The 71,826-nt window shown below is 36.1% G+C and overlaps 5 protein-coding genes and 1 long non-coding RNA gene across 8 annotated transcripts; 2 read left to right on the top strand and 4 right to left on the bottom strand.

Annotated features, from left to right (window-relative positions):
- Positions 1-13,870: 13,870 nt before the first annotated feature.
- LOC122001039 (2-dehydro-3-deoxyphosphooctonate aldolase-like) lies at positions 13,871-36,955 on the bottom strand. Of its 2 annotated transcripts, none has more exons than XM_042555595.1 (6): positions 36,116-36,955; positions 33,646-33,704; positions 15,187-15,285; positions 14,517-14,594; positions 14,406-14,453; positions 13,871-14,313 (listed from the first exon to the last, which is right to left on the bottom strand). In XM_042555595.1, exons 1-6 carry the CDS (start codon positions 36,195-36,197, stop codon positions 14,230-14,232), a joined length of 450 nt encoding a protein of 149 aa, XP_042411529.1. In that variant the 5' UTR covers positions 36,198-36,955; the 3' UTR covers positions 13,871-14,229. The 2 variants fall into 2 exon arrangements, with proteins under 2 accessions (XP_042411529.1, XP_042411530.1); XM_042555596.1 differs by having other exon boundaries at positions 14,529-14,594.
- A 7-nt stretch (positions 36,956-36,962) lies between these two features.
- Positions 36,963-42,636, bottom strand: LOC122001038. Its single transcript, XM_042555594.1, has 6 exons — positions 42,509-42,636; positions 41,815-42,042; positions 39,535-39,632; positions 39,345-39,441; positions 37,909-37,968; positions 36,963-37,788 (listed from the first exon to the last, which is right to left on the bottom strand). The coding sequence occupies exons 1-5, from the start codon at positions 42,626-42,628 to the stop codon at positions 37,915-37,917; spliced, it is 597 nt and encodes a 198-aa protein (XP_042411528.1). The 5' UTR covers positions 42,629-42,636; the 3' UTR covers positions 36,963-37,788; positions 37,909-37,914.
- On the top strand, positions 42,606-48,497 carry LOC122001037 (mannose-P-dolichol utilization defect 1 protein homolog 2-like). Its single transcript, XM_042555592.1, has 8 exons — positions 42,606-42,758; positions 45,376-45,529; positions 45,667-45,739; positions 45,890-45,956; positions 46,058-46,117; positions 47,185-47,245; positions 47,602-47,643; positions 48,085-48,497. Exons 1-8 carry the CDS (start codon positions 42,606-42,608, stop codon positions 48,186-48,188), a joined length of 714 nt encoding a protein of 237 aa, XP_042411526.1. The 3' UTR covers positions 48,189-48,497.
- Positions 48,498-53,002: 4,505 nt separating this feature from the next.
- Positions 53,003-56,219, bottom strand: LOC121999236 (protein FAR-RED IMPAIRED RESPONSE 1-like). The gene is made up of 6 exons (XM_042553941.1): positions 56,174-56,219; positions 54,285-55,784; positions 53,642-54,078; positions 53,454-53,534; positions 53,331-53,344; positions 53,003-53,084 (listed from the first exon to the last, which is right to left on the bottom strand). Exons 1-6 carry the CDS (start codon positions 56,217-56,219, stop codon positions 53,003-53,005), a joined length of 2,160 nt encoding a protein of 719 aa, XP_042409875.1.
- A 1,103-nt stretch (positions 56,220-57,322) lies between these two features.
- LOC121999940 lies at positions 57,323-58,510 on the top strand. 2 transcript variants are annotated; one of them, XR_006116848.1, is made up of 4 exons: positions 57,323-57,510; positions 57,589-57,664; positions 57,779-58,067; positions 58,240-58,510. It is a non-coding gene; the product is annotated as an uncharacterized LOC121999940 (long non-coding RNA). The 2 variants fall into 2 exon arrangements; XR_006116849.1 differs by having other exon boundaries at positions 57,735-58,067.
- Positions 58,511-60,037: 1,527 nt separating this feature from the next.
- Positions 60,038-69,025, bottom strand: LOC122001036 (putative protease Do-like 14). The gene is made up of 10 exons (XM_042555591.1): positions 68,840-69,025; positions 68,653-68,754; positions 68,420-68,575; positions 68,193-68,320; positions 66,614-66,825; positions 65,852-65,933; positions 62,897-63,039; positions 61,839-61,962; positions 61,305-61,397; positions 60,038-60,397 (listed from the first exon to the last, which is right to left on the bottom strand). Exons 1-10 carry the CDS (start codon positions 68,946-68,948, stop codon positions 60,281-60,283), a joined length of 1,266 nt encoding a protein of 421 aa, XP_042411525.1. The 5' UTR covers positions 68,949-69,025; the 3' UTR covers positions 60,038-60,280.
- Positions 69,026-71,826: the final 2,801 nt, after the last annotated feature.

The raw sequence follows: 71,826 nt of genomic DNA, 5'->3' as shown, positions 1-71,826 counted from the left end.
ATTAAATTTTGATTGACACAAATAAGAAGAGCACAAGAGATGCCAAGTTGGGAGTTTGACATTTTCTTAAGAAATTAAGAGCAAAATTAAGTCTTATTTTAAATTTGTTTACTCTTTGGAGGAGTAAAATGTGTCAAAAATTTAAGGAATTGTATATAATTTAAATTGACACATTTAGAAGAGGATAAGAAATGTCAAATTGGGGTTTTGGTATTTTCTTAAAAAGTTAAGGGCAAGTTAGGTCTTAATTTTAAATGATTACTCTTTGAAAAGGAAAGTGTGCCAAACCTTGAGGAAGTATATGTAATTTTAATCGGCACAACAAATTAAGAGTAAAAGAAATGTCAAGTTGGGTTTGGGTATTTTCTTAAGAAAATATGAGCAATCTAGGGTCACTTTTGGGTTTAGCTAAGGATTTAAGGACACTTAGATAAACAATCTAGATATATTTTAGTTATGCTAATTGTCATGCTTTGTTTGCCCACCACATGTCATGACATCATTTTTGCATTCATGCTTATTATGAAAAACAAATAAAAATACCATGTCATGTCATACATACATCATGTAGTTATAGCAAATTTTCTTTTGAAAATTATTTATTTTGATTTATGTCATAACACATCATGTATTATTTTAAATTTTTTACAATTAAGGACAATGACATTCACTAACAAGTAACATCCTAGGTGGATGTTCATAATTCAAAATGCCTAGATAGATATGCATGATCCCTAGTTTAGGGCAAAATCAAATTTTCCATCTCACAAGAACTATAAGATGACTTGTCTGTGGTTTGAGTATACATTAGATACAAATAAGATGTTAGGACGATGAACAAAACTCAAGATGTTAATTTAGTGCATTCCTTTGAGTTTTAGGTTCATCAAAACACATAGTTATATGGTTTCCAATAATTGGGAAAGTTAATGTACAAGTCATGTGCATTGAGCCCAAATAACATGGTTGGATATTGGTTTTGAAAATACTTTTAAAATGCTTTTAGAAAACCTTGGTGAAAACTATCTTTTGATAGTAATCATCATTGAATAGTTAGGCACAAACTTAGAAGAAACATTGAAGTTTTTGTAAGTTTTCAAGTTTGTGTCAATATTTGAAAATAGGAAGTATTTTCATAGAAAACTATTTTTCCTTGATAGTATATACCCTAAATAATGTCTACATAATTTTTCGTAATTTTTAGAATTTCGTAAAATTTTTGAGGAGTTTCTGAAATTCACTGAAATTGCATTTCAGAATTTCAGGCATTTAATCGATCACCCGATCGATTGAAGTGCCTCAATCGATCGGACGATCGATTGAGAAGGTAGAAATCGCGGACAGAAGCATTTTGGATCGATCCACGGATCGATCCACACTGTTTCAATTGATCCATTGATCGATTGAAGTGCTGGTTTTGGCTGGGAACGCCTGTTTTCAGCTTTTTTAAACCCTGTTTCATCCATGTAACCATTCCTAACCCCTCAAACCACATTTGTATACATTTAGGAGAGTTTTCATGATGAAAACAAAAGTGGATTGGTTAAAGACGACTAAGTAGAAGTTTAGGTTGAGATTTGGTTTCATTATTGAATTTTTAAACCTCAAAACTTTTAAATTTTGGGTTTCCTAAAGGTTTAGGGATTCCAAGTCATTATTGGAGCAATGACATAAGTTAAAAGCATGTCTTTAGGGGGAGTTATTCTTTAAGGACATGAAAATTGATTTTTCTTAAACCATGGAAGGTGGCATATCCTTCTCTTGAAAAATGCTCAAGGATGAGCATTGGATATAATGAAGGGGATGAGATATTCATTGTTGGATTGGTTAATGCTCAAGGGTGAGCATTGGAGATAATGAAGGGTATGAGACATTCATTATGGTGTTGTGAGCAACGAGTGAAGTTGTGCACAACCGTGAGTAACTCTTCAGTGGGAGAGTTCTTTTTGATGTGTGTCAATAGGGGGAGAATGTAGGGTTTAAGTTAGACCTTCATTACCTAAAGAGGGAATTTTTCCTCTAGGAAAGGGGGAGAATAAAGGAAACCCTCATTCATACCTTGGCTGAAAGAAAGTTGAGGCTATGGGATTAGCCTAACTTAAAGATATTATCAAACATCAAAAAGGGAGAGATTGTTGGTGCAATATTCTCTGTGTTAGGTTGACCAGGTTGGATAAGCTTGAGTTAGTTCAAGCCTGAGTCTTGATATTTGACAATACATGGAGATTGCAGACTCTGGTTAAGGTTAACCAGGTTGATGTGATGAAGAGTCAAGTAGGTCAAGGTTGACCGGATACTTGACTGGAAAAGTCCTAACTGGAGGTTAGGTAAGGGAAAATCCTGGTTAGTGAAGCCAGGTCAAAGACTTAGTGAGTGAATCTAGGCAGTTGGAAAGTTCTGGTGGATGAAGCCAGGTAGTTGGAAAAATTCTAGTGAGTGAAGCAAGTTGAAATCCCTAGTGAGTAAAGCCAGGTGAAAGCCCTGGTGAGTGAAGCCAGGCAGATGAGAAGTCCTAGTGAGTGAAGCTAGGCAAAGTGAAAGTCCTGGTGAGTGAAGCCAGGCAGGGAAAAGTCCAAGTGAGTGAAGCCGGGCATTAGAAAGACCTGGTGAGTAAAGTCAGGCACGAGGAAATCCAGATGGGTCAAGGTGACCGGGCATCTGGTGGAAGGAAGTCCAAGTAGGTCAAGGTTGACCGGACACTTGGCACGAGGAGAAAAAGTCCAAATGGGTCAAAAGTTGATCGAACACTTAGCGGTCGTAAGTCCAATAGGGAGTTGGCATGGAACTAGGAAGTTCGAACGTAGTGAACTTCCGAAGGCCATAACTTTTGACTCGGATATCAGAATGTGGTGATCTCGAATGCGAAATGAAGCTAATTTCAAGCTCTACACAGTTTTCTGCTTGCCAATCGATTGAGGGGTTCAATCGATTGGTTGACACGATTTTGTGCAGAAAAGGTCTTGATCGATTGGGTAATCGATCAAAACTTCCCCAATCGATTGGTCAATCGATTGGGAGAGTTTCTGAGCGAACAGTAAGCTTCTGAATCGATCAATTGATCGATTAAAACCTCCAATCGATCGGCCAATCGATTAGGAGGCTGGAAAATCGCACGATAGCCCTGGAAATCGCGCGAGACATGTTGAATTGATTGGGCAATCGATTCAAGTAATTTCTAAGAGCACAGAGGCGCTCTGGATCAATCGACCGATCGATCCAAAGCCTCCCCAATTGATTGAGAGCAATCCAATCGATTGGGATTCGACCGTTGGCGTAAGTTTTAGCCGTTGGCGTGTGATTCCTTCGGTATTGCTTTGATTCTTCTCCACAGCTCTATACAGTGATTTCTCCAGAGTTCACCGCCAGATCTTGAAGCTTCTTGGAGCAAGGTGTTCTTGCATTTCCAAGGTCAAGAGGCGTTCCAAACAAGAAGGGAAAAGAAGACTAGGGTTTTATGCTGTAAAATCTTGTAAGATTTTCTTGTATTTGCTTCTTCCTTTCTTCTTGTTGTGTGTGAGTCTTGTACAGGCTTCTCCTCCTTCGGCAGTTACCGTAAAGAAGTGTTTTCATAGTGGAGAGTGTGTGTCGTGTGTGGATCCTTGGATTAGTCACCTCTCCTTGAGGTGGATATCAAGTAAATCCTTCGTGTTAGCGTTGTATTTGTGTTTCTTGTATTTTCCGCTGCATATCATCACCAAGAAAGAAGCGACGACAAGACAACTAGCGCACGACGAGCTATTCACCCCCCCCCCCCTCTAGCTATATTTCGATCCTAACAGTAGAATATTTAACTATTCGCTACGATTTACATGCGATAGCTCAAGATCACTATCTGATCTAATTGGCAATTTAAATGCATAGACATGCATTAAATAACAAATATAATAACCTATGTTTAGGTACCACAATAGAAAGTACAATAATAACAATTTTAACAAAGGGAATTCTTGTCATCTAATAAGGTCTCATCCAATATAATACTCTATAACTATACCTTAGTGTAATCACACTAGCTTATAGGCATGAGCCTAAGTAACAAGCAAGGTCCAGTAGAATGCTCGATATCATATCAAGCTCAAGCAATGATATGAATAGAGACAAGGTAATAAAACTATCAATCAAAGAATAACTCATACACTAAGATCAAAAATCTAAAGAAGATAAAGCAAGAAATACCCGCCTTTAATATGTAACTCGTGTCAAGTATCCTCGTGTTCAAGAGTCTGCTTTAAATGGAATCAAAACTCTACAACATAGAATGCAAATCATACCAATTATCATAATTCAATTACCTAAACATAATCCCAATTAGGCTTAGGAACCCCTAATTGAATTAACCTAATCATCCCACATCTAATTAGGTTAATTATCCCTACTCATTTCACAATCAAAGTGGATTAATTAACTCTAACACGTCCCTAACCAAAATAGGTTAAGCTAAAACATAGATCAATATCAACACTCACCTATGTTTGGAACTACCTCTGTTGACTCTCGACTAGAGAAGTTGCTACCAGAAGTTATCATTGGAGTTAGGAGAAGCTACTGCCCTCTATGTCAAGTACCCCAAATCAATGCTTGCTGGCCAGAATTCAACAAGGTTGTATGTTACGGATCAGATCTGCAACCATATATGCAGATTTTGAATGAGTACCATGGCCGGTAATCAGATGGGACGAAAATAGTGAGAGATGCTCACCATACCCTTTTGTTGATGGAGATGAGTTTCGTGGCTACAGTTAATAGCAGCACCGAGACTGACGTAGTTGGCATTGGTAGCTGAGCAGTGGGGAAGATGGAGAAGGGCAGCATGGCTCATTGTTGATGGGGGTTGGCATGCGATGCTGGTTGAGTACACTGGAGGAGAAGTCGGTTGTTGTGGTGCCAAGACAAGATAGGGGAGGGACCACGATAGGCACCAACAAAGGGACGACAACGCCGATGCTCATTGAAATCAGATGATGGGGCATCAATGACGGATTCATTGGTGATCAAACAAAGGTGATTCCTAGGGCACAATGAACATTGTGCGAGTGGCCAAGGAGAGGAGACAACTCAAGCTGCTCGCTATCAGTGGGCCATGCTTAGAGATGTCGAGGGCGATGCTCGGATGCCAACGAAGATGGCATGGCCAGTGGCGTAGGCAATGTCAATGGTGGAGAAGAGGGATTGGGGAGGTGAGGAGATCTGAAGGGGGAAAGGAGGAGGAATCAGGGAAAGAAAGGGGCACAACACATTACATTAATATATACTTAGGTTTACGTTCATTAAACCCTAAGTAAATTCCTTAATCAACTCCCTCTTAAATGATATTTCAAACAGGCTTTCTCCGAGCCCAACAGATTCACCTCCTCAAAATGTGTCATATGGACTCCGTTTAAATTTTTAAAAAAATTTAAAAATTCTTGAAAAATCTAATAAGGTTATTTCTCCAATAATACTTATTATTTAATTTACCGTATTATTACGTCACCGCAAGTGTACGGTTACATCGTCAGTAATAAAAGAATATCGAATCCACAAGGACTGGTTATAATCACTAAAGATGCCTCAAAAGCGAATTAGCTAAACAATCAAATAGGAGGTTATATGTTCTAAGAAACAACTAAGGATTTAAAGTCAATGTTAAGTGTAGAAACTTAGTTTTGTGAAGATTCTAGGAGATTTGGTTTCTTTGTAATACTCATTAATGTAAAGTGATCTACCAATCCTATCCTCAATTGAAATGTGTTTGCAAGAAGTCAAAGGTTATTTCCTGCAGAAAACGTCGATCAAGGACTCTTATCTAAACCTAGAGCAATCAAATAGTAATGATCCCTATGAAGCTCCTTTAATGGGGTAGCCCTGTCACGACGTCTCATGGTCACACGACATAGAAAAGCATCACTAATCAATCCACATAAAGATATAGAATTCAACACATCAGTCCATCCTACTTCTTTGTAGATTCCTGCTTCGCCCCCTCAAAGCAATCCCCTAAATGTTCGTTTAATGGGACAGCCCTGTCACAACGCCTTGCGGCAATGCAATCTAAAGAATTCTTCTAAAAGATTTCACAAGAAACACAAACAACCAATCAAGAATGGTATTAGGGCTCAAAACTCAACGATCCATACAAGATTGGTTGATACAAAACATAACAACATCATTGAATCAAGAAGATAGCAAATCCATGAATCTTACATCAATTTACATCACAAATACTCCCTCCATCCTAGAACAAAAGAATCTACTCCATAGAAAATAAGAAAAGAACCGAAGACAAGAGGATTGAAGACATTCTGATCCAAACCAAGAAGATAGAAAGGAACGCTTATCTCAATACGACGAGTGATCTTCGAAACCAATCCACCGGTCTTGAAGTCGAATCTTGGACGGAAAATGCCTCCTCATCAATGGAAATCGCGCCCAAGAACTCATCTCCCCAAAAGGGAGAGCTCCCCCCTTTCAAAGAGGAGAAGCCCTATATATAGAAGAGGGGATTTGGGCGCCACACAGCCTAGGGCACGGCCGTGTGAGATCCACACGGCCAGGGAATTCCTCTTCTCGACCAAGGTCACACAGCCGTGTGACTCTCACATGGTCGTGTCTTGCTCTGCTTCTGTCTGTTGGATCGAAAAGAATTTAGATATCTCCACAATGGTATGATATTGTCCACTTTGGGCCTAAGCCCTCATGGTTTTGCTCTTGGGCTCTCCCCAAAAGGCCTCATACCAATGGAGATATCTTTCTCTTTATAAACCCATGATCTTTCCCATGTGTTTTCAATGTGGGACTATGTTTGCAACCTTGCAACACTAACAATCCCCCCCCCTCAAACAAAGGACCACAGGCTTCCTATGTCCGATCCTCGACCCACCAGGTCTTCCTGCCCCTCGGTCCACCCGACCTACTAGGACTTCCTTGCCTAGCCGCAACTAGGACTTCCTGCTTGGTGTCTGGTCCTCTTGATCCGAACATAGGAGCCCTCACTTTCTTTGTTCGAGGTCAATATTGTACCCACATGGCTCAATCAGACTATAGCTCTTGTGCACAGTCGACAGTTAAACCTTCTGGCAGTCCGGGCTCTAATACCAATTATTGGATCGAAAAGAATTTAGATATCTCCACAATGGTATGATATTGTCCACTTTGGGCCTAAGCCCTCATTGTTTTGCTCTTGGGCTCTCCCCAAAAGGCCTCATACCAATGGAGATATCTTTCTCTTTATAAACCCATGATCTTTCCCATGTGTTTTTAATGTGGGACTATATTTGCAACCTTGCAACACTAACACTGTCTGTTTACACGGCCGTGCAAATCCACACGGCCTAGCCAATTTCTGTCTCTGGAAGTGTTGCACGGCCGTGTGGCACACACGGCCATGCTATTTTTTTTGGCTCTGGAATGGTTGCACAGCCATGTAGCCATACACGGCCATGTACTGGCTGGCTTGAAGAGGTGGCACGTCCATGTCATCACCACACGGCCAAGGCACTCTCCCTTGCTGTTGATGCTGCACAGCCCTGCCATCACCACACGGCCAGGGTCATTCCCCTTTGCAAGGTCGTGTGGCACTTATTACCAATGTCATTCTCCTTCGTTTGATCGTAGGATTGGCTACGAACATCAATTCTTTTCTAAATTCGATTCCTAACGACTCCTGAAAGCATAAAACACACAAGAGCAAATCTTCGAATGAAGAAGAGTAATTATGCTAAAAGCAAAGCAAGGAATATGAAAGTGCATAGATAAAGCAGGTATAAAACATAAGAATGTACGTCAAAACATGCTAAACAAGTGTATAAAATCTACGCACATCACGTATCTTACAGAGAAACTTTCAAGCGACCGTGGAGAAATGTTATCAGCAACCTAAACACGACAATTAAGATGAAGTTTGACCCCTACCTAGGCAATTGGGTGGTATATGGGTGACCGAGAAGTTTCGTTAATGTTATCTTATGGATAGAAATTACAACTATGTCAGCACTTGTACATGTGACCAGGAGGGCTATAGGTGACCGGGAGAGTACTATATATGGAGTTTCAATGCAAAGATTTTAAATCACCCCTTGCTCAGTCATCTAGTTCTATCTAGAAATAAATCAAGTATGGCTTAAGCATAAGTTTCTTGTGCACGGTGTAAATAAGTAACTCAAAACCCTTCAAGTTTCAATCTTTGTCATAGTCAAGTCGTCATCCAATCGAGCTCCTAATGTTTCCGGTGATAAACACTTACCTGTCATACACTTGGTCATATTTCTCAATCAACCCAAGGTTTCAAAGATGGGCTCGATATAAGGAGAACCATAGAAGTCATTTCCCCAGTAACCTAACTCGGTTTTAAAGGCGTGACTTGCTAGTTTCCACTCACGGCAACTATTTTTTATATCCCTTTTTTTCAACCACTTTTTTTTCATCATGCACCTTCCCTTTTTTTTACATTAAGTGATTGCATTGTGCAACACTTAAACATACAAGTTTATAGGCACAACAGTTGGGATATTTTGATTTTTCCAAATGAGCTTTCAAGATTTGAGCCTCATCCAGTAACCAAAATGAAGTTTGAGAAATTACCATGGAAATCAAGTACTAAACAAATAGGATGAATCATGACTATTTCAATGATATCAACTATTCAAACTAAAGTTAAGTGAAGTGAAAGTAAGATCCTCAAGGTTAAGCCAAAACTCAAACTTATTTTTATATGATACTTAGCTCACATCATGCTACTCAAAATAGAGAAAAAAGGTACACTAAACATACTAGCATCATTTACAATATCATGAATCAAAATAAAGAACGTGCTAACAATTTTTATTTATGGACAAGTAAGCATAAAAGTGAGAGTAGATGTTTTCTTCAATGGGGATGCCACAAAACACTTCAAAAGTCCAAACAAATGCAAAACAAAAAACAAAAAAAATGTAAAAATTTTCAAGTTTTCAAACCACCCCCCAGATTTAAATTTTTCATCGCCCCGATGAAATCAATATGGTGGAGGAGGTGGACGAGGGAAAGGAGGTATACGTGGACGACCAATAGGAAAGCTAGGAAAACCTGGAGTCTCACTCAGGATCCTATGATAAGAACGGAATTCCAGCGTCTTCAGATGCATGCCATGATATGACGTGAATGTATATGATGCATGTGTAGCTATCGTAATTAGGTCTCTTTCATATGCCTACCAAAGTTTGATACTCACTACTACCTCGATCATTTGTAGTCAGATTTTGCCAAAGAAAAGTGACTCGTTTTATCTTGGTAGAGTGCGACAGGACAATTATGATGTCCGACTATTGGACTTTGGGTGTGACTTAACTAAATTATTTCAATTGGATTGAGAACTTAGAGGCATATCTCATGCGATGTAATTCAAATTATACTAGTCTTGGACGATTAGCCAAAGCTAACTCAAGATGAGTTATAATATAGATTTCATAAGATAGGCAAATGAACAAATAGTCTTGTTCACCCAATGATACAAGAGTTACATAAGATATAATTAGTAAACGTTGTCTACCTAAGTTATACAAATCTTAAGCGATTAGCCAAAGCTAACTCAAGATAAGGTATAATATTGATCTTGTCCAATTAGTACACATTGTCTACCTAAGTTATACAAGTCTTGGGCGATTAACCAAAGCTAACTCAAGGTGAGGTATAACATGGATATTGTCCCACTTAAATATTTTTCTCCTAGGTTTAGAGCTAGTAGTGACTTGCTCCTACCAAGCTTTAGAATTCAGTGGGAGAATCATTTAATTAAAGGCCTAATTAAATGATCTAAATATGATACTTTTTATGTATTTTATTGTTGTAGATCACCATGTCGTCTAGTACGTCAAATACACTCTCTCTGTGATCTGTCCTTGATAAGGACAAGCTCAATGAAGCTAATTTCCTAGACTGGTACAAGAACTTCAGAATAGTTCTCAAGCAAGAAAGATGAAACTATACGTCCTAGAGTAGCCCATTCCTGAACTACACCACTATTGTCACTAAAGCTGATAAGGATGTTTATCAGAAGCATCAAGATGATGCATTAGATGTATCATGCCTTATGTTTTAAATTCCACCATGAACTATGAGCTTCAGAAGCAACATGAGAACATAAATGTCTATGATATAGTTGAACATCTTAGGCAACTATATCAAAGACAAGCAAGACATGAGAGATTTGATATCTCTAAGGCTCTGTTTCAATGCAAGATGCAAGAAGGCAGTTCAGTAGAACTATATGTACTCAAAATGATTGGGTATGTGGAGAATCTATCAAGGTTGGAATTTCCACTAGGCTAAGAATTGGCCACTGACCTTATTCTGCAGTCATTGCCGAGAGCTACAGTCAATTTATTATGAATTATAACATGAATGAAATTGACAGACCATTGCTTGAGTTGTTGAGCATGTTGAGAACTGTTGAACTCAACCTTAAAAAGGCAAAGCCTAGTACCATTTTGATGGTGTAAAAGGGAAAAGGCAAATGGTAGTTCAAAGATAAGGGTCAAACCCAAGCCAAAGGCAAGGGCAAAACTCATGTATTGAAACCTTAAGGTGGGGTTGCTAAGGAAGAAACTTGCTTCCACTGTGGTGAGATCAAACACTGGAAGAGGAACTGCAAGTTGTACCTAGAGGAACTGAAAAGGAAGAGAAGTGAGACTTCTGCCTCAGGTATATATGTTATAGAAGTCAATCTATCTATTTCTTCTTCATAGGTATTAGATATCGGGTGTGTATCTCACATTTGTACTAATGTGCAGGGGCTGAGAAATATTAGAGCATTGACAAAGGGCGAAGTGGACCTACGAGTAGGCAATGGTGCAAGAGTTGTTGTAGTCGCTATAGGAAAATATTTTTTTATCTTTGTCCATTGAACTTATTTTAGAACTAGAAGAGTGTTGTTATGTGTCTGCTTTATCCAAGAACATTATTTTTGTTTATTGTTTAGACAAGAAGGATTTCTCATTTGTAATAAAAGATAAATGTTGTTCCATTTATTTAAATGACATGTTATATTATAGTGCACCTCTTATGAATGGACTCTATGTTCTAGATTTTGAAAACTCAATTTATAACATAAATATCAAACGGTTCAAATCTAACGATTTGAATCAAATATATCTCTGACATTGTCACTTGGGTAATATAAATGAGAGTCGCATATCCCAACTCCATAAGAATAGACTTTTGGGCTCATTTAATTTTGAATCATATGAGACATGTGAATCTTGTCTTCAAGGCAAGATGACAAAGACTCCATTTAGTAGACATAGCGAAAGAGCTAGTGACTTGTTAGGACTCAAACATACTGATGTATGCAGCCCTTTCAGAATAGCAGCTAAAGGAGGCTACCATTACTTCATTACTTTTACTGATGATTTCAATAGATATAGCTATGTGTATCTGATGAGACACAAGTCAGAATATTTTGAAAAGTTCAAAGAATTCAAAAATGAAGTACAAAACCAACTTAATAAGAGTATTAAAATGCTTCGATCAGATCAAGGTGGGGAATACCTTAGCCAAGAATTTCATGACCATCTCGTTGAGTGTGAGATCATATCTTAACTCACTCTACCTAAAACACCACAATGGAATAAAGTATCAGAAAGAAAAAATTGTACTTTATTAGATATAGTACGATCGATAATGAGTCAAACATAATTCCCTACTTCCTTTTGGGGGCATGTTCTAGAGACGGTCACATTCACATTTAATCGCGTTCCATCTAAGGTCATCATAAAGACATCATATACGATATAGAATGGGAAGAGACTCAAGATATCTTTCACAAAGATTTGGGGATGTGAGGCTTATGTTTAACGATGTTGTGGATCATGATTTTGTTACACTACAAGAAGTTGTGGAGTAACAACCTGTTCAAGTAGCACAAGCTCTATGCAAATCTGATAGGACTTGTCGTCAACCTGAGAGATATTTGTTTCTCTTGTCTGACCACGATGATGTAACACTTATTGGTTTTGACGAGCCTACATCTTATCAAGAAATTGTACAGGGTCCAGATTCAGAGAAATGACTAAAGGTCATGAGATCCGAAATGGAATCCATATACACTAACCAAGTATGGACTTTGGTTGATCCCCCTGAAGGGATCAAACCCATTAGGTGTAAGTGGATCTTTAAAAGAAAGACTGACATGGATGGTCATTTGCGTACCTATAAAGGGGTAGCTAAAAGATTCAAGTAGATTTATGGTATAGACTATGATGAAACCTTTTCACTAGTTGTGATGCTTAAATCCATTCGGATTCTACTTGCTATCACAGCTTACTATGATTATGAGATCTGACAGATGGATATCAAAACTATATTTCTTAATGAAAATCTACTCAAGGATGTGTACATACCATAACCTGAGGGTTTTATAGATCCAGAGCATGCTGGAAAGGTATATAAGTATATCCTTCATACTAGCCTTTCACAGCCCTATGAACCATCATCTATCACGCAGGTGCTCAAAGATCCGAACTGGATAACACGACAAGTATGATGCTCTTCTCCGTAATCAGACCTAGACTCTTGTCCCGCCTTCGCCAGACCAAAATCTTGTGGGCAATCGATGGGTGTTCTACATTAAGCGCAAACCTAGTGGCTCTATTAATCGGTATAAGACTCGCCTTGTTACTAAGAATTTTCATCTGCATCCTAGTGTTAACTTTCATGATACATTCAACCCTGTTGTTAATCCGGTAACCATTCATATTGCTCTTAGTCTGGATGTAAATCAAAGGTGGGGTCTTCGCCAACTTAACGTTAACAATGCATTTCTCAATGGTCGTCTTACAAAGGAGTTTATATGGCGCAACCTTCCGATATACACAATGCTAAATTTCTTGATCATGTGTGTATTAATGCAGTTGACACTAATAATTAAACTTTGGTTTTGATGAGCGACAAATGGTTAAAGTTAGATTTGATGTAATTTGATACTTTTACCGAGTGTGCAGAAATTGACGGATCTAAAAGACTTGACACCAGGCTGAAGTCAATTAGGTCCAAGGACCTAATAACTAACACGAAGTCCAGATAGATCAAGGTGTGACTTGATATCTGACAAGAAGTTTAGTTGGACCTATGAGACCTGATAGCTGGCTAAAGTCCAATTGGATATACAGATCTAACAATTGGCAAAAAGACCTGATGGGTCAAGAGGCAAGTCAAGTGACTGTAAATAGGTAGTGAATGTAAGCAATTGAAGGAGAGATCCAATAAAAACACGTTTTCACTTTTGGATGAAATATCTGACTATTAATTATCACTTTATTTATGATCTAGTGTAGTTCTCCAAACTATAAGTTATTCATATTTTTGTTGCTAATCAGTTAGCCAATATTTAATAAGTCACTTTCTCGATCTTAGCTGTTATTTATTTATAGTAAGATTAATATCATCTCGGGGACATCTACTTAAGAGGGCGAATTAGAAAATATTTACTAAAATATTTTTATTTATTTATTTTCTAATATTTTAGATGGTTTCTATTTTACACTTATAATAACATTTATACACTGCACGCTTCGTTAATAAAAATTGTTAATTCAACTTTCAATCTAAACTGGAAAAAAAAAACCATTAATTTTTTTTATATAAAAAGGTGGAGCCAGAGTTCATCCTAATCGCTCCGTCCTACCAACACTTGATCGATCGGTTTATAATAAAAAATAATAAAATCGAACAATGTGCATCAAAGCAAATGCGTTATAACTTAAATATTTTATTTAATTGCATAAATATATGTGTGAATTTATTGAGATAAATGAAATAATAAAATTAGTTTAGTTAGTTGATCACTGAACGATCGACCAAAGATTAATCAACCTAAATTGAATATCTACCAACTACAAAAAATGGATAATGCCTCAAAACAACTTGTCCTTATTTTATGAGCATAAGTAATAGTTTATAACACTAAAATCCAATCTCACAAGCACTGATCTCCAATCACTATGTTTCTTCCCATCTAACAAATGCCAACCTGTTAAATATTATAGTAAAATATGATGATAAAAGATGAATACGTTCGTTCTCAGTATTCTCATCAATCCGTCCCAAAGTCAACACGGATAAGATAAATCACGGATGACTACTAACCTTTGAAATAGTGACTAGCACATAAGGGAAATATTTATCTTGACTTTACCGAGATTCGAACCATAAATCTGATGATGATAACACTTCATGTACTACCATTAAACCGTCCCGAGGAGACTATAAATGAGGGTTTCATACCTTCATGTTCTTGATGTCGAGCTTAGTCCAGTAAGGCGTCAGGTCAATTTTGAATGCCTTTTTGCCCTTTGTGACCCTCTTCACAGACACAAGATAAAGAATTACATGATGTATGAAAACATAGTCTCCATTAGTTTATATCTTCATCATTGAGATAACAAAAGACATACGGCAATGGCCATGAGCTCCTCAAGTAGTTCCTCCAAGTTTCGTATTGGCTGTATCAATTAGCTAAATTAGCAAAAAGAAAAAACAAAAATGGTGAAGTTTCAACTACACACATGAATAATAACTTGATAAAAAACACTGATCCATTGGGTTGGAGCATCAACAGGTGCATTAAGGGGATCATCGTGTACCTATTACCGAAAGAAACAATATTAATACTATTATTTGATACAGTTTCCTTGAGTATCAAAACAGGTTAAAGACATAAATAAAACAACACCATTTAGGTTGTGTTAGCATTTCACCATACAATCAGTTGCAACTCAAACATTAATCAAAAGCAGTAAGTGAATAAAGTGCCTCTGCAATTTTTCAAATTTATGGTAATTTGAGTAGATCTTCTCTGCATCTCTGCGGTGGTTGTTTGATGTAATATTTTTTTACGGTTACAAAACCAATTTCAGTAGTAGGTTGGAAATGAATATATAAAAGATTATACCAATTCTTTAACTTAAGAAGGATACTCTCACCTTGTATATGTTCTTTCAAATAAGCAATCTATGAGTAACTCACTGAATCGAACACATCAACTGTTAAATCCACTTCCCTCATTATCTTATGCCCCAACACAGAGAGGATAAAGTCCACCAAACACAAGTTCCATGAAATGCTTGGCGGATGACAACAGAGTAGATAGAGATCACGTTCTTCAAATGTGTAAATCAGTATGATAATAGCAGGACATCTTTTAAAATTTGCAATATGTTGTGTAAATGGCGTTACCTCCATGAAAAGTCCATCGACACCAACAGCAACTGCTGTCCTTGCAATGCACGGTATTAGTCCCCGCAGACCACCACTTGAAACACCTCCACCATCAAGCTAAAGAAACAGGATGGCGACAAAAAAGAATTTTACATGGAAAAAATAGAAGTAAAACTAGAAAAGAATAGCAGAGAAAAGCTAGCATTATCAATAGTTGCAGCAGCAGAAGCAAGAGCGGTTATAAAAAAGAACAGGGACTGCCCAAAAGACGTTAAATCATTTATGTAGGAAATAACTATAAAGATATTTTGAAGGATAGATTATGCTATGGATACCTAATTTCTGCTATTAGTACAGTAAAGACACCAGCACAGGCAAGAACATCAAAGATAAGATCCAAGCCACAAAATCAAATCAATATAACTTCTAATGTTTAATTGGGTATAAGCAATGTGAGATCACAAAGAGTGAGATTTTCTTGAATTCAAGTATCCCAATAGTGTAAATCATACATCCGAAGGACTACTGCCAGGGCTGGGTTCCGGTACCCAACAATGTGATTAAAAAAAGGCAGTAATAATGCCTTTGAAATCTCACTTTCTAAGAGGAAGCCTTCTGATCATGCATGCATTCACAGCTTTTACTGGAACATGAAAAGTCATAATAAGTTGAACAATAATCCATTCACTAAAAATTTGTGCAAGTTTGCTTAGACTATTTGCATGTCATGCCTTACATATAAATATTGGTCAAACACCCTAAAGAACATTGCCTTCCAAAAAGCAAGAAAAATAGTTATCAGACACTGGGTTCTGATGCTTCAGATTGTTTGGATAAGCAGCCAAAATTAAAAAGCCAAATTTACAGTTCCAAAAAGAAAATATTTATAATTTTTTACTCAAGTTAGGTGGAAATGTGCAAAAGACCACTCTTGTTTCTCAATGGCCACGCAATGCTATAATTTCCAACCCCATCAAGCACCCATGAAAAAGCAGTTCGGATCCTCTGGACCAAACTTCCCTGGACCACAAAATCCATATAAAAAGTTGTCACGTGCAAGGCGCGTGCACGCAAGAAACCTCAACTCACGCGTTTCGCGTTCCCAAACGCAAGAGGCAGCGAGCCCTAGCCTCCATCGTCCACAAGCCCTAGCCTCCATCGTCCCCGCGTCCGCGACAGCGTGAGGTTTCCAAGCCCAAACACAGAGGAGACTGGAGCCCTAACCTCACGCCGGCGACGGAAAACCCTCTCGCCCACAAATTTCCCGACGACGGAAAACCCTCACGCCCACAAATTTCCCAGCCCTAACCCCTCGCGTCTGCAACGGCCTTGAGCGTCCCTGACGACCTCCAGCGGTCGCAACTCACGCAGAAACCGACCTCCGGCGACCTATTACAACGTTTGCTCGAAATTCCAGCAGTTGGTGTGAACAAGTTTGAGTTTTCCTTTAATTGCTTTCTATTTAAAAGTTTGAGTTCCAGATTTGATGTTGAATTTTGTTGATTAAACTCCTACATGATACAGCAAGAAAAAACTACTCTTAAAAAAACAAAATGTAACCCTCATTGTTTGAAACATCGTCAAACTGCAATCTAACCTTTTGGTCAATGCAACATAAAATCACCAAACATTTACATTAAGTTCCTGGAAATTACTTTAGAAATTCATTGACTTAATATGGCACTCTTTGCCATGGTGATAAGATCATAAGTCTTTTCCCTGATTATAAAGATTGAATTATAGACAGAAATCTCAGTCAAATGTCCTGGTACCGTGTTCGTATTTCAGGTTATTTTAGTAGAATTTTTTTGTCCTAAATAAATTTTTTTTACAGGATCAAAGTAATTATCATGGAGGGTGAATCTACAAGTAGTCGTTTGAATTTTGAAGGAAATGAAGATAGTCGGGAAGGTGACTTTAATGTAAATGATGAAGGTAATAAGAATGATATTGGGAATGTCTTGAGCTTTAATATATCAAATTTCCCTTTTTAGCCATCTTGCTTTGTTTGTTTGATTGTATAGGCTTGAACATTGAAACAGATTTAGATATACCATAAATGGGATTGGAATTTGAGATAGAAAAGATGCATATCAATTTTATTTGACATATGCTAAAAAGGTTGGATTTGGTGTAAGGAGAGGTAGAATCCACAAGGATGAATCGGGTAAATTACTTGATAGGGTTTTTTATTGTTGTGCCCAAGGTAAAAGAGGAAAAGACAAACGAGATCTTTATGTCAAAGCAAGTCGTGATGAAACAAGGTTTGGTTGTGAGGCTAAAATGAAGATTTGTAATCGGAAAAAAAGCAAGTTTACTGTGGTGCAGTTTGTTAAAGAGCATAATCATTATCTCTCAAGTCCAAACAAAACGCACCTCTATAGAAGTTATAGGAATATATCTTCTTCTGCAGCAATACAGATTAAGATGGCAAGTGATGTGGGAATCCCCCCAAAAGCATCTCATAATCTTATGGTGAGGCAAGTAGGAGGGAGGGAGAATTTAAGATTTATTCTTGAGAATTATAAAAACTACTTGTGATCTAAAAGAACAATAAATATGATTTGGTCACATTGTACGCTAGCCACACTGGAAATAGTTTGATCTATACCCTGTGTTATAAAAAAATAGAATGATTTAAGTTATTCAAATTTAACAATAAATAATACCAAATAAACAAAATTTGCGAAGTTATGGAATAGAAACCATTACAATTGTTGAAGCTTGATTTGTTTTCCTCGCTGCTTTTCTTTTCCTTGAAATCTTCTCTAACCCACCTTTCAACCTCTTACCTGACACCGTTTTTTTCTTCATTTTAATCTCTTTCACTCCGGTAGAGTTCCCTTCACCATAATCAAATTCCCAAGATGCTTGGCTCACATTTGAATGTTGGACATTTGATTCATTACCTTGTAACTTATCATCCACCATCTTACACAAGCTCAACATAGCATCTTTAACAAACATGTAAGTGTCATCCCTTTCTGCTGCCTTGGTAATCAATTGAACATTCAACCCACACAACTCTTTGTAATGCATATTTTGAAGTACTTTTGAATCCAAACTAGCATTGTTGGCCATTGAATCATTAACTCCAAAATATCCAATTTTTGTTATTCTTGTCCACCTTTTCAATACATAATCACTTGGGATCTTCATAATATTTTTCCACGTAAATATTTTCAGAATATGAGAACACAAAATTCCAGCAAATTCATATTTTCTACAACTACACTCAATTTTTTCACACTTCTTATCAAGTGTAACTATATGATGGTTTCTCTTTTTGTGATGAGTTACTTTATATTTTGTAAATGTATCAACATCCTCACAAATTTCTAGATTAGAATCATGAGATAAGCACCACTCCTGTTGAAAACACTTGTATACCTCAGGAGTATAAATTTCACTAACATGCTTTAAAATCTCAATTGGAAACATTAAATAGGGAACAGCTATATTTGATTTGAAATCAACTTTTAATTCCTCATATCGATGATCATCAAGAAATCTTTGGAAGTGACTGAAGAAGTCTAAAAACTTGTGTTTATAAGTGACATACTTTTTCACAATACTATTCATGCTCTCACTTCTTTGTGTTGTAATCATATCTGCACAAAACATTTGTCGTCCATATACTAAAGCTCATTTTTCCTTGATGTTGTACATGCGCCTCAACCAATCATTATCTTCAAGTGCATACTCGGCTAACATCATGTTCCATACTAAAATAAAATCTTCCTCTTCATCAAAATCATATATACATGAGGCAAAATCTTTAGCAAAGTCTCTAAAATTATAAAAAACTCCACTCAAACGTATGACAGCATTTTGATAAATATGGTAAATGCACAAACGATGATGTGTTTCAGGCCATCTGGAAGCTAACGCCTTTGTCATTGCTGCATCTTGGTCTGTAAGAATAGTAGTTGGCTTTTTCTCACCCATAGCTCTAGTTAATGTATCAAATAACCACTCAAAAGTCAAACTGGTTTCATCATATAATAAAGCGATACCAAAAAGTATGGATTGTTTATGATGATTAACACCTACAAACAATGTAATTGGTCGACCTTCATTGTTCTTTATGTAGGTTGTGCCAAAGCAAATAACATCTCTAAAATTAGCATAATCAGCTCTCATCTTAGCATCAGACCAAAAAATATTAATAATCAAATCATCTTCATCAACTTGGATAGCATAAAAAAAATTAGGATCATCGAACTGCATTTTCTGCAGATATTCCAATACACCCCTTGTATCCCTAACTCTCATATTTATTGTTCTTTTGGATCGCAAGTAGTTTTTATAATCCACAGGAATAAATCCTAAATTTTCCCTCCCTCCTGCTTGCCTCACCATAAGATCATGAGATCCTTTTGGAGGGACTCCCACATCACTTGCCATCTCAATCTGTATCGCTGCAGAAGAAGATATATTCCTATGACTTCTATAGAGGTGTGCTTTGTTTGGACTTGAGAGATAATGATTATGCTCTTTAACAAACTGCACCACAGTAAACTTGCTTTTTTACGATTACAAATCTTCATTTTAGCCTCACAACCAAACTTTGTTTCATCATGACTTGTTTTGACATAAAGATCTCGTTTGTCTTTTCCTCTTTTACCTTGGGCGCAACAATAAAAAACCCTATCAAGTAATTTACCCGATTCATCCTTGTGGATTCTACCTCTCCTTACACCAAATCCAACATTTTTAGCATATGCCAAATAAAATTGATATGCGTCTTCTTCTGTCTCAAATTCCAATCCCATTTGTGGTATATCTAAATCTGTTTCAATGTTCAAGCCTATACAATCAAACAAACAAAGCAAGATGGCTAAAAAGGGAAATTTGATATACTAAAGCTCAAGACATTCCCAATATCATTCTTATTACCTTCATCAATAACATCAAAGTCACCTTCCCGACTATCTTCATTTCCTTCAAAATTCAAACGACGACAACTTGTAGATTCACCCTCCATAATAATTACTTTGATCCTATAAAAAAAATTATTTAGGATAAAAAAATTCTACTGAAATAACCTGAAATACGAACATGGTACCAGGACATTTGACTGAGATTTCTGTCTATGATTCAATCTTTATAATCAGGGAAAAGACTTCTGATCTTATCACCATAGCAAAGAATGTCATATTAAGTCAATGAATTTCTAAAGTAATTTCCAGGAACTTAATGTAAATATTTAGTGATGTTTATGTTGCATTGACCAAAAGGTTAGATTGCAGTTTGACGATGTTTCAAACAATGAGGGTTACATTTTGTTTTTTAAAGAGTAGTTTTTTCTTGCTGTATCATGTAGGAGTTTAATCAACAAAATTCAACATCAAATATGGAACTCAAACTTTTAAATAGGAAGCAATTAAAGGAAAGCTCAAACTTGTTCACACCAACCGCTGGAATTCCGAGCAGACGCTGTAATAGATCGCCGGAGGTCGGTTTCTGCGTGAGTCGCGGCCGCTGGAGGCCGTCGGGGACGCTGGAGGTCGTCGGGGAGGCTGGAGACTGTCGAGGACGCTGGAGGCCGTCGGGGAGGCTGGAGACCGTCGGGGACGCTGGAGGCCGTCGCGGATGCGAGGGGTTAGGGCTGGGAAACTTGTGGGCGTGAGGGTTTTCCGCCGTCGGGAAATTTGTGGGCGAGAGGGTTTTCCATCGCCGACGTGAGGTTAGGGCTCCAGCCTCCACTGTGTTTGGGCTTGGAAACCTCACGCTGTCACGGACACGGGGACGATGGAGGCTAGGGCTCGCGAACGATGGAGGCTAGGGCTCGCTGCCTCTTGTGTTTGGGCACACGAAATGCGTGAGTTAAGGTTTCTTGCCTGCACGTGCCTTGCACGTGACAACTTTTTATATGGATTTTGTGGTCCAGGGATGGTCTAGGGAAGTTTGGTCCAGAGGATCTGAATTGATGAAAAAGGCAATTTCAAAATTACCCTGAAAGAATATTCTCTATAAAACATTGTTATAGAGAAATCATGTGTAATCATGCTTTGTTCACAAAATTCTGGAGGTATTTCTGTGACTTCCCTTTGCTGGGTTTTTTTTATCGGGACATTCTGAAAATGAGGGGCATGTTGGGCATTTTGGGAAAAAAGAACCTGGTTCAAATAATTGCCTAAGAGCATCTAGATTGGTGGATGTTATAACACCCACCACCTAATCAAAAAGCATGGGACCCATATGTCACATACATATTATATTAACACCTTCATTCTCTCACATTCATTTTAACATTAACACTCATTATTTGTACGACCTGTCCATTCATTCATCTTTATTTTTATTATACATTAAATGAATACAATTTCAATTTTATTTACACAATTTAAATGATTATTATTTAAAATAAATAATAATAATAATTTTAAATATATTTTTTATGTAAAATAATTTTTTCTTATTTTATGAGTATCATTTATTTAAAATAAAAATAAAAATATTATTATAAATTTGAAATGAAGGAGTATAACATATAAAAAAATTACACTTGCATAAAATTAAAATACAACATTTCCAAGGATTGTTGTTGTATAGTGATCAAATATGTTCAACTAAGTCTACACGAAGTTGGTGATGCACATGATTGTTATATAGTTCAAAATTTATCTAGAGATAATCATGAAATCCTTGATTTGAACCCTGTACGGGTTGTGCGGGTTCGTCGCCTTCATCATTGTACCAATTTGTCACCTGACCCCATCTTCAACAATCCTGTTATGCTAAATAATACATGATAACATAATATGTTTTAATTTTTTTCCTGTACCATTAACGAGCTGGACCTCTGACAATTACCCATCGAGCTTGGAGCACCCAAATGCTCGTTCAACATCTTTTCTTGCAGCCTCTAGTCTTTCCTTAAACAACCTCCTCTTGGAATCTTCCGGGTAAGGAAAAGCCTTCATGAAAGTAGCTCATTCTGGATATATTCCACTTGTTAGATAATATCCCTTCGTATATTGAGTCTCGTTGACCATAAAATTAATCTTCAGGACATTTCCTTGCAAGACATTATTGAATATAGGAGTTCGTACAACACATTAATATCATTACGTGAACCCGTAACACCAAAGAATGCATGCCATATCCACAATTCTTGAGACGCGACCGCTTCAAGCACGATTGTCGGTGATCCATACCTCTTGTTAACTGGTCTTTCCAAGCAATTGTGCAATCTTTCCATTCTCAATGCATGCAATCAAGGCTTCCCAACATTCCAAGGAAGCTGTGCCTCTCATTATGCATTTGAAGAAGATGTTGAATATCATCAGCATTCGGCCTTCTCAAGTATCAATCACCAAATAGTTCAACCACATAATCGCAGAACTTCAAAAGACACTTGATGGAGATTGATTCACCCATGTGTAGGTACTCATCACAATGGTCGACTGGGACTCCATAAGACAATTGGTGAATCGCAACTATGCATTTTTGTAGTAGTGACAAGCCTTTTCTTCTCGCAGCATTGCCCCTCTACTAAAAATACGAAGAACGACTCTCAAAATAAATCTCTTCGCATTCAAAATCGTCTTTGAAATATTTGATCTAGATACACCAGGTTTGTGGAGAAATAATCAATGAAGAGCCTCGCATGCCTGCCTTCACAATTTATTTGGATGAACCTTCTTCTTCGCCGCATCTCGTTATTACTTTGATATGTTTTAACTATTTGTCGGCTTTGTTGAAGTATCAATAACATTAGCTCATTTCCAGGATCATAACCTTCGTCAACAACTTCAACTTGGACTTCGTTTTCACTTCTCGAGTCAGAGCTGGTGCTACTTGAATATTGAGACATTTTGGAGGAAACTAATTCAAATCTATGTTTAGAATGAAGAATTGTAGAGCACAAGGTGTCTATTTATTTTTTCTTGTCGATGGCTATATTAGAACGAATATATTCCAATGACTACTTTCCATTAATCGAATTGTACATATATTCCAATGGCTATATTAATAGAATGATTCTCATGAATTATGCATTAATTATGGATACTTGTTTAGGTGGGGCACCCCATTTATTTATTTTTTCTTTCTGAATAAAATATTTGAAAAACAAAAGAGCTAGCGTCTCAATCAGGCTAACTAAAAAAGCATTAATTAAAAAAGTACAATAATAGAAAATTATATTAATTGAAAAGTACAATAATTGAAAATTACAATAAATGAAAATTACATATTCCATCTTCTCCTAATCTCTTGACATAGATATTCGTGGATGATAAATTACTCTTCTGTCATTTGCGAAGTATCCTTCAAAAGGATTGCATATTCCTGTAGTTGAGCTTTGACTAAGGCAGCTTTTGCTTTCATCTCGGCAGTGTTTGCTTTTATCTTCTCAACTTAAAGTTTTTTTTTCATTTCAACTTTAACCATTTTTATACTTGTATACTCATTAAACTTTGCAAACATATTGTCCAAATTTATTGTCATACCTTCAATGTCTGATTTTATTTTGCCTTTACTTTTTTCTGCCTTCTGACCCATTGGATGAGTTTCTTCTTCGTTTAGGTCTACATGTAGTCTCGCATTTTGGTTAGATGAGGTGTTGCTTGCCCCTGACTCCGAGGTCCTTGCCTTCTTCGTGCCAACAAGGTGATCCACGGACTATGGACTAAACATTGGACAGTCTTTTATGATTCTCCATACATGCTCGAGATTAAATGCAATGTCGCTATTTTCCTCGCGATATTTTTTATACGCAGACCGCTACGATCACACTATAAACACTATTGTAATTTGCATTGAAGCAATATACATTTTTTATGTAATTGTACCAGTACGATTGTATGACACTTGCAATTCTATTGGGTGTACCTAGAGGGCAATTCTCATTGTAGTAGCTTGCAATACGTCCCAGAAAACATCCACCTTCTGATCATTGCCAATGATTAGATCATCGCTGATAGTAACAAACAATCTTGCTAAAACCTCATCTTCAACCTTACTCCATGTTAACCGCTTTCTTCTACCGGTAGTGCCAGAATCTGACTTCTCCAAATTTGCGAGTTCAATTAGGGATTCACGGTCAGACAGTTGAGTCTCTAGAATAAAAGTCGAAGTTAACGATTCATTTTCCATCAGATATGTAAAAGGCATATCAGTTGCATGTGAATTAGATGAATAATTTTGTGGATATGGATTATATAGATAATTTGATATTTATGGACCATATGAATTTGGTGGGTATAGATTATGTGGATAATTTGGTAGATATGAAAAATATGGATAATTTGGTGAAATTTGTGAATTTTGGGAAGAAGCATTTTCTTCCAGCAAATTTTGGTAATTCACAAAATTTCTAAAAAATTCTCGATTATTTTCATCAATTTCGGAGGAAAATAGGAGAAGATTTTCAGAAGGATTAGGTGTTTGAAAGATTGAAATAAGGTAATGAATATTTATAGATGAAATTTTGATTTTTTTTTTTTAATTAAAATTAGTCGTTAACTAGAAGTTAGTTTTTAATTTTAAATATTTAATTTTTATTTTTTATAGAAAAAACATATATATTAATAAAAAAATAAAATTGACCCATGTGGGGGTGGGCCAGCCTTGCGCCCACCCTCACATATGCAGACAAAGAGAAAAAAGAAAAGAAAAATTCAATGAACGAGTTCATTGAAATGGTGGGTCAGCCTCGTTCAAACTTTTCTCTACATCAGTTTTAACACCCATTGAACGTTATAACACCATATTAATTCATTCAATGTGGATGCTCTAACAATTAATGCAAATCCGCACCTTCTTCCCTGCAGGTTGTTGGAGGGAATGAGTAATATCTGCTATATGTCAAAGAAACTTTCATAACTAAGTTTATTCTAGAGGAAATCCAGCGAGGAGATAAAATCTTAATTTGAAAAAGAAAACTCTTTTAAATTATGATTTGGAAAAAAAAAGACAAAATTATATACACTTATAAAAGAAACAATGTGATATGATGTTACATGAATAGACACAGACACTCAAAAAATCCATTGGACAAGTGGATTCACATCTCTTACAACCTACACAATCCTCGGTTCTTGGTGCGGAAGCAATTTGCTTAGCTTTACATCCGTCCCACGGTCATTTCCAACACATCCATAGGGCAAGCTCGTATACATTGAGTACACCCTATACATGTATCAGTATATACAATTACAGTGGAACTCATCAGAATGAACTATTTATAATGAAGCGCTGCTATTGGAACTAAGACTTGATATAATTGGCAAAACTCAATCCATTTAAAAGGGCATGAATGTCTCTTTAGTGGGTTGGGATGGAGCAGTGGATACCATCATGCAAATGAATGGTATGAAAGAGTTTGTGTTTAAAGGCTTGGTAGTGTTGGATCGAGAAGCACTAGAGGGGGGGTGAATAGCGCTCGTGGCTATTTCGTTCGATTTAAAACGTGTCGAGTAAATACGCAGCGGAAAATAAAAGAAAATACAACACACGCAAACACAGGTTGTTTACTTGGTTCGGAGTCTGTGGCGACTCCTACTCCAAGGCACGCGATCGTTAATCGTTTTCTGTGGGCAACACCTATAAGCTCGAATAATGGTTACAGAATTATTACAATCTATTAAACTGAAAGAGTATACCGACAACAAGAATAAGCAATTTCGAAGCTTCGAGTCGTCTGGATCTCGTTGCAGCACTTCGGGATCGTCTTGTTAGCAGCTTGTAGCACAAAGGTCGCTTGGTAGAAGATATTCTAGACTGCTGGTCGAAACCCCCTTATAAAGGGTGTTCAAGGTGCCTTCATTAAGCTCCAAGGCGCCTCCAACCCATGGTTTTATCCCGACTCAGCCGCTGTCGATCAGGCTTTGACCGCTGGTCGTTATCCACCTGAAGGCGCCTTCAACGCCACTCAAGGCGCCTCCAAGCTGCGGTCCAAGGCGCCTTCAGTGCTTCGCAGCCAGGTCAGCTTTTGCACCCGAGGCGCCTCCAAGCTCCATGGAGGCGCCTCGGACACTGTTCATCCGAGGTGAAGTGTGCACTTTTGTCCCTGCACAATGTGTTAGTACATAAAATACACATATACCCTACAAGACAAGGTTAGCACACATAAATATGATAAGAAAGGTGTTTGACAGTCTCTGGACTGTCCGGGTCTGACTTTGGATTTCCAACCGGAAACCCTAGGTCAACCCGACGCCTACTGTTCCCTCTGCGGGGAACGCGTCCTCACCTACTCCTCTCAGGAGAGTTAGCTGTTGTCAGTACGATCCTCCAGATCGATTGGACTTTTGCTCAGTGCTCGATACTTCCGGACTTTCTGCTGGACACCTGCTCCCCGACCCGTCCAGTCTTCCACCTGGTTCGCGACACCAGAACTTTCCACCTAGGGTTACCACCCCTAGGACCTTTGCCTGAAACCCTTGACCTGCCAAGACTTTACGCATAGGGTTACCACCCCCTATGACCTAGAGTTACCACCCCCTAGGGTTTTCCACCTGCCTAACCGCAGTTAGGACTTTTACCTAAGCACACTTAGGACTTTCCTGCAACCTCATTCAAACTGTTAGATCACAAACCAACTTAACTTTGAATCCTTTGCCATTATCAAAACACGGGTTTGATCGTCGGATGCTTCCGGCACCAACAATCTCCCCCTTTTTTATTATGGCAACCAAAATTCAAAGTTAAGTAAAAACATGCATAAGTAAATAGATGCATAAGTAACAATTTTTAAAGTTTTAGTGTAAGCAAGCATAAGTAAACAATTTTAGACGCAAACAAAGTTTAAGCTAAAACTTTAAAATGTAAGGCTCCCCCTTAATTAGAGCTTACTTTTGAATCTTACTTTTGAATTTTATGCTACTCTCCCCCTTTGCCATATATCAAAATACAAGGAGAGTAAAAAGAAAAACCATAGTACTAGGTGTGTTTGAAAAGATTTTGAAAAAAAATGTTTAGTCATACCTTAAAAAATACTTAGCTTTTTAGAAGAAATGTTCTTATAAGACTTTTAGCTAAGTGAAAAAGTATTTGTCATAAATTATTTCAACTTTGAAAAATAACTTAGCTAATTTTGTGATATAAAAGCACTTAGTTAAATTTGAAGAGCTTTTTGAAAAATACTTAGCTTAATTTGAAAAGCTTTTTAACAAAATACTTAGTGTTTTCAACAAAAACTTAGCAAAACTTAGCATCTGAAAATAATTACTTTGAGAAACACTTAGCTAAATTTTCAAAAATGCTTCGAAAAAAAATACTTAACTAAACTTAAGCTAAATTTGAAAAGTTTTAGTTTAAGTACTTAACTTAAAAGGATATACATCAGATCTTAGCTTAAGTACTTAGCTTTGAAAACATTTAGCCTTTTAGAAAAGTTTAAATTTTAAAGTCAGGTCATAGTTAATTTGTATTTTTGAAGACAAGTCAAAAATAGTTTTTTATTTTGAAGTCAAATCAAAAATAATTTTTATTTTAAAGATAAGGCAAAAACTATATATATATATATTTTAAAATATATTCTTGGGGAAAAAATTTTCACTCCCCCTAAATTAATGCCTATAGTCCAAACATGTATTTAAAAGTAATTATTTTCCTAATTTTTTTATCTCACCCATTCTAGGTTATCAAGCATGTTCAACTTATGAGTGAGTGTGAGATGGAGTTAACTTCATTTAAAAATATTGAAAATATAAGTTAGAATTCCAAATAAGTAAACATTTAACATTTTGAAGATTTAAAAATTAATTGAGTTGAAATTATAATTTGAAAAATGATTAAGATTAGGGAAACCAAATATGATTTTAAAATAGAATTAAGAAAGATTTTGAGATTGATTAAGCGTGAAGATATTAAGTGCGATCATGATTTCGAAAGTAAATTAATATATTAAGTGCGATCATGATTTCGAATAATTTTTTTAAATGATTTTTCAATAATTTTTCAAATGATTTTTAAATAGTTTTTCAAATGAATTTTTAAATAATTTTTCAGATGAATTTTAGATAATTTTTCAAATAAATTTTTAAATAGTTTTTAAAAGGATTTTTAAATGCTTTTCAAATAATTTTTCAAATGATTTTTAGATAATTTTTCAAATAATTTTTAAATAATTTTTTAAATGATTTTTAAAATGATTTTTAAAATAATTTGACATTATTGACTTATTGGAATTAATTAAATTAATTAGGTTTAGTTGACTTTGACTAAGTTCAACCTAGATTCATCTCACCCGATTCTAAGTTATCAATCAGGTAATCTTAAGTAATTTTGTGATATGGTTATCTTTAATTTAGGTTATTTCTAAGGATTAATTTACATTTAAGTTAAAATTAGGTTTTCCAATTAGTCAATTAAATATGTATTTCAAAGATTGGCTCCCAGGTCGTGGCGAGGCACTCGGCCTTCTTGGACATGGGATCATCCACCACTTCCTAGACAGAGCCGCTCAAAGAAAATATATATTTAATTTTCTTTTTGAAACCCCTAGGTTTAACTAACAAGTGTAAATTACGCCTAGGTCCTTAAACTATCCTAGTCTAAACATGCTTATTACAAGGAAAGTAAATAAACAATCATCAATCAATTTATTTATTAATTAAGATAGATTTTCTATTGGCTCCCCCTAGATCATAGCCTCGATATGGTCTATCAAAGTAGTAAACTTCATCCTTGGGGACCCAATAGTGTCCAAGTCTGACTTGATTAATTAGGTTTGACTTGGGGACCCATGCTTGGACTACTTTTCTATTTAACTGATTTACTAGAGACAGATAGGATTTGTATTTGAGTTTGGCCTTAAATCCAAGTCCGGATCTGTTGTAAACGGCTCACTATTTTCCAAGAATCAGATCCAGATTCTTGAACCCAAGGTGAACCGTTCCAACGTGTCCGAGTTCTTTAATTTGAGTTTTTAAATTAGAATTTTCTTCCTCAAATTGTTGGACTTGAGTCGAACTTCCAATTTGAACTGGCTCAGTCAAAGAACTCGAGTCAGTCACTTTCTTAAGGGTTGTTACCTCCTTTTGGAGTGACTTGACTCAGACGTTGGATTTAGCTAGTTTCTTTAATAAGTACGGAACTAATTTTTGTAAATCGTTTAACTGAGTCTCGGCGAGTAGGGAACTTACAGTGGGATTTCGTCCTTCGGAAATGGATACGGATCTGTGGCTTCGCTCGGACTCGGTCTCGGATTCTCTCTCGGTTTCTGACTCATACTCGGACTCAGTTTCCGCCACAGTTGCTAGTACTGGTAGAGCGAGGAAGCTCGTCGGTTCTTCTTCGTCGGACTCGAACTCGTTTGATGACTCAGACTATGTTGCCTTCAGTGCTTTCTTCGTCTTGCTTACTCCTACAAATAACGTAACACCTTCCTCGGCCGAAGTAGTATCAGTCTGCTCATTTAATTTTAATGAATCGTCTATTAAATTGCACTTACTTACGTTCGTATCGGAAATACCTTCGTGTAGCTCGATCAATTTCTGCCACAATTCTTTTGCACTTGAGAAGGGGCCGACGCGGTTCAGCTCCTCATTGGTTAGGCCGCATTGTAGCATGCAAGTTGCTTTGGCATCGGCTTCAACTTGTTTCATTATACTAGCGTCCCAGTTGATGCATGAGATGAGTTCTCTAGTGCTATCACATGGAAGCTCGAGTCCAATCTGGATAATGATCCGCATCTCAACTTGCGTCTTGAGATGGTATTCCATCCGGTTCTTCCAATAGCCAAAATCCTTGCCGGAAAATAGTGGTGGGCGGACCGTGCTAAAACCTTCTTGGAAAGCCAAAATCTTGCACACAAATAAAACAAAAAATTTGTTCCAAGACTAGGTCTTGGATTAGTAGTGTGGGAGAAAAATAAAAATAGTAATTCAGGAATTTCGAGAAAAAATAATAAAATATTATTAAAAAAATATAAAAAAATATTACCATAAATTTTTGAAAATGCGATATTTCGCTAATACGGACCAGTGGTGAAAAGATGACAGTGAATTTTTCGAAATTAATTTTGGAGGGAAAAAACAAAAGGCGTAAGGTTTTATTTTTACCCTAAACGAACAAAAAAACGATGAAAAAAATACTCGAACGGTAGTTGTACCAATTCAGAGCAACCCCGCTTTGATACCAATTGTTGGATCGAGAAGCGCTAGAGGGGGGTGAATAGCGCTCGTGGCTATTTCGTTCGATTTAAAACATGTCAAGTAAATACGCAGCAGAAAATAAAAGAAAACACAACACATGCAAACACAGGTTGTTTACTTGGTTCGGAGCCTGTGGTGACTCTTACTCCAAGGCCCGCGATCGTTGATCGCTTTCTGTGGGCAACACCTAGAAGCTCGAATAACGGTTACAGAATTATTACAATCTATTAAACTGAAAGAGTATACCGACAACAAGAATGAGCAATTTCGAAGCTTCGGGTCGTCGGGATCGTCTTGTTAGCAGCTTGTAGCACAAAGGTCGCTTGGTAGAAGATATTCTAGACTGCTGGTCGAAAACCCCTTATAAAGGGTGTTCAAGGCGCCTTCATTAAGCTCCAAGGCACCTCCAACCCATGGTTTTATCCCGACTCAGCTGCTGTCGATCAAGCTTTGACTGCTGCTCGTTATCCACCTGAAGGCGCCTTCAACGTCACTCCAAGGCGCCTCCAAGCTGCGGTCCAAGGCGCCTTTAGTCCCCATGAAGGCGCCTCCAGCTCCTCTGCATAGCTGGCTTCAGCTTGCACCCGAGGCGCCTCCAAGCTCCATGGAGGCGCCTCGGACACTGTTCATCCGAGGTGAAGTGTGCTCTTTTGTCCCTGCACAATGTGTTAGTCCACAAAATACACATATACCCTGCAAGACAAGGTTAGCACACATAAATATGATAAGAAAGGTGTTTGACAGTCTCTGGACTATCCGGGTCTGACTTCGAATTTCCAACCGGAAACCCTAGGTCTACCCGACGCCTACTGTTCCCTCTACGGGGAACGCGTCCTCACCTGCTCCTCTTAGGAGAGTTACCTGTTGCCTGTACGATCCTCCAGATCGATTGGACTTTTGCTCAGTGCTCGATGCTTCCGGACTTTTTGCTGGATGTCCGCTCCCCGACCCGTCCAGTCTTCCACCTGGTTCGCGACACCAGGACTTTCCACCTAGGGTTACCACCCCTTAGGACTTTTGCTGAAGCCCTCGACCCGCCAAGACTTTCCGCATAGGGTTACCACCCCCTAGGGTTTTCCACCTGCCTAACTGCAGTTAGGACTTTTGCCTAAGCACACTAGGACTTTCCTGCAACCTCATTCAAACTGTTAGATCACAAACCAACTTAACTTTGAATCCTTTGTCATTATCAAAATACGGGTTTGATCGTCGGATGCTTCCGGCACCAACAGGTAGCAAGTACCTGAATAATACATGCACAGACACATCCTTAAAATGCCTAATCTCTCATTTGTTGGGACCGAAAAGTAGCTAGAGGGGGGTGAATAGCTCGTCGCGTGCTCGTTGCTCGGCGTTGCTTGTTTCTTCAAAGATGCGCAGCGAAAAATACAGAAACAAAAGCATACAACGCTAACAAGGTTGGTTTACTTGGTATCCACCTCACAAGAGGTGACTAGTCCAAGGATCCACACCTACACACATACCCTCCACTAATAAAACTCTCCTTTATGGTAACTACCAAGGGCGGAGAAGCCCTACAAGACTCAATACAAGAAGAAAGGGAAAGGTAATGAAATACAAGCTTACAAGCTTACAATGAGAACAAAAACCCTAACCATAGTTTCTTCTTCTTGCTTTGATCCGCCTCTTGACTTGGAAGAGCCTTCAAGAACTGGCGATCTCGATCTTGAGAAGAGCTGTGGAGAAGCTGGTGAAGATCTGAAATCAATCGGTGAAGAGATGCTGCAGCCATCGCACGCCTGCAGCTCAAATACGACGCAACGGTCGGATCCCGATCGATTCGAAAACTCCCAATCGATCGGGGAGGCTTTGGATCGATCCACGGATCGATCCAGAGCGCCTCTGTGCTCTGGAGAAAACGTCTGGATCGATCCACGGATCGATCCAGCGCTTATCGCGCGAACCAGCAGCGTCCCAATCGATCGGCTGATCGATTGGGACCTCTGGATCGATCCACGGATCGATCCAGAGGCTCTCTGTTTGCTGGGAAAGGCCTGGATCGATTCACTGATCGATCCAGCTCCTGGATCGATCCACTGATCGATCCAGCTCTTGGTTTTTGCCCAAAACCAAGTCCCAAGTCTCTCAATCCAACATTCGGTCAACCTTGACCTATTGGTATATCATGTCTAGCATCTGGTCACTCCCTTGACCTGCCAGGACTCCCCACCAAGTGTCCGGTCAATCCCTTTGACCCACTTGGACTTTTCTCTTCGTGCCAAGTATCCGGTCAATCTCTTTGACCTACTTGGACTCTCACCAAATGTCTAGTCAACCTTGACCCATCTGGATTTCTCTTGCTTGGCTTCACTCACCAGGACTTTCCCAATTGCCTAGCTTCACTCACTAGGTCTTTCACCTGGCTTCACTCACCAGGATTTTCTTCCTGCCTAGCTTCACTCACTAGGACTTTCCAATTGCCTAGCTTCACTCACTAGGTCTTTCACCTGGCTTCACTCACCAGGATTTTCCTCCTGCCTAGCTTCACTCACCAGGACTTTCCCAATTGTCTAGCTTCACTCACTAGGTCTTTCACCTGGCTTCACTCACCAGGATTTTCTTTCTGCCTAGCTTCACTCACTAGGACTTCCCAATTGCCTAGCTTCACTCACTAGGTCTTTCACCTGGCTTCACTCACCAGGATTTTCCTCCTGCCTAGCTTCAATCACTAGGTCTTTTCACCTGGCTTCACTCACCAGGATTTTCCTCCTGCCTAGCTTCACTCACTAGGTCTTTCACCTGGCTTCACTCACCAGGATTTTCCTCCTGCCTAACATCCCAGTTAGCACTTCCCAGTCAAGTATCCGGTCATCCTTGACCTACTTGACTCTTCTTCAATCAACCTTGCATTGTCAAACATCGAAACTCAAACCAAGACTCAAGCTTGGTCAACCAGGTCAACCTTGACCTGAGGGATGTTGCACCAACATCATTTACCTTATCATATTATAAATTTTAGGTGGTATTAGACAGTTTGGCTTTGGTAGTGAAAATTTTACAGGTACCCTACAATTTCCCCCATTCATATAATGCTTTGGAAAGAATGATGCGAGTATAATATGCATGTATTGATGCAATATTGCATTGGATTGTTACAACTTAAACCCAACACTATATGTTTAAAACCACGGAAATTCTTAAAAATGGTATGTTGCAAAGAAAATATGCTTAACAGTTACATCATAAGTTTAAAAGCAGCAAAACATGTACAAAGATACAAAATAAGGAACATGATAGCTACACAAACACATTAATCCTTAATACCAGGGTGTAGTAAATGGAAATAGATTAATCATAATAAGACAGAAAATAGAAAATTGATTAAAAGAAAATCCAAGATACTTACAACAGGGCAATTTGCTTCTCGCATCCATTCCAAATTGCGTGGATCAACAATCAAATCATCTAAAAATTAAATAATCTGAAATGTATCATCAAAACATCTAGAAAAATGGAATTTAAATCTTATCTAAGATTTTAACAAATCAAATCTTTTAAAAGCTTGACTGTAAAAAATTAATTTGCTCAATCAGATGATAGCTACACACTATGAATTGTAGAATTTGAATCTATGTCAAGCTGGAGACTGGCCAAACCAACCTAGCTTTGCTTTCTCAAATCAACTAGTACTGTTATCAGGCTCAAAATTGAGCACAGTAAATTAAAATAAATTGCAATGAAAATCAAATTAAATTGCTATGAGAAGTTAAAATAAATTGCAGCAAGAATTAAATTGCAACAAAGAAAAAGAATTCTACAAAACTTGTTGCCCTGATGTGACACTTTTCTAAAGGAAAATTTCGGGAAAAAAAGAGTACATACAGCAAGAGTGTTTTTACAAGTTCTTCAAAAAAAAATAATAAACTCAGTTAATCTCATTGACTATCCCGAGGTGACCGGCCCGGCCCCACGAAAGTTTTCCACCGGTCAATAGGGTAAATCGGGAAGCGCGCACTGCGACCAACCCAAAAGCCCAACATCTTTTGGTTGCGCTCCCCATTTAGAGGAAAACTTCCTGCAAATACGTCATAGCTGGGGATCGAACTGCGGATACCTAGGTGGCAACCTAAATGTCCTACCGCAGCACCATAACCCTGGGATGTTTTTCCAAGTTCTCATAGGTCTTAGATCTGGAGGACAATCACCTCTAGATCAAACTTTAACAATCTCTCTAATTTGGAATTTGAGTTAAAATAGAGGGAAGAAATCTCAATCTCACCCTAAAAGTATACAAAGAAACCAAGGGAAGAGAAGGAATTACAAAGAAAAGGCCACACGTACATATAGAAGAGGTACACAAAGCATCTTAAAAAGTTTTTACTCAAAAAAGACGAGATGAATCAAGAGAATGTATGTGTTATTGTTTGAGTAAGAAGTCTCTAAGGGATATTTATAGGTGATTTGTAATAGCTAATTTTCAAATTTAAGTTTATCCATGATCTTTGGTCTACCAATGAAAATTATTTAGTCAACCAACATTTGATTAATGGCTAATTTTCATACAATTTCATTTGATTGTTATCCATAGAGTTTCGTTGACAAAAAACCTTTTTGTCATCCAATAATAAATAGTTTCAGTTAGAAATTGAATTTTTCTAGGCTTCAAGATGTGGGCTTTTTAGGTATCTCACTTCTACATAAGTGTCTCTTTCATAATACGATACATTCTACCAAGTTACATATCTAGGGTATTTCTTCAAAGTTGAAACACTTCACTTAATCCAGAGACTCCATCCTAACTAGGCCAACTAAAATGCTTTTCCACCTGATCCAAAGAGTCCATCTTGATTAGATTGACTTGTACACCTAGTCAACTTTGTCAATCTCAAATCTCTCACTTACACATGTTTGCCAACCATTAAAACACTAAGGACTAATATCAACAAGACTAGTCGACCTGACCGACTCACCTAAACTTCTCAGTTGGACTAACCTATTCAACTTGCCTAAATTACCTGATTCCAACCAACTCACTCGGCTCACTCAACCTCCCTTGACTACCTAGATTACTCAACTCGCTCAGCTCTACTGGAACGTTGGACAGTCTAGCTCGATTGACCCACTTGGTTTGACGAACACAACTAGATTACCTAGTTGAATTGGCCTACCTAGATCAATCAGTCTGTTCAAATGAGGGTGAAGGGTGGAGATGAATTTATTGATTGAGTGAAAAGCTTATGAATGAGTGAGAAGATGACTCCACTCTTTTTCACAGGAAGTCATTTTCCTCAAAGAATTCTATATCTTCTAGTGACCAAAAGAAAATTTTCTATTGTTTATGATTTTTTTTTTATCATACCAAACACTATAAAATCAAATTTTCATTTTCCTTAAAAACATTTTTTTTACAAAATAGATGGAACCTAAATTGAACAATTAAGAGCAAAAATGCTAGAGGGTGATTCAGGGATGGAAAAGAAATGAAATCTTCTGATCATTATTGGCAAATGGAGGCATTTTCATAGGATTGAACCAAGTTAAACAAAAGAAAATGTATTTATACAATTCTAAGATTTAAAGATGTATACTTTTGATCACTATTGGCAGATAAAGGTATCTCTTTTAGTTAATATCAAGTCAAAGAAACAAAATTGTACAGTAAAGGTTAAACAAGAGAAAACAAAGAGTTCACTAGAAGTTTCTGACTTATGAATGCCATAATATAAACAAAGGATCTATCTTAACTCAATGTAAAAAGGTTTTTCCTTCACATAACAAACATTCTAGACAATTTACAGAAAGACAGCAAAATATCAAATTATAGATGATGTTGGACATGACAACACAGGTTGTAACAAATATTAAAGCAAACTTACTGTAACCAAACATAGTGCCTCTCTCGCAAACCATTACATTAGCATTTCCTGCGAGTCTAACCTTTTCTGCAGAATTCACCATAACCTCTCTCGCAAATATTAATAGCTTCAGGAATTATTTACAACACAAACCCAACACAAAAAAAAACAAAGAGATTTTCAACTTCCTTTCTGATTAAAAAAAGGTACTTTTAATTTCACAATACCTAGACCAGTAACTTAGTTTGCTTAAAAGATATAACAAACTAAGTAATGGCCAAAATTAATGCAAAGAAAGAAGTTTACTATTTTGAAATCAAACAAGAAAACGCCTGTGGCATTTCTATTCTATTAGTCTAACAACAGAAAAATTTGGTACTTTTATCAGAGCAACTCTTAAGTACCAGTCATGGCATTTAATCATTTTATAATGAACACCAACAACCTAATTTTGACTCATAGTTGTCAAAAATATTCAGGAGTGCCTGACTGATATTCATGCCAATTTTATTACAGATATATGAGGATAAAATAAATGGCTATCATCTCAGATGCAATTAAGATTTTCATATAAAAACACACCTACTAATATTCTAAAATTTATAATTTCGCTGATGAATCATCTTGTGAGGATCAAGGATCTTCACATTAACAAAGTTGAATATTCCTAGCCGACATTTTGTTCGTGTAGGTTTCTAATTAAAGAAAATCCCAACAGTTATTTTCTTAGTTCAAGAGAGACACGTTTAAGATGGTATGGGCATGTACTTAGACGACCAATAAATGCTCCAGTTAGGCGATGTGAAACTATGACAAACATGCATATCAAAAGAGAAAGACCAAAAAAGACTTGGTTAGCCACAATAAACTAAGATAAACTTTATTTAAATATAGATGATAGTATAGTTGGAGATAGAGCTCAATGGCGTAAAAGGATCCATATAGCCGACCCCACCTAGTGGGATAAGGCTTGGTTGTTGTTGTTGTTGTAGGAGATAGTTTAGATATCAATATTACTGATAATTACATGTTAGCTAGAGTCTACATATAGGTAATTTATCATTACAGAAATTGAAAGGTATTATATAATTATGGAGCATTCACATTCTCTATTGAAACATGTTAACCATTCATTTCTAATTGAACCTGAAACGATTCAGCAAAAATGCTTGAATTATAATAACTTGAACATAGGGATGAATGGTCAAAGATCATTATATACCAAATGAAACATGAACAATTTCTTATCTTCCCTTAGCACTTGAAATTCTGCAACTTCCTCAAAGGGACATCAATTAACTTAAAAACAATTGTGCACTATGAAACTCTTGAATCATACTAAGACCTTAAGCTCTAAGGAAAGCAACATAAGCATAATGATTGTGATGGGAAAGTCAACAAAATGAGTAGGGCACAAGTTAGTACCCAGAAATTAAGACTAGATAATGCAGAACACAAGTTTTAAATACTTGAAAGAGCTTGCAGCTTCCATGCCAGGAAATTGCCTCATTAGATGTTAACATCACTTTAATATAAACATGTTTCTACTTTATGAAAAAATAAAAATCATCAGCATGCAGAGATACAGAAAACTAAATAAAAGTATGAACTTATGGAAGTCTGAAGGAGCACAAAATTGGCCTTTCTTGATATTTGTGACTTCCAGTTTCAGCTGCTGCTACTAGAAGGTCTGCCTGTTACACAACTGTAGCAGGTTAAAAGAGAAGTTCTCTGTACATCACTTGAAGAAAGGTACAGTAAAATGATAGTAGAATAATAGCAAAGATTGATTAATTTCAAGTTGTGCATTATACCTGACGTCAAAGGAAAGCTGGAATCTGAATAATATCAGCAACTCGGCCTACAGCTTCACACTGAATTTATGAAAATTGTTAGTATACTAGGCATCATGCTATTTTAAAAATTTAGCTTCTACCCATTGTCTTGTAGCTGCACATAAATTACAGACTATATCTTGATCAATTTCTAAGAAGTTTGAAGAAATTGTTTACCAGCCTAGAATATACCCTGGAAAAAAAAACAACTGTTGCATAACAACAAGTTTACTTCAATGTAAAGTTGGGAAACTCTCATGGACATCAGTTATGATTGGCAGATCATATGCCGCCTTTAATTTCTCAAGAATCTGCCATTCAAATCCTTGTATGTGAAATCGCATAAATTAACAGTACAAAATAATTACTAGAATTGCAAGCACAGTAAAATAAAAAAAGGCAACAGAAGGCATTGTATTTTTAGTAGGTTGTAAAGCAGAGTCATCATTATGTATATTTCATCATAAATTATTTCAGACAAAAAGTAAAAAGATCAAGTGAAAATCTGTCTCTTTGTTTCTCCGTCAAAAAGGTCACTACTGTTAACTCAAAGAAAGATTGTCTATAAATTACCATGTCCTTTTATCATCTTTGATGTGTAAAATTGGTGACAACAGCAACTATGTAAAGGGGTAAGATCATTTTTCTGTGGCAATGAAATTTGATAAACTTCCCTGATGCAGAAAAAGTCTAGAGAGGGGCAGTTAAGATTCATCCAAAATAAGTAGTTTCCCTTGAAAATCATGACATCCTATATCATTGCATAGAAGAAAATTCTGTTTGTTTGATTAGGGCAATGATCAGCTGAACACGAGACTTTTCTGAAATTATTAAATTGAAATTGTGGTTGATTAATTAAGAGTTCCCAGTTTAATAGCTCTCTACGTTGATAAGATTAACATATAGGATAAAAACTTTGAGAGCTAAATTTTCTACGCTGAATCAGTCAATGATTCTTGCTACTGCAAACATTAAGTATCTAGTTTACTAGCTCTCAGCAAAGGTAAGATTCAGATATAGGTTAAAAACTTTAAGAGCTTATAAAACTAAGTTCAATGAGTTAATGAATACTTGCTACTACAAATCGTAACACGGGTAACATTAATGGTTAGTTTCTGAAAAATAATGAAGTAATTGCACTAGAAAGGAAAAGACGTGGAAGTACTACACAACTGAACTTAGAAACCAACAAAACCAAACAATATTTTTATCAACTTTTATTTTCTTTCCTTTCTTAAACATATTATAAGAGGTTCAGTGCAAAATAAAATATATATATTCCTAAGCTATATTCTTTGTTTGCACTGAAAAAAGAAAGAAACCAATACAAACAGAATTTATTAAACAAAGTTTTGCCAACATATAGAAAATCCAATCACAAGAACACAAGTTTTGGGCAACAGAATAGATGCTACCTTCAGACCTTGTTCCAAACCAGGACCAAGAAATGATTTTGACGAAGTGCGATTAGCTTTGTCAAAACTTGACTTGAACATTAGGGGCAAACCAAGCCTATAAGTTGTCAATCAATAAGCAAATAAGTTTATATTACAAAAGACTTACACATACTAAGTACATAAATAGAATGAGTTACTACAAACTTGCCTAGACGTTACAGTTTTAATATGTTTTGCCATCTTAAGTATGTGCTCCTCCGATTCAATAACATTTGGACCTGCTAGTAAGAAAAAGGGCTCTGCAGCCTATTCACAGATCAGAAATCAAGAAGACTTAGGCATTGCAGAAGAATGAAATGTTGATATCTGGTATGATTATGTTTATTGACCTAAGAAAGAAAAATTGAATCCAACAGCTAAACATATAGGAATAATGACAAATACCTATTCATTAGAAAGGAAGTTTATACTCAAAACATTTTTACACCATTGTTTTAGATAGCGCATGATATAATGTTAGTGCTCCAGATCTGTCTACTTTATTGATTTTGAGTTGCAATTTCATGATATAATTTAAGTTGTCAAATTTCAGAGTCCAGATAGCTTGTAAAGCAGTAACAAAAAATTAAACTAGAATAAAATTACACCGACACCATCCTTCCTATTACTTATCTAATCAACATAGAGATGACTTTTGGAAAATTGGTTTTGGTGACCAATAGGGATAAGTCGGCTATTTCGTGAGTAGATCGTCATAAACCAATTTCTCGAGTGAATGAAAAATTAATGTCTAATGAAGGGTTGGTCCGATATGATCGGGTGGAAGTTTGACTCGCACACGAGTTGGATTCATGGATGAACGCTAACTCAAGTATATGGAACCATTGAGGGGTATGAAATTATAATTAATTTTGTTGATTAATTGATTGATTAAAAGATTAATCATTGTGATATTAATTAATATTTACAATAGATTAAGTAAATAATTAATCAGATTAACCAATTAAATTAATTAATCATAATAAAAAGATTTAAGTGAAAAGGTTTAAGGGAAAAGACGCATTCCATATCCTTTCACCTTTTGAAAGAAATCTTTCATCTCTTGGGAGTAACCCTTCATCCCTATAAAACAAATCCCATTCCTTTCATTCCACTTACTCAATTCTCAAGTTGTGAATTCTCCTCTTGAGTTCTCTTCTCTCTCTCCTCGATTAAGAGTTTCAAGGCTTCGAAAGTTCGATAGGGCTTGAAATTTGGAGTGCTCTTATTTCGAGACACGAGTCGTTGTATCTTGGGAGACGATTGCCAATAAACCGTAAGCACCTGGGTAGGGCAATATCGTCTTAAGGAAAAAAGGTCTAGCCTTCACCTCAATCTTAATACTCTTATCTTTATGGATAAGTTTACCCAAAAGGGTTGTGTCGATATCCGAAAGGATAACTCGACAACCGACGAGTTTAGATCGGTAACGATGATACCAAGAAAGGTATGTCTCTTACCCGAAGGGGTACTTCCATAACCGAAAGGGGATGTCGAAGTATAAATGGAACAAGATCCACATTACCATACTGAGCTCCACCGGTTAGAGTCATTGACTCATCGTCGAGATGACTAATCAGGCACAACTGTTGGATCAATACTACATATCCATATATATATATATATATATATACACCAACAATGACTACTCCTAGTACTTACATAGCTGAGCAGCCCAACATTTTAGAGTTGAATGATAAGTGCCCCTTTAACTTGAACAATTCTCATGCTAGCTTTAAAAATCTACCTTATTCATGTTGATATAAAGATGTTGAATAGAAATTGACCTCTGGTTATGCATTATATTAGGCATTAAAGAGGACTTACAAACAAAAAGACGCATATTGACTGTTGCATATATCAAACAGTTTGCATTTCGTAACACATCCTAATAAGCAATTTAAAAACAGATTCTTCTCTTACCAAGCATCAAACATGTTCAAGCACTATTTGGGCGATTCAAACTAGATAACTAATTGGAGATATCAAATTGATAGGAAAAAACCAAAGCTGCTTGAATAGTGCAGCAGGAGAATTCATCTTTTGATTCGTCAGCAGAGACCTGAAGCTAGGAACAGAAGTATGAAGGAAATGAGAAAATTGAAAAAGGCAAAGACTTCAAAATAACAAAAAAGACTCTCACTACTGTTCCTTTTCAACCGATATCTCTTAAGTGTTGGCCGCCACAGAAGCAGAATGCAGATCCAAAATAATGAAATACAGATAGAAGAATGATAAACCCACAATTCACCGCATCTAAATGGATTCAAAATCAAAATCAAGATAAAAAATTACACTTGAGTTGCCATTGCTGAGAAACAATAGGTGGAAAGCTGCAGCGATGACTGTAGGAGGAAATGAGAGGAGGGAATGTCGAGTGGTGGAACGCATGGCAGGAAAGAGAAAACGAGACAGAGAAGAAGAAGCCCGGGGAAGGGAGAAATGTTACCTGAAATAGAAGAGTGAAATACGAAGAGAGGGAGATGAAGCAACTCTGTCGCTTTCCGTCCGGCGAAGAGGCAATGAGACAGGGTGGCCACGCCAGAGAGTTCGCGAATGGTTGGGATAGAGCGATGGCGATCGGCTGGTCCGGGCATCTTCGAAGCCGGGAATCTGAACTCCGGCGAGCAACGCCGGCGAAGGGGGAAGAGAGAGGTGGGCGCCCGGTGCAGAACGACTGCAAGACGTGTCACGTGTCAGAGGGGACGAAAGAGTTTCTCTGGAAACAAAAGGGAAATCGATCCGGTCCGTTGATAGATTAACGGTCGAGATCTACAAGGACCTTTACGGAAAACACCATAAAAAGCGCTTTCATAATAGTAATTTCCTGATCACTCCTTCATTTTATACTTGAAAATGTATTTGATTAATATTTCGAAGATATATAAAATAAATTCAATCGAGATTAACTTTCAGATAATTCTGGAATAATTTTATTATAATTTATCTGAATCTTGAATATAGTTATATTTTTATTTAAAATATATAAGAATAATAATATATAATGGGTTTAGGTTTACCATAAGTCCATAAGGTTTTTCAAGAGGGCGTGATCGTAAATTTTGAAAATTTGGAGACGCGAGCAGGTAAAACTACAAAATTGGGAGCGATCCCGTAAATTAGCCGAATTTTCTGGGACACACCCGAGCACCGTCGCCGCCGCCGTAGATCCAGTCTTCAACGTCACCTCCGAGCGACTTTGTTAACGACGACGCCGACGAAGAGGAAAGAGAGTCGGAGATGGAATTGGAGATCTTGGGCATGAACTTTGGGTGCGTATTGGGGGCGCTGCAAGAATGGGAATTTCCCGAAAAGAACTGCGTGCTTCCACTAGTATCCAAGCTCCTTGGCTACTGTATCGTCGCTGCCTCCACCACCGTCAAACTCCCTCAGGTCCTTCCAATTCTTTTTTATTCAAACTTGGGTCGATACGATTTTTGTCAAAAAAAATTCCCTTTTTTTCCTACCGACGATTATAATGCACTGTAGTTTTGGGCCTCTAAGTGTAGTGGGTTGTGTGTGGTCTTGGATCAGCTCATACTTGCGATCGATAGAGGATTTGGAAGGGAAAGTCACGATAAATTATTTTTCTCAAACAAGTGGGAACAAGGCATAGGCTAGATTCCATTAGAAAGGAACTGCAGAGGTTCTATTGAGATATACCTTGCATGAATATCGCTGATTCTGTACGATTAAATGTTGACTTGGGACTGATTTTATTTATCCGATGAGAAAAATAGCTGGTCCTGAGGTTGTGATAGAAGATAATGAGAGAACGAGGCTTTTAGATTGTATTGTGTTACTTCAAATTGTTTTGATGTTCATTTTATTTTGAAAATTATAAGGTATTGTTGAAAATACTCGTTTGCAAATTCTTATCTGCATAGAAGCATTAAAAGGTAGCCAGTTATTTTATTTTCTATTGGGGGTTGAGACCCCGCTAGCATCAATTGATAGCGGTATTGATATTTGACATGATCAAGAATTAATTAATTGGATCAATCTCAATTAGAATGATTCTTGAATTGGTTGTCTCTAACCACCCTATGTCGATAGAAACAAGCGTTCCTAAAATGCGTTATAGCCGTCAATGTTAAGTCATCCTACTGTTAAAAAAATGCAATTGTACACAACATCATCTAATACAGTGAGATAGTAAAGACAAAACACACTAAAAAATAATTAATATATAAAAGCTTTATAATGTAATTTGGCTTATGTCTACTATTTGAAAAATGTTCAAATAATACGAGAGAAGTTCACATTATTCTATACAAGTCATTTGCTCAAACCATGCACAAAAAGTTGTTTCAATATCTTCTAGATTTCTCTATCAACACCAATAAAGAAAACAGGAAAAGCCTTACTTCATATGTTGCATGGACCAAAAGTTATTCTTGAGAAGCAATTCTTTATCTCTACAAGCTCTTTGGTCTCCAGCAATCTCTGCATGCACCCGAGTTTCTGTCACAACTTTAGCAAGGTTATTAAGGTTAAAAACCACAACCACCTCTCCTAATGGCCACTCTAAGTAAAAGCCTAAGAGATAAAAACAACACCCTAAGATGTGATTTTTGGCTGTGCTGAGCTTGTTGCTTGTGTGTGAGGCTGATTCTTGCTGAAAAAACCTACATGCTTATCATCCAAGTCTTGAGGTCTTTTCTCTTTAATCATTTTGGGACCTATTAACTTAGTGACGTGCATACAATCTATTAAACCTCTGCTTTCCAGTAAAAAAAAATTCTGCAGTTTCTCATAGAGTTTTAATTGCAGTCTACCAAGTTGCAGGTCATACTTTTGGTTGCTAAGGAGGTTGTGGAAGACTTAAAGAGAAGTCTTTTTTTTTTGTGAGATCTATTCTTGAGAGATCTTGCAATCTAGTCAAGTAGCAATTACTTGGCCAGGTCATGCTTTTGAGATGCTCTAATTAGTCTAGAGCAGATGAACTGACAGTCCATGACATTGGTTCTTTTTCTCTTCTAGAAGAGAACCCTAAATTTTGTCATTTTTTTCTGTCTGGGGTTCCAAAGAATTTTATTTTCATGCCATTGGTATTAATAAAGTGCCTAGATCTTTGTGCAGTTTGATTATTCTTAATATCTTACTGATATTACTTCTGTTTATATACTTTTTTCTGACAATACATTGTATCCTCACATAAGATAATTATTGTAGTACTTTCATCTTCTTGTTACTTCTGGAATTTATTTATCTAATCTCAATCAAAAAGCTTATGCGTGATGTTGTTCAGTTTCAGATTTAACTTCTGTTGTCTATATTTCTTCTACATCAAGATGCATACTGACAGTATGCACTCTAAAAAACGACAGTATGCACTCTAAAAAACCTTGAGGTGGTCCTAGATCTGGGACTTCTAAAATCCAGTGATAAGGAGTTCATAACATGGCTAGATGGTTCGACCATACTGTATTCTCATTTCTTGTATTAAACTTTCGTTGAGCTTACCGCAAATGTTAATAACTTGTCTTCCTGTATCTGGAAGAACTTGTAAAGAATATAACAAGAGAATATATGTTACATTAATTAGGAAACATGAGAATTTTGCTTTTGGTTCCTGAGTGTACATATTTGTTATATAACTACTGTACTTCTAAAATGGATCATGGAAACAGCCTCTTGCAAAAAGCAAGGTAAGGTTGTGTATAATGGATCCTTCCCCGGGACCCCGCATAGTGGGAGCTTCGTGCACCGGGCTGTCCTTTTTTTTTTAACTACTGTACTTCTAAAATGTTTTCGTCTATGAATGTTCTTAACAGCCCTTTCTTGTTGGTCGTGCATATTGATTTTTCACTGGAAACCTTTTGAAGCAGATGTATAATCTCTAGGATTTAATCATGATTCTATTATAGGATATGTTCGCAGATGCCCATGTAATTTGCGATGCATTATTTTCTTTCTTTCTTTTTCTTATGACTGATGAGTCATGCTAACATACTTGCTTCTAGAATACTGAGTTTGAACTCATTCCCCACCACTTTTATGCTTGCAGATACTCAAAATCTTGAAACACAATAGTGTTAGAGGACTTAGTCTTGTGGCTTTTGAGTTAGAAGTGGTGGGTTACACAATTGCTTTGGCATATTGTGTCCACAAGGAGCTTCCATTTTCAGCTTATGGAGAGTTGCTGTTTCTCTTGATCCAAGGTACGTATGCTACATTATCTTAGTGACACTACACTAAATAAATTCCCTGAAAATTTTCATGTTTATTTTCCTTACTCTGTTAATTTCTGCATTCTTTTCATGAATGTAATGGATGCCTTTGTTTCTTTTACTCGCAGCTATAATTCTAGTTGCAATTATCTACTACTATTCTCAACCACTTGGAGGAAAGACCTGGATTAAACCTCTTTTGTATCCTCCATATTGTTGGACATCTGATAGCTGAATATTCTTTTGAAATGACTGCCTGATACATTGGGTGTAATCTTTATGTTGAGCAATGTTTTATGATAGTTAAAAATCTCTAGATCATTTCTTGTTCTCCTTATCAAAGGTGTTTAGGTATTGTGCTATAGCACCAACTATAATTGCTGGTCAGATTGATCCATTTCTTTTTGAAGCCCTATATGTAAGCATAAGTCACTTCTACCGTTTAGTTATATTGAAATACTATTACTTGTTACTAGTGCTATCCTTGCTGTATTCTGATTTACACATTTGCCTTTACAGGCTTCACAACATTTCATCTTTTTCTCTGCAAGAGTACCACAAATATGGACGAACTACAAAGTAAGTTAAAAGTTATTAGTTTTTAACTATATCTTGAATGTCTAGCATATCACTTCCTCAAATGAGAAAAGTGTGTGTAATAATTGGTTAGTTTCTCAATTGCTACTATATAATATATCCTTTATGCTGACTAAACAAAGTTGCCTGCTATGTTCCACCACTCATATTTGCTACATGATCAGATTTGATTTAAGTATTGGCCTATCACTTTAAGATCCTTTAGAAGTTTTATATGTGGCTGTTTTATTTTAGCAGCATGATCTACAAAAATGGTTGATATGCTACATATTGATGATTGTATATTAATTGACATATATTATGATGATAATGTATCCATGGAAGGAAAATGTTCATCTGAAAATGAAATGAGTGCATAAAATGTAGAATCTTTTACCTGTAGTTCTAAGACCTCAGATGCCTAACATTATTTTACATAGCAATTGATTCATACAACCTCTTCAGTACTTGCTATGCATATGCAGTACTTTACCATTGTTATGCAGTAATTCTTGTCATATGGCCTTCCATTTCTTGATCATATCTATCTATGAACACAGGTGCACAAGTCTTAACTAATTTTGTATCCTGCAATCATCTCTATACTTCTCCAGTATACTATTTTCTTAGTCCAGGTTCATTTTGCTTGAAATATTCATTATACAGATCCCACTTTTGTGAATCTTTTATCACTGTCAATTTATCAAGGGCTAGGTATTTTACTCCTTTTTGTCTCTCCAACCAACTTACCTACAATTGGAATTTTAGGACCTTCATACATTAAAAGAATTTTTCTTTAAAGCATTTGTCATTTTGTTCTGTTGCATGATGCATATCTATAACTTTATAATGAGTTCATCCAAATTGAAGATATATTGCATTGCGCATTCAGTCAAATATGTCACTTTAGTGTCCACCAACTAACTGTATTAGAAGAAAACCGTGACAAAATGACTGAAAATTTGATGAGGTTGCAGATCAGGTAGTAGTTTATGATGACATTAATATGTGTTTAGTGAAGCTTCATTCAGTTCTCAGGTCTGTGACCTCTCTCACGTGAATTTGTGCAGAATAAGAGTACTGGAGAATTGAGCTTCTTGACATGTTTTATGAATTTTGCTGGCTCTATAGGTATGCTCTTGAAAAGAGATCAATCATTTAATTTGTTTTTTGCATCATCTTTCATTACCACATGTGGAGCAATTCCTTAGCAACTGCTTGTTTGATTTTGTCAACCTTTTGGCAGATGCAGCTTACTATGAACTAGTTTTGTTTCTTTTCTTGTCCAATCATTAGTAGAATTTCACCAACTTTTCAAGTGCGTGTGTATGTGTGTGAAGCTTTAAAGATCAGCGAATATCTATTCTGAACTAGGAAATGATGTTTACTTAGGATGTCATGAACTAACATATCCTCAAGTTCTTGTATTTCTGTTGATGCTTTCTAGTGCAACTTTCATACATTGTCTACTTTTCTTCATGTTGCAGTGAGAGTCTTCACCAGCATTCAGGAAAATGCTCCAGTTAGTGGTATCCTTATGACTTTCTAGTAAAATATTCTTCAGCTATGCCTTCTCCAGCTTATTAATTTTAACTGCTGCTTATTAGCGGCTTCTTATCATCCCTAGTGACAAGTCACTTGAATGTAGATGCTTCTGTCGTCTTGTTTTGTGAACGAGGATCAATCTACGTATTAGTGACTAGTTACTTCATTGGAGATGCTCAAGTTCATAACTTTTAGATCATCTCATCTCTACGTAAAAGTTTCTAGGAGGGCAATTAGGATGTAGCTTGGACACATTGTAGCACTACCATAATGAACCACTGGTATTAGACCGTTATGTGCCTCTGGCTATCTCCTTTATCACTTTCTTTTCCATCTGCCTTTTACAAAATGATTTCCCTCAGTTGACTTTAGATGTGCTTTGGCCAGAAAGTTACTTCATTTTGTTGTCCTTAATCCATATTAAGTGATTATGGGTTCAATCATCGGCATCATGACGAACGGCACCATATTAAGCCAGATAGTTTTATACCAAAAACCGGAAGCGAAAAAGGAGAAGAAAGAGAATTAGACCAGCAAGCATCTTCAGCTGGCATGTCTATGCTCTTTGTTACAAGATCACACTCCAGTGGTGCTACTAAAATGCTTGTTGGTTTGCCAAAACCCCGGAACCATGGTGAGAATTCACCTTGCCAGTTATTGCTTTGATTTTGGTGGCATCTCTTGTTTAGTAGGTATTATTATTACTTGGTTTCAGAGCTTTCCTAAATGTCCAACTTTATGTTTCTCATATATTACAAGAAATTGTAACTTGTCATTTCTGCTCGATCCTGTAGTCTTCATTGCTTCATTTATTTCAGTTAAATCCAGTTTTATTTTATTAGTTGATGTTACAGCATTGATGTTGGAAGCCACATCAATTTTGTGTGTTCGTATCATGAATGATGATTACTGATGAATAACTTTAATTCCATTAACATAATTTCATTAATTAAAGACATTGGAGCAGAGTGTTAAAACTAACAAATGACGTTAAATTGGAAAGAAAAAACATTAAAAAATAGTTTTGAATTTAACTGAAACAACCACAATTTCTATAGAATTTCGATTTTTGTAAGTGTTCTAAATTAAAAGACTTTGATATTTCTATAACGTTGATTTCTTAAATAATATTTTTTAATTTATTCAACAATTTTTTTATCGATTTAAATTAATCCTCCATTAAAGTTTCAAGGAAATATGGATTTTTTAAAAAGAAAAATGGAACTAATATTGAATTTGTATTTAAATCTAAATTTATAGTTACATAGGATTTTAAATTTTGAATTTACCGAAAATAACCAACGTTGCTCGATAAGAAACAAATTGAGTATTGAGTTAGAAACAATGATTTTTCATACTTATTGAGTTAGAAACCAATTTTAAATATATAAAATTACTTTCTTTGTTCTAAAATATTTATTTTTACTTTTATTGTTTTAATTGGCATATCCAACTTATGTCCATTAAAAGAAATTATTTATTCATGAGGCTGCGACTGCATTTTTGTCCCTATGGCATAGTGGCATGACTAAAATGTTTATTGATAGAAACAATTTTTTTTCCATACTTATTGAGTTAGAAACCAATTTTAAATATATAAAATTACTTTCTATGTTCTAAAATATTTATTTTTATTTTTATCGTTTTAGTTGGCATTTCGAACTTATGTCCATTAAAAAAATAATATTTATTCATAAGGGTACGACTCAATATTGTATATTTTTGTCCCCATGGCATTAAAATGTTTATTAAATTATAATAAAAAATGGTTTTATAGTCCTTTAAATTATATGAAGGGAGATATTAATTTTAAGAGTAATGATACGCTGCGGGAAAACAAAGTACGAATCGCTGCACGAATGACTCATCCATTCCCACGTGGAATGAAAAAAATGCATTTTCCATTCCTCTCTGTCCACCTCAACTTTGACTAAAACCCTAAACTCTGTCCGTTTCCCCCATCTCTCTTCCACAGAACCTGCCGACCCATCTCCTCCGATTTCTCTCCTGCGCCGCACTCTCCTCCGAGTGATCTTCCTGCGCCTCTCCTCGCCTCTCCTTTTCTCTTCTGCGCCGACCTCTCCTCCGAGAAGCTTCGCCTCTCCTTTTTCTCTTCTGCGCCGACCTCTCCTCCGAGAAGCTTCGCCTCTCCTTTTCTCTTCTGCGACGCCATCTCCTCCTTTTTCACTTCTGCGCCGCACTCTCCTCTGAGAGATCTTCCACTCAGAAGCTTCGCCTCCTCTCCTTTTTCTCTTCTGCGCCGCCCTTTCCTCCTTTTTCTCTTCTGCGCCACACTCTCCTTCGAGAGATCTTCCACGCAGAAGCTGTGCACAAGGCAGAGATCCGCCACCATCGAAGCTCCTCCATCGCCGAGTGAACCCTAAAGGCGCACCACCAGCGAAGTCGCGAAGCTCCTCCACGGCCTAAGCCCTAAAGCTCTTCCACCGCCTAAGCCCTAAAGCTCCTCCACCAGCGAATCGTGCCTTTGTACGGGTTTGTTTTTCTCACTTGACATTAAGTTCTTCGTTCTTCTTGAACAAATGCAATTATAATTCTGTTTGCCCTATTATAATTCTTGTAGCATCTCATTGATCAAACTTGAGACATGTCCTATTATTAACCAATTTTGTTTGGTTCCTAGAAGTGGAACCAATTAGGAAATTGAAAATCATGTTTAGGATATTTTAAATTTCCAACATTTTATACACTGGAGATCTCTTATACTATGTGTGACCTCCTAAGTATTAGTATCACTTTAACATCAATTACCTAAATTATAGTAGTTGAGCAAGGATATGAAAGAGTAGATGGTTTTTGTTCTTTTGATATGAAAAAGATTACAGGACAAAGGAACAAATATTCATGGCAGCCGGTTCGATATCATCATCATCTTTCACTCGAAGACGCATGAATGATGAACAAGATGAAACACCTCATATATTATGCTATTGTGGGTTAAGAGCTACTCTTTGGACTTCATGGAAGGAAACCAACCCAAGCAGACGATTTTTTTCATGCCCAAAATTTAGAGTAAATTTTATTTATATAAAATGATTGCAAAACCAACCGTATTTATATGCTTTTTAATTATTGGATTTTGATTAAGTTTATTCGATATTCAGGAAAGGGGATGTGGCTTCTTCTTATGGCATGATCCAGAATTGTCAGAGAGAGCTAAGGGAATTATTAATGATCTGAAGAGGGATAACAAAAAATTACAAATGGAGATTAGTGAATTGAAGAAATCTAATATGTACATCGAAAGTGCAATTGATTGCAATGTTCTCCTGGAGCCTGTGAACAACTCTGTGAACAACTCTGTTACTATGAAGTTGAGTGATGAAATATGTTCATTTAATAGAAAGTTTAGAGTTGTTATCGTTGTATTTGTATTCACTTGGATTGTGATGATTTGGAAGTGGTTGGTGTAATTTGCTATAAGCAAATAACTATTGTAGTAATGAAAGATGTTTTTTGGTTTTTTAATGTGCCTTCAACCTATATTAGCCATATATTTCTAATTGAAGTTTGTAAGTAGTTTTTTGATATATAATGTGATTGAAGCAATTTTAGTTGCTTTCTGGTCTTGCATTTTGTCAAATTCATATCATGGTTAATCTTGTTTCTTTCTTATTCTAGATGAATGAAACTTTTTCGTTCCATTTCCATTGCATCTAGTTTTAAATTTTCTCTATTTGTTGTACTTGTAAAAGTGTAACAGCTGAGGATTAAAGTGATCCATTGTCTGAAAGGAAAGGGAAATGTGGTTTCAGTGCACGAGTACCAATTGGGTAGTAGCGAGCAGAGCTACTCTTCAAATGGCTTCATGACCATGAGCAATGCAAAATACTAAGATATCTTCTAATAAGATTTTTTTTTTCTTTATAGTTTTGTTACCATGTTTCTATTTACTGATCTATTCAAATCATTGGAGAATATGTTTCATCTTGTTTATTTTTCAACTGTCAGTATTCTAAAGGAAGTTGAGCAGAATTCTATTTAGCATTTTAAATCTGGCATCCGAGCATGTTTGGAGTTGCCATCATGCCACGATACCTGCAACCTGTAACTTAAAAATCTCACAGCAGATGATTTGATCAAGTGAATCAAAAACAAACGACATGTTGTGGATCGGTCAACAGACCGATCCATTGTCTTCCGGACCGATCAGGACATATCCTGACATATCCTGATCGGTCTGGGAATAGTCTGATCGGTCTATGGACCGATCAGACTATGGGTGGATCGGTCCACAGACCGATCCCTCCTCTCGCTTTGAGTCCCACGTCTTCTGAACACTTCTTTCTGATCGGTCTGTAGACCGATCAGATAACCCACAGAATGCTTCTATATGGTTACTGATCGGTCCCCAGACCGATCAGATAACCCACAGAGACTTTCTGTGTGGTCACTGATCGGTCACGAGACCGATCAGGTGACTATTGTTTCACTGGATCGGTCTGCCGACTGATCTAGACAACCGGAGTATCACTGGATCGGTTAACAGACCGATCCAATGTCCTTGTGTTAGTTTTAGAGCCTCCCAGCCCTAAACCCTAACGTCTTCCTAGTCCAGAGAGCGAGCTACCAAGCCCTCTCTGACCTAGTCCGGAGAACGAGCTGCCGAGCCCTCTCCGACTTCGTCCGGTCCAGAGAACGAGCTACCGAGCCCTCTCTGACCTAGTCCGGAGAACGAGCTGCCGAGCCCTCTCCGACTTCGTCCGGTCCAGAGAACGAGCTACCGAGCCCTCTCTGACCTAGTCCGGAGAACGAGCTGCCGAGCCCTCTCCGACTTCGTTCAGTCCAGAGAACGAGCTACCGAGCCCTCTCTGACCTAGTCCGGAGAACATTTCCAGAATGAAATAATCTTGCTACTTCAAAAGCTACTTGATGCTAAAACGTTTCCAGAATGAAATAATCTTGATGAAGGAAAGGGAAATGGAACTTGAAGCTAAAATTGTAATCCTCTTAGAAGATAAAGAAGTTCTTGCCCAAGAGCTTTATCATGTCAAAGAAGAAAAGAATAACTTAGAACAGAGAAGAAAAAAATAACTTATAACAGAGGCATTGAGATTACAAATTGGAAACTATGAACTGAAAGAGGCTCCAAATGATGCAAGCTCCAAATGATGCAAGTTCATTACAAACTTTAATTGGATACTACTTACAAACTTAAATTGGAAATATAAATCTAATTGCATTACAATTCTCAATTGGATACTACTTACAAAATTCAATTGGAAACATAAACTTAATTGCATTACAATATTCAATTAAAAAAGAATCCAACATAGGGCTAACATAAACATCATTGCAACCCCTCAAGCACACAACAAAAAGTGTCTAAATGTCATGAACATAAATCCAGCATATTCTCTCTTTTGTCATCAACTCCATTTCCCCGGCATAGGCCTTAGTACACAACCTGCAAAATAAATAAAAGACTAATGAAATTGTTGGGCTGAAGGATAAAGTTAAGATGATTAACATAGTAGACATATAACCTAAGAAAGACATTCAAAGTTAAGATGCTGGGCAGAAGGAGAAAGCATGATTGACAACGAATTAAAGCAACTATAAAATGTTTACAGATCATTTCATTCCTAGTTAGGTATGTGCAAAGACATTCAAAAATAAATGTGTATTTTTCACCTAAGAAAGCTGTGCATACCTTTCTTTCAGGATCTTGCAAAGACCAATTATTGATCGCAATTTTGATACATAATAGTTATTCTCAAAATTGATGTGTAGTAACCTAAGAAAGCTGTGCATACCTAGTGAAATCACAACTTACATTTTTACTAGACTCATCATCGATCATACTTGGAGAATTCATATTTGATAACTCATCTTGCTTTTTATCAACTGTAGAACTCTGTAGATAGATGTAGTTATGTTCAATATTAACAAATAACAAAAGCAAAATCAATTATCACTAAAACATAACACCAAAAGTATATTTCGCCAAATATACAACCATACCTTTTTTTGAGACTTTGTCTTCGTCTTTTTCACAATTTGCTCAATTTTGGATTGTTTTCGTTTCATCGGTGGACGTCCACGAGACCTTACTTTTAGAGGACTGTGAAACTGTTTGCTCTCATTTCTTGATTCTTCATATATTTTATTGCTGTCCTGATAACCATCAAATGAATCACCAATATTTATATCCATAATTCTTTTTTTGGCTTCTTTCAATATCCCTGTTAAAACAAAGCACCTTTCATCATTTTTTGACCCAAGCTGCCCCACTTCTTGTAACAATGGTTGAAGATTATTATATCTTTGTCGTTCCTCTGCATGATGATAAGAATCATCATATATATTGGTGATTCCTTGATATCCACGTTTAATGTCTTTGCGCCATCGTTCCAATATATAATTTTCTGGAACTATAGTGATATTTCTTTTCACCATAACTGACATCAAATGTCAATACACACAATTCCACGAAACTCAAAGAGACGACACAAACACTTCATCTGAGATTGTAACTCACTATATTGTACCCAAAATGAAACATTTTTTTGAGTTGCTCCCTCTTTCCCATATATAGTTTCTGTCACCTCAAAAAAGAGTGTTGACCCTTCTTGCTTCACAAATGTAGTGTTACAAAACATCAAACCTCGCAATTCATCTTGAAACAACTTGAATATTTTGTTAGTGTAAACACTTTGAAACTGTTTTTCAATTGGATTGCCACTGATAACTGGAATGATTGAATTGAAAGATGCAAAATCAGAATTATCTTCCTTTTCAATCTTGCTTTTCAAAGCATTGTCATATTGTTCAATAAACTGTTTCAAAGTTGTTTTTGAATGAACATAATCATCAAAAAATGCATTCATACTTTCGCTTCTTTGACTTGTCGACATCCCTGCCCAAAACTTATCTTTCACATATACAGGCATCCACTTATGACGAATTTCATATAAAGAATTCAACAAATCATTTTTCTCTAAGTTAAATTCTTCTATCAATTTTTTCCAGTTGCTATCACATTCTTCAGATGTTATAGAATTGTAAACAATATTCTTCAAGTTTCTCTTTATCAACTTATAGTTGGCATGACTACTAAACTTCGTTGGAAGTTTTTTCATAATATGCCAAAGACATAAACGATGATGAGAGTCCGGAAATACCTCAACAATTGCAATTTCCATGGCTTTGCATTGATCTGTAATAATAGCTCGTGGAGCTCGTCCTCTCATGCATGTCAACCATGATTTAAATAACCAAATAAAAGTTTCAAAATCTTCTTTAGATATCAAACTACAACCAAGTAATATGGATTCACCATGATGATTTACTCCAACAAACGGAGCAAATGACATATCATAACTATTGGTAAGATATGTAGTATCAAATGTAATGACATCATAAAAATAATCACATGCAGCCCTAGATCTTGCATCAGCCCAAAATATATTTCTTATGCGAGAATCTTCATCTACGTCAATCACATAAAAGAAATTTGAATTTCTACTTTGCATACGACAAAAGTAATTATTCAAGGCTTCTGCATCACCATTCCCAAGCCTTAATCTCCGTGATTCAGCCACATAATTTCTACACTTTCTCTCATCAAACAATAAGTTTTCATAGCCACCAGCTTCAACAACAAATGATTGAAAACTCTTACTCAAAGTTATTCCCGCTTGATCATTCAACTCTAATTTCCTCTTAGTTTGGGAATCTAACACTTTATTACATCTAAAATGTCTTGACTTTCTTGGACTTAATGCATGATTGTGTTCAAGTTGAATACTCGTAATGACACATGATCCATCATTCTGAACTGTAATATTAATCTTTGCTTTGCAATCCGTTTTGCTACAGGGTCTAGGATAAAAAGAATTTTTCACTCTAGGAGCAGTCTTACCATTTTTAGAGCATCCGAATGAAAAATACTTCAGCTGGCCATCATCTCCTTTTTTAGAACCCAGCTTTGCAATACCAAAACCAAGAATCTGGGCATAGGATTTGTAAAAATCGCGAACTTCTTCTTCAGCTGAAAAACACATCCCAACTTGTGGAGTATCAACTCCATTTGAGCTTGACGAATCACCCAACACTTGGAAATCACCCTCAATTAATCGTTCTTGCTCCATAACAATTTTACAACCTACATTCAAATAAAATAGCTATTAGCAAACTTTTATACAGTGAACAAAGAAGACAAATGATATGCTATAAGAAATGATATGCTGCAAGAAGAGATATGTTACAAGAATTACAAATAAATAAACAATATAATATAAAAGAGACCATAGTCATATGAATAACAAAATCACAAATCTCAACAGCAAGAGATATCACAAATCACAAATCACAAAAGATATACAATCCTCCATTGGGATTTCTCCCAAATATTGACAATAAATTTAATAAACAGATATAAGTTAAATAAGTATAACTTGAAGAAAAAAAATTCTGCCTATTCCCTAAGATAAGAAAATGGACCCTTTAACATATTATACTGGAGAATCCATGCCCGATATAGTCACAAAAAACCTTGTGAAGCATCTGTCCAAAGACCTCCCGGAACTTCAGGAGTCATGAATTTGGAGTTGCAACAAAGTCAAGCTCGACAAAGTTCAGAAGGAATAGGCGTGTTGCCTGATTGGTTGTCCAATAGACACTCACCTTTCTCGTCAAGGCAGGGTCGCTAGTGGAGGAGCTTTAGGGTTTCCAGAAAGAAGTCGTGGAGGAGCTTCGCGGCTTCGCTGGGGGTGCGCCTTTAGGGTTCGCTCGGCGATGGAGGAGCTTCGATGGTGGCAGATCTCTGCTTTGTGCACAGCTTTTGCGTGGAAGAGAAATTGGAGGAGAGGGCGGCGCAGAAGAGAAGCTTCTCGGAGGAGAGGTGGGCGCAGTAGAGAAAAAGGAGGAGAGGCGTAGGAAGATCACTCGGAGGAGAGTGCGGCGCAGGAGAGAAATCGGAGGAGATGGGTCGGCAGGTTATGTGGAAGAGAGATCGGGGGGAAACAGACAGAGTTTAGAGTTTTCGTCAAAGTTGAGGTGGACAAAGAGGAATGGAAAATGTATTTTTTTCATTCTACGTGGGAATGGATGAGTCATTCGTGCAGCGTTTCGTGCTTTATTTTCCCACAGCGTATCATTACTCTAATTTTAAAATATTTATTAAATTCTGTAAAAAGTAAAATCTGTCATTCTAATGACTCCTATTGTTCTATACTATTGACAGAAAGTAAACTAGAAAATTAAAATTAGTCATCGCATTATAAGATAATTCTTCAGATGAATCTGATCCTTGCTCTATTAAAATATTTATTGAATGCGCAATGTCATGAACGTGGATAAATGGAAGTCAATCAAAACAAATTAATGATGATTACATTTCACTTTACTTTTATTTCCTCCTCTCACGAAAACCACAATTAAATTGAAAAGCCATCGAGAACTAATCATCAAACGGCGCGTCATTATTCAATGAAACGAGGCGTGGCCAAACACAAGAAAGAATAGAAAGAAAGAAAGAAATCCCAATTTCATATGGTAAGTACTGGTGATGAGATCTAGGAAGAGACAAGATGGGGATAAGACAGAGATTAAAATATGGCCAGAAGGATGTCTAGGGGAGAGGAACCTTAAACATCAAAGCTCTTTTATTTCTCCAACAAACAAAGAAATTAAACTCCCTTTGCATCATCGCCACCCCACCACTTGCATGGCAATTGGAAAATGCCACATCGCGGTCCTCAAACAATACTTCAAACTTGGAAACCACTGCATCCTTCCTTCCCACTTAATTGAGACAACGTCTCAAGGCTTCTCCCTCTCATCCTCCCTCAGATTCAGCTAGCACAGAGTTCATCGATCACCAAACACAGGTAAACATTTAATTAATATAAAGAAGCTGTTCTTACTGCCTTTATGGTTTTTATCTTTCCTGACATTTCCAATATTAGAAAAAGACACTACTGCTGGATCATGAACAGCCTGTTTCATCTAAAATTCTGTCTTCTTCAACAACAAATTAAAAAGGTTTGTTTTTTATTTATCCAATCACGCTTTCTTATAGACTGTTAATTATGAGCATGAAGTATGAGTTCAGAGAGAAGAACAGAAAGGATTCAGATCTGTTTTGAATCCTCTCAGACTGTTAAGTAATTGATCTGATGGAAGGAGAAGGGGAAGGGAAGAAGAAGGGATTGGCGAGATATTCAGCCACAGAAGAGCCTCATGAGGACAGAGGGAATTACTTCAGCTTGAAAACATTAATACTTCTTGGCTTACTGACCTTGTCTCTCTTGATCCTTCCTCTTATACTGCCTCCATTGCCTCCTCCACCTTCCATGCTGCTGCTGCTTCCTTTAGCAATACTTGTTGTTCTGATGTTCTTGGCTTTCATGCACTCGGACATAAAGGACATGGCTCCCTCTCATTTGTAAGTATCATAAGTATCAAAATGGCTTTAATTTTCACAATAAGTTTTATTGCTGATCATAAATTGGAAAAGAAAAAACACATTTAGAGGTGAAGTATAAATTAGCAGGTATACTCAGCTTATCATTTAGAATGAACATTTATGTTTTCTGAAATCTTTTTTTTTTTTTTAGAAAAAAAATGAAAGAGAAAGAGCAAGAGAGAGAGTCTTGTTTGTTGGTGCTGATGGAAGAAACTGTTTGAGTGTTCCAGGAAACGTGTATATTGGTTGTGAAAGAGTGGTGAGAATGTTCGCATATTGCACGCACGCTCCAAGAGGTTTCAGGGTAGGCTTTAGACTTTGAACTTGACTTCATGAGAAAGCAGTGTTCTAAATATTGGCGTAACTCTTACTTCCGACTTTAGTGAAGAATATATTGTTGATGGTGGGACATGGTTACTCGATGGAGGTGTAATTGGATGATCCAACTTAGAATAAGCTACTTAATTAATATGATGATAGAAATTGATCCATTTATTTAAGTTAAATTAATCAAATAATTTTTATATTGTAACCAAAGATAATTATGCTTGCCTAGTTAGTAAATCTATTATCCTCTAATCAACTAGGCATCCACATTCAATATTTTTTATACTAACCATATATACGTTTTCAAAGATTTATTAATCTAATTAAATCATTCAAAACTATTTTTATAGCATATTTTTATAGTCATCAACATTGCAATGAAAAAAAAAAAACATCAATGCAAATATTTATCGTCATTAACATTATATAGTAAGTTATTTGTTATCCTAGGCACCCTATTTAGGCGTTTAACATCAGTGACGCTTACAAAATTTAGGGATTGGATTATAGTATTAAATATTAAAAAAAAATTGAATCGAAAAAAATTTTGGGTGTGAACTAAATGTGAAGGGTAAAGTGTACAAGATATCAAAACTCATATATAAAAATTCTATCCTAAGTTTTTGGTGCTCACCTTGTAATTTTATTTTTTTTATTTATATTTTTTTTGAGAACTTAAGGTTTAAAATTTAGAGTTTTGTTTATGTAGGGTTTGGATTACAGTATGAAAAGTATAAAAATATTTTTAAAAAATAAAAAAATTACACATGGTACTATAAGTTTTAATATATAATATAAATTTATTCTATAAAATTTGTATTGCCAATGAATAATGATAATAAAGGAACATAGAGTGCAATTAAGAAATTAATAATTTTAACCTTTGATCAGACTGATGCATTGCATTACACTACTATTATATATATATATATATCGAATTTACATTATACTATGTTAAGTGTAGATAATAATATATTTAGTTATTAATTTTAACTTATAATATTATAATCTAATTTTAGTTGTTTTGTGAAAAAAAAAAACTCCAAAGTACTTATAATCGCCTTATCTAATCGCGTCCATAGTATTCATTTTTAACCGGTTTATGCATCCATTCTATCATGGCCAACCATTATTTTTTTAGGAAGAATATTTTGATTTGAAACCTCCTTTTAATATAAATTATGATCTCGTATATTAATGTGCAAGTTAATATTTTACGATATCGACGACCTATAATATAATTGTGTCATGTGTATATAGTTAATTACTAAACATTTACTCTGCAAATAATTTAGAAATCAACTTACAAAATTAAAATCAAATGGATAAATATATACAAATTTAATTGTGAGAGAAAATATTGCAAAAAAAAATCCGCAAAAAATGTTCCCAGATGATTTGCATGAGTAATATGAGAATTGGGGGGGAAAAATAAAGGTTCCCCTCGCTACCACTTCCTTTGTATCCGCTTAAATTGCACGACTAGGCTGAGGACTTAAATTGCAAAACTAGGTTCATCTTTTATCAACTGTTAAAATACACCTCAAATTTTACAGTTATCGACCATGGCTGAGGACTAACTCCAAACAAAATTAAAGATAGAATATAACCCACTTGAAGTCTCATCATTATCAAAAAATGAATGGCCTAACTTGTGTATCCTAGGTTCATCTTTTATCAACTGTTTACAGAATACACATCAAATTTTACAGTTATCGGCCATGGCGAACTAACTCAAAACTAAAGAGACAATACAACACGCTTGAACTCTCATCATTGTAAAAAATGAATGGCCTAACTTTTGTATCAAATAAACTGATAGATTGTGACAATGGGGAAAAAATTGCCAATATTTCTGTAATATCTCACATATCGGTGACAGCTTCCTCTGGCACTACAGTCAATGTGACCGTTTTGTTGTTCGATCGCTTCACCAGAACTTCCAGAGGCACCCCAACTTTATCCCCCACGATATCCATAATCTGAATTCAATAGAAAATTGTCATTGGTGAAATCTGATCTAAAAGCTACAGACATGATATCTTTTTTTATTCTCATCAACAAAAATTGGATCTACGAAAAACTGCAGTGTGCAGTGAGAAAGAAATCCCATGTAAAATTAAATCTTTAATGAATCTCAAGCTAAATAGGAATTATGACTACTAACAGAGCGCCATGCATGCCCAACTCACAGAAGGGTTTATGATGATGGTGGTATAAAATATAATTACTTGCCATGCTATGCAAACAGAATTTGAGGATTTATGATGATTGTTGCTATTAAAACAAACAGGACAATATGGGGAGCGTGACCAGTACTTAAATAGGGAAAAAAAATCACTCATTCATGAAATATATGTTATACTGACATCGGTTAAAGTGTAGGGCACATAGTAGTGAGTATTTGACCAAAAAATACAGTAGAAAGTACTTCACCTTATGTTCAACTATCTATCTATACATATTATTAAAGAAAATCCCAATGAAGAACTAAGAAAAATTCATAACTACTGCATCCACTTTCTCTGGGTCAATAACTACCAAAAATATAAAATAATAGCCTAAGTTAAATAAATATAAATGTTAAACATAAAATTTTTAAAATAAATTAGAAGCTAGCAATATCAATATCATCACAAATATTAACTTTTAGCATAAAAATTTGACACTTTTATTCAAATTTACCTTACAAAATATAAAATGACAATGAAATTTACAATGTTTTATTTTCATATTCTCTAAATTAAATCAAAAAATAAATTATTTATTTTTTAAAATTTATTATTATAATTTTAATTTTGTAGAATTAAATGTCCATCCCACAGTTGAAACACTAGTCATCGTGTATTCAATCATGAAGATTGTCCCAGAATATCTGAGTGGAATTACCTCTTTAATCTCTCTAATTGGTCTGCCACCAAACTCAATTACAATATCACCCTGTTGGAATCCTGCACGATCTGCCGGAGATCCTGGAATTACCTAGTTGACAATATCTTGCATCATTTTTCTCAGGAATATAAGATAAATACCAGTGAGAAACAAATGATCCAAATTGTGATATTTTAATAAAAGTCAAATAGATCAATGACAGATTGGACATAAATTGCTTAATCAAAATTACAAACTTTGGTACAAGCACAGATTTGTTTCTTTACAATGAATTTGTTTCTTTATTTAATAGGTTGAAGTTGTGATTATCTAAGATAACAAAGTAGTCCAAAAAGTCAGAATGCAGGTTGGACTGCGTCACTACAAAGGAAAACAGTCTCAGAATCAAGCTCAATTGATAGAGTAACAGTGGTCTAGTGAAGCAGATCATTATAGTTTTTTTTTTTGTTTTATTTTTTTGGATGGTATAAGGTCAGTAGGCAAAAGCTTTTTCTTTTTTCTCATCGAATTTTATTACAATACAAAACTCACCAGGGGCACAAGAACACCTTTTGTAACATTAGGAAATGAAGCATCTCTCTCCTTTAACTGTAAAATTATCCTTTCATTAAGATCAAACATGCTCAATCCAAGCCAAGGACGAACTACTCTACTCCTGCACAAACAGAATATTCACAGATATAAATTCCTCATTCCTTTCATCAAATAAGTCAGCATACAGCAATATTATGTGTACAATCAAGGTCAAAAACTTCATGGAATGGTCTATTAATGTCAATATCAAGTGCAGCATCAAAGCTGTTCCAGAAACAGAACTAGAGTTCTAGCAACTTCTTAACCATGTTTATGATAGAAAACAAACTCAATTTTCAGTAAGTGATCTTATTTTGTTGACAAACGATAGTAGGTTCAACAAAACGAAAGTTTGTAAGAACTTCATTTTGCATAGCCAGTCATACAAATGATTCATAAGACCATGATAGATTGAGATGAAACAATACACACCACGTACAATGAAAAAAGTTAACCAGTGCAGCACCCTACATAATTACATATCAGATAGGGGAGGACTCCCTATGTTATTTTAACCTATAGAATATTTCTGGAATTTATTAAATTTTCTTTTCATGAGGACTCCCTAAGTTGCTCTTGTATGACCTGGAGGTCACGGGTTCAAGTCGTGGAAACAACCTCTTATAATGCAAGGTAAGACAACAGACCTAATGTAGTTCAACCCTTCCCCAGACCCCGTATTAGCGGGAGCTTCGTGCACCCGGTGGCCCTTTATTAAATTTTCTTTTCAAATTTAGCAACCAGACATTTATTTGCCCAGCTGAACTCAGAATCCCAGGTTTGCAACTAATTACAAATACTAGTTCTTAACACAGTTTCATTGCCATTTAATGCAAACATTTTCTCGAATTTGCTTAAATTAATTGATAGGATATTTCAATTGAAAGGAGATCACTTGTAAGCTCAATCCCTCAAATATCAAAGCAAATGAACTAACGCACAACACAACTATCAAAAAGAAAAAAGCCAAGTGAGGTTACAAATGTCATCAAGTGGACAGGGACAGCATTGCATACCCATTCTTCCTAAATTGCTCAAAGATTTTGATGACCGTATCAATTGGAACTGCAAAGCTCAATCCATCAGCTGTAATAACTTTCATAATGTTAACACCTACAACCTCACCATCAAGATTGACAAGGGGTCCTCCAGAATTACCCTGTATAATATACATATAAATTGAGAAAAAAAAAGTGGAAAGCTGCAATGGATATGTTAGGCAATTAAATTGTTTGCAAAAGTCCACATGCAAGTTAACAGTTTTTTATACAAGAATCAAGATATGCTATTTGATTGGTGAAGCAATAGAAAATCTGGTATTCAATTGAACTTTTCCTTTGAAACAAAGAATAATCACGATGTCATTCGGTTAAGTGAAGCAAAGAACAAGAAATGATGGGAAGTAGGTGAGAAACAATGAGTAGAAAAGTGTGCGGTGTTTGGTTTGCATGTTTTCCATTTTCATTTTCTGAGAAACGGGAAAACATTGTTTGGTTGGCAATTTTCACATCCATTTTCTAGAAAAGGAGATATCATTTTATGGGAAAATAGAGAATGTCTAAAAGTCATTTTCGGAGAAAAGGGAAAACGTACGTTTTTTCATAAAATGAAAATGAAACCAAACGCTATTAAGAAGGGAAGTCCAATCAATTTTTCATTACATCAAATTAGGGACACCATCTATGTGGGAAGGGAAATTAGCAAATTTGTTTAGTTAAAAACCAATCCCCATAAATCCCAGTATTTTGAGCAAAACAAAATTGGCCAAAGTGTGCCAATGGTCACAACAAGTTATTACAATTAATTTCCCTCACAATGTTACAAAACACATGATATGAGTCGATTTGAATTTATAAATGCAAAATAATATTATTATTATAATACTAATAATCATTAGTCAATATAATTTCATTTCTAGTATCAGCATATATATCTCATATCATCTCAGTAAACCTCTTAGTATAATGGCAAATAATTAAAAAAAAATTGTAACTCTCTAAGTTGACAAGTTTTCTCTATGTTGACAAGCTTTCAATTCATGAATAACTAAAAAGGCACGCACCAACAACAATTTTAATTGGTTTGTCAATTATAAATTAATATTTTACATTCAATTCATGATATTTGTTTTATTCATTTTTCTCTTTTAGTTACTTTGAGAATGAATTAAAACTTTGTGAACCAAAAGATAGATCATGTTAATAATTTGCTAAAGGGCTCAAGTGAACAAAATGTTCTTCTAAGGTTGTATTGGTCTCATCTAAGCACTCTTCTAAAGTGTTTCATTAGAGGATCTCATCTAAACACTATTATAATGTGTCATTAAAGAGTTGTAGGTCAAGTTACCAAGGAAATCTTCTACGGTCTGTTAGGGTTGCAAGGTTGCAAACATAGTCCCACATTGAAAACACATGAGAAAAATCATGGATTTATAAGAGAAAGATATCTCCATTGATATGAGGCCTTTTGGATAGAGCCCAAAGACAAAACTATGAGGGCTTAGGCTCAAGGTGGACAATATTATGCCATTGTGGAGATATCTAAATTCCTTTTGGTCCTAACAATTGGTATTAGAGCCCAGACTGCCAGAAGATCTAACTGCCGACTGTGCACAAGAGTTATAGTCTAATTGAGTCATGTGAGTAGAATATTGACCTCGAACAAATGAAGTGGGGGCTCCCATGTCTGAATCAAGAGGACCAAACACCAGGCAGAAAGTCCTAGTTACGGCTAGGAAAGGAAGTCCTAGTAGATATCTGAATTCCTTTTGGTCCTAACATGGTCAACAGATCAAGTCGTTGAGTGCTCTTTTAAAGTTAGATCATATGCGCAACTTTCTAGGATTAAGTCAACAAAGATTTTCCTGAGTTTTAACACTTCTATTTTAATTAAAATAGTGAAGTAGACTTTAAATATTATCCTTGATTTCAGTTCACTATGAGGTCACTAAGACCTCATAGTGGAACTTATTTTGAGTTTACAAATTTATTAGGTAGTCATCTCTTAAAATATCCACATTTTTACATTGCTTCTATCTTGCAATCGCTAACAACTCCAACTATGAGGTCATCTCTGTCGGTAAGTTCCACTCCAATTCTAACATTGCCACCAAGACCCTTCCTTCTTGCTACTAGTCCTCTTCTCCTGCCCTGCCCGCCTAGATCGTGGACACCGAGATCAATGATACCATCCCAACACTTGGATTCAAATCAGATTCCAAGAAGATCTCCAATGGCATTTATCTTGAACCTTCTAGTGGTCTACATTTTATATACAAATCAAGTGGTCTACGTCTTATATAAGAATCCCTTTCATTCCATTCATAACATGTTAATAAAATTAAGCATTCCGCTTATGATTCCGAGTCAATCTGCTCTAGTCATTCTCATTCCAATTGTGACTCCATTACATTCCATTTATGCGTACCAAACATAGTCTTCTAATTATGTCAACAAGTAATAATGACTATAAAGGCAAGCAATGCAATGAATTGAATATGATACAAATAAACTAAACAGATTGTAAACAAGATGATGGATGAAAATGATTGAGAAACCAAGATAATAGAATTTATGCATATGATGACTTTAACGAATGACAATTGAATTAATATAAATTATCTATATGATTTTTTTTTATAACGTAGGGAATATGTGACAAAAATTAATTGAATGCCAGAAATTTAACTTTGCTAAATAAAGAAAAACAAATTTCAAAGAGCATTTGTAAAATAATGTAAGCCCTCTTTGATGTCAAAGTAAGCACGAAGTTCAAATGTTAATTCACGAGTAGCAAATGAACCTCAATTGGTTTTGCAAGATCTTCTCTGCAAAATACCTTGGACCAAATTCAAGTAGTGGATCCCACCCACCAGGAGTTTTTTATTTTCACAAGTGGACCCCACGTTCTCTTAACTTTATAGCACACGAACGAACTTCATAGATTATAAGATAAAATGGAAGCAAACTTGCCTCATTAATTGCACAATTTGTTTGCAAATACTCCCTTCGAATTCCTTCAAGACCCAAATCACTACTTTTCCGATCAACACAACTACATAATAAAAAGAATGGTGAAGAGAAGTTCAAAGTGAATGAGAAATAAAAAGGATCTGTGTCGCATAACAGATAAAGACAATAACACAAGAATCAGATCAATAAAGCCATCAAGTTAAGATAAAATAACTGTACTATATCTTATTACAGCAGTAGATATTTCGATAAAAACAATTTAAAGATTAACTTCATCATGAAGTGTGTTTGTCCCAATTATTTGGGACTGACAACTTGAATATTATTCACCCATTAATCTATGTGGAAAATTATATCACTGGTAATATTCAAGTCAAGTATTAGTTTTTTGTTAGAAGAAATTTTACTTGGTCTTTATATCTCCCTCTCTCAGATTCCATTAATGGATTTGGCTCTTCCAGCTATAAAATTTATTTTAATCTAATATGTCCGCCATATCATTCAATTTTCTCTCATTTTATTATATTGGAGATATACATTGCTCCTTAAAATTACAACACATTTATTTTGAAATTTTATTGATCTCTGCTTAAATAACAACTTAAATATAGATCATTAATCTTAGCATTTTTATCTCAGCTACAATAACAATCTAAACATGCTAACAAAATTCTAGACTAACTAACAGTGTGAGAAGAAATTATTTACCAGACAGAGATTAAATCATTAAACAAATTAATAGCAATGTCTATGTCGAAGTACCTTACAATACCAGATGTTATGGTATTTTGCAGAGAAAGTGGGTGGCCCAAGGCTATTACCCAGTCACCTGGATGAAGCTTAGATGATGATCCAAGTCTAGCTGACGGTAGTGGAGTTTCAGAATGTATCTTCACCACAGCAACGTCAGAAACAAAATCAGCATTTACCACAATGCCCTCAAATGTACGTTCGTCTGGTAAAGTCACGACAATCTGTTTATAAAACAACAAAATAAGTTAAAACAAGAAACAAAAAATCACAAAAGGCAGACAAGAGAAATTGAGTTTTCAGTGATGACTAAAATGAGAATAGAAGAACAAAAAACACTACTAATCCTTAAATTGGCTTACATGCTCAGAAAGAAAGTGGATATATATATATAGATATATAGTAAATATGACCCACAAAATAAGGGCTGGGCTATGGAGTCTTATTCAGGTTGTCAAACAACTGGTTATACAAGCTACTTAAAGGTGCAAAATAACCAGGTCAAAATTGAGTATGACAAGATGGAACCTATGCTTGTTCTTATCAAGTTTGAATATTGCTGATTTTGCATGCAAGAAAAAGAAACACTTCACTGCTCCAATCGATCACTGAAGCAGGGATTCACTTTCAAATGTAGACTAAAATTTTATGATGTTAAATTGTCAGCATCCGATGTCTTAGAAACTTAACATACTAATTAGTTACTCCTAAATCAATATAAGATATATGCAAATAAAATGCGACACAATAAATTTGTGAAAACAAAATTGATATTTAGAACTTTAGAAAGTCAATTAAGTATGAAATGAGAGAGATAATGACTGTGTTCACAAATTATAAACGCATATACATTTAGCTTAGCCGATATAACACTAAAGCTTATACGATGACAAATAAAAAGGCAAAATGATGATGGTCTGCCACTTTAGCTCAAAGAAAGTTGCTGGGCTAAAGTAACCAACTATATCTTGGGTGATTTTTGCTAAATCTCCATTCTCTTCACTCCGATGAAAAACCTTATAACAGAGTATACTAGAGAGGTTTGTGGGAGCAAGAACCTAAAGGAATGAGCTTCTGGATGATTGAGATCTTTCAGCCTGAGTTGTTAGCAAGCCAGCCATATTTTAGTCAACCAAAATTATTTCAGTAGAATTTTTGTCTAACCAAACTGTTAACATCCTCAAACATCAATCAACACCAAAGAATTACTGAAGTCATACATTTAATTCTATAGACTATTACATCTCATCATCTCAAGCAAACTTAGCATAGTCAGATATGAACCAGACCGAGTTAGGAGAACATCTTTCAAACTTGTATGACAGCAAGCTAACCAAGGAAACTTCAAAAAGACCGATATGCATCTTGCAATCTTCTACAATTTCCGCCCTACAAAGGTGGACTAAGACATGAGTCACAATCTTTATTAGTCTACATGATGAAATCTAATTGCTTGTAACTTCACCCAGATAGTATTTGTAACCAAGTCCAACTGGATATAACTTGCAAATTCAAATTTTCAGTCCTCATCCAGTTCTAAGCGCATTTCTTCATCAAGATGAATAACTAAGTTGTAGGTTTGCATACTCACTTTGCCTTTTGAGATCACTTGCCTACTAGAAAAGTCTGCTATGCAATGTGCACAGGTCAAGATCGTCCCATCAGGATCAATGATAGTGCCAGACCCTATACCGATTATAGGCATAGGATCATATACATCTGAAAAAAAGTATTGGAAAAAGCTCATCATTCAAACGAATACACCTAAAAAAAATCCACATATTGAGGAAATCTGAAGACACAATAAAGTCCTTTCACCTTCAGTAAGACATATATTCACCACGGCAGGACCAGCTGCCGCGGCCGCTTTGACAATAGAGTTCCTTTTGAGGCATCCACTGCAGCATGCCACGTCCTTACTTGAATCCGGAGGTGGAAGAGGGCACGCGGTTGGAAAATGCCGTGCAAAAAACTCTACGAATCAGATTAAAAGATTATGCAACTCCAAAGCGATGAAAGAAAACTTTAAGGACGATAGGTTAGGTTTAAACCTGGAGAAAAGACTGAGAATGGAAGCGTGAAATCTTGCGAGAAAATCGACGAAGTCGAAGACAGAAATTGCCGAAACGGATCGCATATCGAAATGGCGACATCTTTTACGAAGGGGAGCACATGCGTGAGAAAGAACAGAAAATATTGAGAAAGGAGGTGAAGGGAAAAGGAAGAAAGGAGGGTTACTTGTGGGGAGGGAGGGGCCGTCGGAGGAACCGAGAGTGAAGGCGGTGAGAGCGAGGAAGCCAGTGGCGACGCCACGGCGGGGATGCTGCAACAGGAGACGCCGAAACATGATTCACCGCCGCCGATCGAGAGGCGATGGAGGAGCAGCGGTCGTTGGCTCTTCTTTCCGCCGAGAAGAGACTTTATAGGCCCGCCCCCCGCCTTCAACAGTTAGCTTGCTGAAGTGAAAATGCGAAATATGAAAATATGGACGGGGTAAATTACAAAATGGTAATCAAACTGTTTCGCCACCGCGATAACAATATCAAGTAAACATAAACCATTAACTAACTTCTTGATATGAGACGAATTAAAACCACATGCCATTATAAACTCCGTTTCTTTCCCAATTGCCTTGAAAGTTGAAACTATCAGTTTGGAAAAATAGTTTTAACAACCACCTAGACTTGCTCAAGAACCTACTGGTGCGATCACAGGATCCCAGTTCAGATTCTCTGTCCCTATTTTTTTCTGTCCCCGTATCTCATTATCGATCAAACAGATCAGATTAAATCTTAAACTATCATGACATCTTTAATATATGTACAGTATCCTATGTGCAAAATATCCTTGAGATTTAATTTGATCCGTCCGATCGATAATGAGACACGGGGATAGGGAGAAATAGAGACAAAAGATCTGAACTCCATGGATCCACCCAATTGTTTTCTTTCCTTCCTTCAGTTAAGATCCTCTGTCCCCATTTCTCTCTGTCCCCGTGTCTCATTGTCGATCGGACGGATCAGATTAAATCTCAATGATACTTTACATATCACGAGGATACTGCATATATTTTAAAGATGTCATAATGCCTTAAAATTTAATCTGATCCGTCCGATCAATAATGGGACAGAGAGAAATGAGGACAGAGAATATGAACTATCCTTCCTTTTCTTTCCCTACCCTTTTCTTTTGGGAGTTGTGCCAATTACTAAATTAGAATTCTTATATAGAGACTACATCTTTGATAGCATTGTTTCGCATATTTCTTTTAGAATCTTTGACATCTTAGTCAACAATAACAGGAGAATAAGAAACCATAGTGGCATACTTTACGGGCATTAGAATTTCTCTTGTTCGATTCAAGCATAAGAAGACATGAGATGATGACTCCATTAGGCACTGTCTGAAAAGAGGAAAAGATAGGAAAACGCATAGCACTAGAACGGTGCCTTAGCAGTGTGGCGGCGAGGATGAAATGGTCTCTTTATCTCTGGATTGGACTGGATGATATGGCCCTATATCACCGCTTCCACTTTAGCATGCTTATAGAAGGATAGCATGTGGCCCGAGATAATCGTCAACTCCTTCAAGGAATAATTAAGGGATTTAAAATTTAAATCCCGGTCCATTATAAGGAATTTTCTCTCTCATGAAAAACAGGTTTAAAAATGTAGATTGGATTCCATGAATATTTTTTTGTTTATTCTAATGACTGATTAGAAATTTTTGTATGACCTTCAACTCATAACTAAGGTTAAAATTTAATTAAGCATGTAGGAGATTTTTTTCCTAGTGAGAAGCAAGTTTAAAAACGATGGTTGTCGGGATGGATCCTCATGAGTACTTCTCAATTTATTTTGATGATCGATGAAAAATTTTTATGGGGTCAAATCGATCACTCCAAAATTAATCGATTTGAAAAATTAGATATAGAATGCCAATAAAATAAAATAAAAATAAAATAAATAGAAGGATAGCATATGGTTGGATGGAATCTATTTGACAATTTCTGAGTGATAGCTAGGAATGACAATAAGTCAGATTCAAACTGAATTCTGTATCCTCCGTTCCCATACTCATCCTCATATACATACATATACACATTAAAGAATTGGATATCTTCTATACTAATAGTTTTTTTTTATCCAACTATCATTATGTAATAAAAAAAATATATTAGAATTAACATCATATTTAAAAATATATGTATAATTGAAAAAATAGATTAAATATTTATATAGTCTACTCCTAATATATATAATTTAATTAAGTATTCGACGCGGGGCGGATATCAGGTATTAATAGTTTCTCTATACCCTCCTTCTTTTGGATTGAATATCAAATTCTTTATTGGATTTAAAGGAAATTATCATCCCTACTCATAACATGGACAAAAAGGTATAATTATGAATATATTTTTTCGCTGTTAGGAATAATTGTATATGAGACCCTAGTCATCAAGAATACATGAACTTGACAATAACCGATATGTTTGACAAGTAGAATCTGAGCTATTCTGATCTTAGTACCAATGGACTAGTGGTAGGGCTGCATATTTGTTCCCAGGTTAACAATTCAAAGGCCAAATGTAGGAGGAAAAACTAAGGAGATATAAAAATTGAATTTGGCTTTACAGATGGCCAGTTGGTTACCTAATCAACTGAATTTAGAATAAATAAATCTTCTAGTGCTATATACGGAAGCTTTTCACATTCACAGATAGCATAACAAGAAATTTATTCTGATGAAGCAACCTAAATATCTTATATCTACAAAATTTGAGATCCCAATTCTAGAGAGTTTAGGGAACCACAAAATTCCACTCAGCTCATAAAGCTTCTAGAAGGCCTTTGTCGTCCCTTCGAAGTGAAGATCTCATCCTACCCACACGTGCTGTGCTTTCAATTCACAGAATAACATCACCATAACTAGTAATTAAAAAAAAAACAATATCTTTTACCACACAATTTTCAATTCCATGCCAATGGCCGCGAGCAATGCATTACAAAAAGACAAATAGTCCAACTCCATTTCATCTCCACTCTACTTAAACCCCCGAAACACGATTCATTTCATTCCCCACGCCACGATCATGGCGGCTAGATTTCGAGAACATAGAAAAGACTAAAGTGCAAAGATGAACCGTCACCTAACAACCTGCCCTATATATATTATTGAAAAGAGGTCACTATTCCAAGAATTAGTAGCCGTCCGTGATTTACCTT

Source organism: Zingiber officinale, chromosome 7A (assembly GCF_018446385.1).
Source record: "Zingiber officinale cultivar Zhangliang chromosome 7A, Zo_v1.1, whole genome shotgun sequence".
Taxonomy (NCBI): domain Eukaryota; kingdom Viridiplantae; phylum Streptophyta; class Magnoliopsida; order Zingiberales; family Zingiberaceae; genus Zingiber; species Zingiber officinale.
This window is presented reverse-complemented; position numbering and strand designations above follow the sequence as displayed.

Excerpts from the sequence above, each read along its gene's own strand:
- LOC122001039 (XM_042555595.1), bottom strand. The coding sequence starts at position 36,197 with ATGGTGAATTCTGCAGAAAAGGTTAGACTCGCAGGAAATGCTAATGTA. Across the intron at positions 33,705-36,115 it reads AGGCACTATGTTTGGTTACA|ATGATTTGATTGTTGATCCA; the intron begins GTAAGTTTGCTT and ends TTTAATTTTTAG. Across the intron at positions 14,314-14,405 it reads AGGAGCTCATGGCCATTGCC|AGGGTCACAAAGGGCAAAAA; the intron begins GTATGTCTTTTG and ends GTGTCTGTGAAG.
- LOC122001037 (XM_042555592.1), top strand. The coding sequence starts at position 42,606 with ATGGAATTGGAGATCTTGGGCATGAACTTTGGGTGCGTATTGGGGGCG. Across the intron at positions 45,957-46,057 it reads TTCTTTTTGAAGCCCTATAT|GCTTCACAACATTTCATCTT; the intron begins GTAAGCATAAGT and ends TTGCCTTTACAG. Across the intron at positions 47,246-47,601 it reads GAATTTTGCTGGCTCTATAG|TGAGAGTCTTCACCAGCATT; the intron begins GTATGCTCTTGA and ends TTCATGTTGCAG.
- LOC122001038 (XM_042555594.1), bottom strand. The coding sequence starts at position 42,628 with ATGCCCAAGATCTCCAATTCCATCTCCGACTCTCTTTCCTCTTCGTCG. Across the intron at positions 39,633-41,814 it reads ATTTCACTCTTCTATTTCAG|GCTGCAGAGCCCTTTTTCTT; the intron begins GTAACATTTCTC and ends ATCTGTGAATAG. Across the intron at positions 37,969-39,344 it reads GTTTGGAACAAGGTCTGAAG|TGTGAAGCTGTAGGCCGAGT; the intron begins GTAGCATCTATT and ends TCATAAATTCAG.
- LOC121999236 (XM_042553941.1), bottom strand. The coding sequence starts at position 56,219 with ATGACTCCTGAAGTTCCGGGAGGTCTTTGGACAGATGCTTCACAAG. Across the intron at positions 55,785-56,173 it reads TTGGACAGATGCTTCACAAG|GTTGTAAAATTGTTATGGAG; the intron begins GTTTTTTGTGAC and ends ATTTGAATGTAG. Across the intron at positions 53,535-53,641 it reads AGACAAAGTCTCAAAAAAAG|AGTTCTACAGTTGATAAAAA; the intron begins GTATGGTTGTAT and ends ATCTATCTACAG.
- LOC122001036 (XM_042555591.1), bottom strand. The coding sequence starts at position 68,948 with ATGTTTCGGCGTCTCCTGTTGCAGCATCCCCGCCGTGGCGTCGCCACT. Across the intron at positions 68,755-68,839 it reads CGGCCCCTCCCTCCCCACAA|ATGTCGCCATTTCGATATGC; the intron begins GTAACCCTCCTT and ends CCTTCGTAAAAG. Across the intron at positions 63,040-65,851 it reads CAAATTGTGCAATTAATGAG|GGTAATTCTGGAGGACCCCT; the intron begins GCAAGTTTGCTT and ends TATATTATACAG.